This window comes from Muntiacus reevesi, chromosome 2 (genome assembly GCF_963930625.1).
Source record: "Muntiacus reevesi chromosome 2, mMunRee1.1, whole genome shotgun sequence".
In the NCBI taxonomy this organism is placed as follows: Eukaryota; Metazoa; Chordata; class Mammalia; order Artiodactyla; family Cervidae; genus Muntiacus; species Muntiacus reevesi.
Genome location: NC_089250.1, coordinates 185,303,402 through 185,375,490, shown reverse-complemented (window position 1 = coordinate 185,375,490; position 72,089 = coordinate 185,303,402). Strand labels below are relative to the sequence as shown.

Below are 72,089 nucleotides of genomic sequence, written 5' to 3'. Positions count from 1 at the left end.
CCAACAGCCTATATTTAGAAAGAATGCTCACCGTGCATCAGAACCAAGCCTCGCAAGTCGCAAAGCAATTTCTCTTACACTGTCTCACTCTTCCTCATGAAAACCCTGGAAGGATAAGGGCCTCCCTTTCAGATCTCAGCTGAGGAAACCAAGGAAGAAAGAGGAGAGGCACCTGGCTCTAGGTCACCAGGCTTCACCCAGGGGGAGCTGGGGTTTGTCCTTCCGTCAAGGCCAAATCTCCGAGACTGTTGAGGCACCCGAGGACACCTCAGAGGGACCCATTCTTGTTCAGAATGTATGCAAGTGGAATGCTTAGAGAGGAGACCTCACCAAAGCCATCATTCAGATCATCAGTCTAACCTGAGGGCTGGGCGGGGTATTTGGAACTAGTTACACAAAGACGGAAGTAGTGACAGATTTCCTCTTCGTGGGCTCTAAAATCACTGTGAATGGTGACCGCAGCCATGAAATCAGAAGACGCTTGCTTTTTGGCATGAAAGCTATGACAAACCCAGACAGTGTGTTGAAAAGCAGAGACGTGATTCTGCTGACAAAGGTCCGTATAGTCAAGGCTATGGTCTTCCCAATGGTTATGTACGGTTGTGAGAGCTGGACCATAAAGAAGGTGAGCACCAAAGAATGGATGCCTTCGAACTGTGGTGCTGGAGAAGACTCCTGAGAGTCCTTTGGACAGCAAGGTGATCAAAGGAGTCAATTTTCAGGGAAATCAACCCTGAATACTCATTGGAAAGACTGATGCTGAAGCTGAAACTCCACTATTTTGGTCATCTGATGCGAACAGCTGACTCACTGGAAAAGTCCCTGATGCTGGGAAAGATTGAAGACAGAAGGAGAAGAGGGCATCAGAGGATGAGACGGCTGGATGGCATCACCAATGCAATGGACATGAGCTTGGGCAAACTTCAGGAGATGGTGAGGGACAGAGAGGCCTGGAGTGCTGCAGTCCACGGGGTCACAGAGTCGGACACGACCGGGCGCCTGAACAACAACCCAAAGATGCAGCAAAGAGTGGGGTCTCCATCAGCACCACAGTCTGGGGTCACTGATGAGGGTAAATGGGGAGGGGAAGGAAGGAAGGAATGGAGGAAGGAGGGAAAAGGGGGGGAGGAAGGAGGGAGGGAAGGAAGGGAGAAAAGAAAAACAAGAGCTAGACCACAGTCCACTCATCCCCCGTGTTTGGCGTTTGTAAGCTCCCCACATGCTTCCTTGAAACACCTTAGCAAAAGCCACATCCATTTCATTGCCTGGTTCATAATACATTTGTGTATGGCAGATAATGAAGTTGGGCAGAAGCATCGAGAGAGAGAACAAGTGTGACGCTGGGAAAATGAACAGCGGGGGACATAGGCTGTGACCACAAGCCCCCATCCCCCTTTCTGCCCAGGAGTTTCTCCACTGGCAAGGAGAGCAGGAGAATTCCCAGCAAGACGAAGCAGCAGGAGTGTTAGAAGAGAGGAGGGGGTTCCTGGAAGGTGGGGGCACCCCGGGGGACCCAGGGGTCAGAGGGAGGGGGGGTCCCAGGAGTGGCCCTGCGATTGTTCCTGAATGAAACCACTTTCTTATTCAGAAGAAGATCCTAGGAGATGGTTAGTTATGGGAACTTAACTCTTCTTTCTCTAAAAACATGATTGCTTAACCCCCACCCCTGTGAAATACTTTCTCTTAAATTGGTGTTTCCCAGCATCTGGCATGGGAACCCTGGGTGATACGTCAGATGGTCTTAGTTGGTAGTCACAGATTTATTTTTAATCTTAAGTTACTTGCATAGTTAACGCTTCCGTTTATAACACCGGGTTTCTATTTACTTCGGTGCCATAAATACATTCAGATAAAAGCAAATTAATCAGACACTTAGTAAATAATAAAGCAAGCAATATTAAGAAGATGGCCAGTGTTGTAATGGTGGGATGGGGGTGACTGAAGTGCCAGTAGCCTGCTTTAGGGTAATTTCTATTTATTTTTAATTTTTAAATTAATTTGTGTTAGAACACAGTTGCTTTATAATGTTGCACTAGCTTCTATTGCACAGCAAAATCAATCAGTCATACATATACACACATCTCCTCCCTTTTGAATTTCCTGCCCATTCAGATCACCCCAGAGATAATTAAGTCGAGTTCCCCGAGCTATACAGTAGGTTCTCATGGCCTTGCCTGGTGGACATGCTTAGCCGTCTCCAACTCCTTGCAACCCCAAGGACTGTAGACAGTCAGGCTCCTCTGTCCCTGGAATTTCCCAGGCAAGAAGACTGGAGTGGGTAGTCATTTCCTCCTTCAATACCCAACCCCGGGATTGAACCCGAGTCTCCTGCATCGGGCAGGTGGAATCTTCACCACTGAGCCACCAGGGAAACCCATACTTCAGTATGCTGAGGTCTACCTACACCTCTAGAAAGTAATCATGCTGTAGTAGAGCAATCATTTCACAGTGCTCCCAGGAGATGAAGACCTCAAAGATGGAAAAGAAAAAAAAAGGACCTCAAAAAGTTTCTCATTAATTGTCTATTTCATAGATAGTATCAATAGTATATATGTCTCAGTCCCAATCTCCCAATTCATCCCACCCTCCTTCCCCCTTTGATGTCCATACATGTGTTCTTTACGCCTGTGCCTCTATTTCTGCTTTGCAAAGAAGATCATGTGTACCATTTTTCTAGAGTCCACATATACACATTAATATGTGTGTGCATACTTAAGTTACTCCATTGTGTCTGACTCTTTGCAACTCCATGGACTGTAGCCCACCAGACTCCTCTGTCCATGGGGATTCTCCAGGCAAGAATACTGCAGTGAATTGCCACTCCCAATATGGGATATTCAGCCTTTCCTTTTTGACTTACTTCACCCTCGATGACACTTTTTAGATCCAGCATTCCTGAACACTAAAGGGTACATTTTATTTTATTTTATTTTATATTATTTTAAAGGGTACATTTTAAATGGGGAAGAAAAGGCACTCAGCCTGGGGGGTATTCAAGTTGACTTATCCTCTCAAACGCAAAGTTCCAGTGTTTCCTAGTCAAGCCTGTCTCTTTGAAGCTAAGAAGATGCTTGCGAACGTTTCCACAAAGGATGGAGATCAGACATGACGAAGCACATGCAGATAAGAACAGGGATCGTGGGGCAGAATGTTCAAGGGCCTCCCTCCCCATTTAGGTGAAAAGCACGCTTGGAATATGGGCTTGAATCTTATATTTAGCCTCCACTCATGATCCTTCAAAAATGTGCACAATGTGATGCTCTCTATTTCAGGTCTTCTTTGGAACTATGATGCAATGCAGTGAAATAAGGCAAGCTTAAATTACCTTGCTGCTTCAGCAGGGCTAATAAAGACACAGGCCCTGACTCACAAACATCTATGTCTTCCGAATGGCCTAGGGCATAGCCCCACCATGAGCCTCAAGCTTCGGCTACCTAACAGAATACAGAGGGGCTTCCCAGATGTGGAGTTAATTTTAGCTTAAAAAAAAAATTAATGATGGTATTGAAAGGAAGGTTTTAGAGAACTGGTCCAGGAGGAGGAGAAAGTGCAGTGGTTGACAAGTAGGGAGGAAGAAGTCCAGCAAGTTAACAGTAGATGCAAACTCAAGCATCCTTTGGGATCCACCAGGTTCTGAAAATTATTGAAACAGACAGCAGTGAATGCTTCCAGAGCTTGTTTATAAAGAGATGGTGGAACCCAGATATTTGTGTGATGGCAACAAATTCAGCATTTCAAGCAATGTGCGTGTGTTCACTTGCTCAGTTGTGTCTGATCCTTTGCGACCCCATGGACTGTACATTGCCAGGCTCCTCTGTCCATGGAATTTTCCAGCCAAAAATACTGCAGTGGGTTGCCATTTCCTTCTCCAGGGGATCTTCCCAACCCAGGGATGGAACCCGAGTCTCCTGCATTGGAAGGTGGATTCTCTACCACTGACCCACCTGGAAAGCCCATTCTAAGCACTATTTATATGAAATAAAATAAAGGTGGGCTTTGGGTTGCTTCAAGATGGGCTAGCACTGAGCAACCACTGAACTGAAGGTAGATGAGACTTTGACCTTGTCTATCTCCCTTATCATTCCCAGATGTTCTCATTTTTAGTATATTTCTGAAAATTCCTTGCATAAGGGCTCTCCCTTTATTTTGAAAAACTAGGGGGAGCTTCTACTTATATGTTTATTTTTTACTCTAAAGCCAGATAGATGTTCCCATTGGTCAATCACACATTCATGTGAATTGTTTTCATCAGATGGCTTTCCTGAGTCACATCCAGTTGAGAGGGCCTGTCTCTCCCTGGAGGCAGAGAAGAGCTGGAGTTCAGGGAACACGTTTCCTGGGCTGGATTCCAGTAATACCTCCAAACAATTACCAGGTAGCATTCATTCTCAGCTTGTAAAGTGAGGTTAATAGTACCTACCTCCTAGGATGGCTGCTCTGTGTGGTAAGGGCTTCACATATAGTTTGCAAGGAGATCAAACCAGTCAATCCCAAAGGAAATCAACCCTGAATATTCATGGGAAGGACTGATGCTAAAGCGGAAGCTCCAATATGTTGGCCACCTGATGCAAAAAGCTATCTTATTGGAAAAGATCCTGTTGCTGGAAAAGATTGAAGGCAGGGGGAGAAGTGGCCAGCAGAGAATGAGATGGTTGGATGGCATCAATGACTCAATGGACACGAGTTTGAGCAAACTCTGGGAGATAGTGAAGGACAGGGAAGCCTGGTGTGCTGTAGTCCATGAGGTTTCAAAGAAATAGACATGACTCAGCGACTGAACAACAAACAGACAAATTTAAAAGCTGGGGGGTGGCAGGGGTTAAGGAAGAAGGTAAGAATTTTCACTGGATGGCTCACTTGCAATGAAGGAGACTTGCAGGAGATGTGGATTCAATCCTTGGTTCAGGAAGGTCCCCTGGAGAAGAAAATGGCAACCCACTCCCCTATTCTTGTCTGAGAAATCCTATGGACAGAGGAACCTGGTGGGCTACAGTGCATGAAGTTGCAAAGAGTTGGACACAGACGAGTGACTAAGCAATAACAAATAAAAGAATACAGGCAGATCTCATTTTATTGCACTTCCTGAGTATCACATCTTTTCAAAGTAAAGGTCTATGGCCACCCAGTGTTAAGTAAGTCTATGGGAATTGCTTAGCATTTGCTCAATTCCCGTCTCCCTGTCCCATTTTGGTAATTCTCATGATATATTTTTCATTGTTATTATATTTGATGGTGATGGTGATCAGTGATTTTTGATGTGACCGTTGCAAAGAAGATTATGACTCGCTGGAGATTCAGGCTCTGGTTAGCAGCTTTTAGCAATGAATTACTTTCTAATTAACATACATGCATTTGTGGCCCTAGTGGTAAAGAACCTGCCTGCCAATGCAGGAGACTCAGATTTGATCCCTGAGTTAGGAAGATATCCTGGAGAAGGAAATGGCAACCCACTCCAGTATTCTTTCCCGGGAAATCTCATAGACAGAGGAGCCTGGTGGGCTACAGTCCACGGGGTTGCAAAGGAGTCTGACATGACTGAGTGACTAAGCAGCAACTTTTTAATTAAGGTATGTGCATTGTTTTTATATATAGTGCTATTGTACATTTAACAGACTGCAGAATAGTATAAACACAGTATAAATGTATGCACCGGGAACCAAAAATGTTGTGTGACTTGCTTTATTGTGATGTTTGCTTTATTGTGGTAGCCTGGAACTGAACCCATAATATCTATGAGTATCTGTATCAAATAATATGGGCGACGATGATATGAAATGGCATCTTTATAGACTAGCATGACGGGATGTACACGGTGCAAGTGGTTTAACCAGCAATTGCATGAAATCTATTCACAAGGTAAAAGGATGCTCATGTCACCGACCCCAAATAACACTTTTTAGAATTTAGTCCAAGAAAGGAATCAGGAATATAAACAAAGGCTTGCATAAAAGAATGTTCTCTGCAGCATTATTCATAATAATAGTAAGAGAGAGCTAGACCAGAGAACACATTCTTAAATGTCAACGGCGGTGACAAATACTGGTACTGCAGAAAGTTATGGAATCATTAAATATAATTTTGAAACATGATTAATGACATAGTAAAGTGTTTTAAAGCCAAGGTAGAAATGTAGGGTAAGTTTTGAAAATAGAGTCTAATATTGCAAAGATACACACACACACAGAAAACAAACCAACAGAGAAACATTAAAATGTTAAGAGGGTGTTTCCAACTATTTGACATTCTGGACAAGGCAAAACTATGGACACACCAAAAAGATGAATACTTGGCAGGGGTAGGGGGAAGGGAAGAATAGGCAGGGTTGTTTTTGTTTAGTCGCTGAGTCCTGTTTGCCTCCTTTGCCACCCCGTGGGCTGTATGTAGCCCGCCAGGCTCCTCTGTCCTTGAGATTCTCCAGGCAAGAATACTGGGGTGGGTTGCCATTTCCTTCTCCAGGAGATCTTCCCGGATCAGGGATGGAACTCCAGTCTCCTGCATTGACAAGCGGATTCTTTACCACTGAGCCACCTGCAAATCCCCACAGGCAGCAGACAGGAGGTTTTTGGGCAGTGACAATACTCTGGTGATACTCTAATGGTGCAGACACGTCATTATAGATTTGTCCAACAAACTCAGAGAATCCACAAGATGAAGAGTGAGCCATAATGAGAACTATGGACTTTGGGTGGTGACGATGTGTCAGTGTGGGTTCATCAATTCTAACAAATTTACCAAAGTGGTGGGGGTGTCAATAGTCAGGGAGGCTGTGCATATGGGGGGGGGGGCATGAGCTAAATGGGGGATCTCTGTACCTTTCTCTCAATTTGGCTGTCATCTTAAAGTTGCTCTAATAAGCTAAAATCATTAAAAAAAAAAAAAAAATTAAGAGGGATTACTTCTGGGCAACGGGCAGCTAAGAAGTGATTTTTGCTTTTGCCTGTGTTTTTAAACGTTCTTCAAATGAACATATGTTGTTTTTCTAAGCTGAACATTATTAAAAATGGGTTTAAAGGGTGTGCATGTGTGGAGTGGGAAGCTCTGAGAAGTAAAAGAAGAAAATATGGGGAAAAAAAACCAACATACTATGTAGTCTATTAGCTTTGGGTGAGAAAAATGTGAGATTTGAGGCTGGGGTATTCATTCCCAAATAAAAGGTGGACAGGGTTGAGCTACAGTTACAGAAGCTCAAGTAACATGACTTCCTATAGGCACGAGATACCTCCAAACCATCAGGAGTGTAATCTAGCCTTTGTTAGCCGCAAAGCACAAGGTCTTTGGCAACTCAAACTCCACGTTCGAATGTTCTGCTTCACAGGGTCTTTGGAAAGAGATGGAGGCACTCCTGAGAACGGGGCCATGTGGTTTGAGGAAGACCCACTGGGTCCTCCCGGGCTGCAGGCAACTCCCACGCCTTTGGTGCCCCGAAGCCACCAGAGAGAGCGCTCAGGAGGACAGCGACCCCTAGCTGTCGTCATTTGCATTTTCACAATATGCCCTCCCCACACAGCAGCAAGAGCATATGGGAAAAGCAAATTACTCCCCCGCTCCAATCCTTCGGCCACCTGATGCTGAGAGCCAACTCACTGTAAAGGACCCTGATGCTGGGAAAGACTGACGGCAAGAGGAGAAGGGGTTGGCAGAGGAGGAGATGGTTGGATGGCATCACCGACTCAACGGACATGAGTTTGAGCAAACTTTGGGAGATAGTGAAGGATAGGGAAGCCTGGCGTGCTGCAGTCCACGGGGTCTCAGAGTCTGACATGACAGCTACTGAACAACAAAGAATTATTTGTTGGGGTTGATTTGGGGAAGAAAGAAAATTTCTACCTCTTCTTGGCCTGATGGATCTTACTATGTATGCAAACCTGAGCCAGGGACGTAAGTTTCAAATGGACATATTATTAACTTAAAAAAAAAATACATATATTTTATTTATTCTTGGCTGCACCACGCAGTATGTGAGATTTCAGTTCCTTGACCAAGGATCGATCATGCACCCCCTGCGGTGGGAGTATAGTCTCAACCACTGGACTGTCAGAGAAGTCCCTCCAATTTTTATTTTATATTCAACTATAGTTGATTAACAATATTGTGTTACTTTCAGTTATACATATACATGGGCATCCCTGGTGGCTAAGACGGTAAAGAATCTACCTGCAATGTGGGAGACCTGGGTTCAATCCCTGGGTTGGGAAAATCCGCTGGAAGAGGGCATGGCAACCCACTCCAGTACTCTTGCCTGGAGAATCCCACGCACGGAGGACCCTGGTGGGCTACAGTTCACAGGGTCTCAGAGAGTCGGACACGACTGAGCGACTAAGCATACAAACTCAGGCGAATTATGGCCCAGGACCCATATCTGCCCTGATGAATGCTTTTGTGCAGCCAATGAGCTAAGATGTCTTCACATTTTTTAAAAAAATCTTTGATAATTTTATTAGTTCCTCTGAAGAATGAGGAAGGAGTAAAATTTTAGTAGGGAACAGAGAAGTAGATGAGGAAATCAAAATTTTTATGCTTTTTGTGACTATTAACTCTTTTGAAATTTTACCTCGGTTCTGTTTCCTGAATGTCCATGCTCCATCAATTATCTTTAATCCCTTTCCTTCCTTAACAAGACTTTTAATAATTCTTTAGCAGTTACAAGTGCTAAGTATATAGTAAGAGGTCAAAAGAAAGATCTTCACAAAACAAAAATATTTGTTTAAAAAACCCAAGAGACTAAAATAGAGAGCTCATAAAGGGGTTTTAAATTTAAAAAGTTATTAACGATAATATTTACAAAATTAAACAAAATTCTAGAAGAAGAAACACATATACATAATTTTAAAATGCAAATACAAATTTCTGTATGTACTTGGGCAGAAGTATAATTAGTCAAAATATGTCATGATACCTGTACATTGTTATAGTTAGAAATAAAAAAAAAAAATAAAAACATAATGTCAAATAGCAGACTCATTGAATCCAAATAGAAACCTCTTAATTAGTTAAGAAAAATCAAAAGAAAAAAAAAAGTCTTATGTCATGAAAATCATATGAACTTCCAATTTCAGTGTCCATAAATCAATTTTTCTGGGGATTCAGCCATATACATTTGCTCACATATTCTCCATGCTGCTTTCTTTCATGTTGCAATTGCAAATCTGAATCATCCTGGCAGGGAATGCAAGCTTGGGAACACCTGGAATGTTTCCTTTTGGGACTTGACCAAAAAAAAAAAAAAAAAAAATCAGCTCAGACACAATAGCTGTGTGCCTTTGGGCAAGATGCCTGAATCCTCTGAGCCGTGAGTCTGCCCTCGTCAGCTGGGAGTCATGGGTTTTGTCTTAGGTAGCTACTGTGAGTTTATTGCAATGCCCTGAAGAAACATGAAATCTGCTTCTCATTTGCTGTGTCATTTGTTTGTACTTTAACGCCCACTGGCTCGCTTTGGGTTTATCGATCTTGTTTTTTTCTCCTGCCTGGTCCACTCCCACCCTGCTTCACTTTTACCTTGTCTTCTTGAAGGAACACAGCCGAGTGGATCAGTGTTTGGGGTCTGGAGTTCGGCAACCTGACTCTAGTTTCTAAGCTTCCTTTCTTTTGCTGGAAGGGGGACAACAAATTTGCTTAGGGTCGCTGTGAATATAAAAGGAGAGATAACAATCATCTGGGCCTGGGCCTGGCTGGGTGGATGTGAGCTTTTTTTTTTTTTTTTTTTTTTGGATGTGAGCTTTTGATCATAATAAAGATTTGACCAGACCCTCAGATTCCCTCAGTGTGAATTTCCTTCTTTCAGTTTCTTCATTCCTTCTCCTCTCGGCCACTGCTTCTAGCTCAGCCATCCTTGGCAGTCTTGGAACCTGGACTCAGATCATCCAAGGAATGCTTTATACCACCCCCTAGAGACTCTGGTTTAAACTGGGCTGTTCTGGGGCCAGGCATCAATAGTAGTTACAGACTGAATTGTTCTTAACACCAAGTGTGGGTTGTGGACAATGAAATGATGCCTACTGTTATCAGTAAGGAAAATGATGCCCAGATTGGCATCCTGTTAGGCAATTAGTGAATATCAGAGGGGACAGTAAGTCCTGAGCTTGAGTTCCTAAGTATCGTGCTATACTACTCTCTGCAGAGAAGGGCCTTTAAACTTCACCTACTTCAGGAAGGGCCATGGCTCTGAGCTGGGAGTTACTGCCTTCACAGATCAAGCTTTCCTGTTGGCAGGGAGATAACAAGGGACCCATCCATTCACTTTCTCACAGCATCTAATGTTTAGCTACTAGGTACCAAACACAGACTGGGCTGGAAACTAGGCTACCAATGATAGAGTTTGCTGCCCTACAGTCTGGGCATCATTGTGTTGCTGGTGGTGATGATGCTGAAACCACAAGCCAAGATCTCTTGAGGACCCACCCTGTGTCAGTTCCGCTTTATACATCACATACTGCTTCTTTTAATCCTTAGCACTCTTTGACAATAGAAGGTGAAGGCTCAGAGATGCTGAGGGACTCACCCAAATTCACACAGCTGAAACAAGCTAGGGCTAGACTGAGAATCCTGGCAGGCTGACTGTTGGAAAATTTACCTTGAGGAGAAGTGGGGACATGATGCCATCATCTCTTTCAATTTCTATTTTCCTCCATTCCTTAGGTTGAGTAGTACAAGCCCTGCTGGTCATGGGGAAAACTTTCTCTGTCCCCCAAAGAGACTCAGATCCTCGTGGTGAACTTTCCTGACCCTTGGAGGGACAGTGAGACACTTAACCAGAGCCCAGCACTTATCCTAATCATGGGACCAACCCCAGTGACTACATCAGAATTCCCTCTGGGCCTTAATTAGATAGGGGTTCCATAACTCTCAGGCTGGGGTCGATAGAAAAGCAATTTTCCCATTTGGTCTCTCTGAGGACCCTGCTTTTTTGCCAGCCCAGGGAGGTAGCCCATGCATGTGATATACCCTGAGGTCAATAAAAAGCTTTAGAATCCTTCAGGATTGAGTAGAAAATATTCTCATTATAACATTAGAGAAACTTAAAAAAAAAATAAATCAATGGAGTAATGGGATATAACACCAATTGAGCCCTTTAGCTAGACTCAATTGTTTTACCCACATAGACCCTCTGGATGATGCATAATGGAGATGCAATGAGTTATTCCCTGAAGATGCAGCCTGGGAGATCCAAGGGGAGGCGTAGCAGTTCAACGGGGAGGGGCATCTCAACAGGCATGAAAAAAAAATCAAAGATGATCATATCCCCAAAGTCAGAACTCTTTAGGAGCTTCATGGGTGATCTGGAGAATGGTGAATTTTGTTTGTTCCTTTTGCTATGGTTGCTGTCATGTTTTAGAGAAATTGTTCATGGAATTTTAATAAGATACACATTGCATTATTTCACCTGCTAATTAAGATCCAGAGTGAAGCCTATCTGGATTACTGAGAAGTCTGAATTGGCAGCTAAAAGGCAATGCATCTCTGTTTTAAAGATGGCATGGTGCACATGTGGGTCCCCAACTCCAAACTTTCCCTTCCCTTCAGCCTCTCCCTCCCCACCTCGGCAACCCTAAATTCATTCTCTGAGTCAGGAAATCTGTTTCTGTTTTGTAAATAAGTTCATTAGTATCATTTCTTTCTAGATTCCACATGTAAGGGATATCGTATGATCCAAGGTCCTACTGAGTGGCGCAGGGAACTCTGCTCAATAATAAGACGCAGCCGGGATGGGAGGTGGGGTTGGTGGAGAATGGATATGTATGTATGGCTGAGTCCCTTTGCTGGCCACCTGAAATGCTCACAATGTTGTTAATTGGCTGTACCCCAGTATAAAGTAAAGAAGCTTAAAAAAACGAAATTAAAAATTTTAAAAAGGCAATGTAGTCCTATTTCTCCTAAATGCAACAGTGTTCATTAAGCTAACAGCACGTCATTTATTCCATGGTGATCTCGAAAGCAGTTTGATTTGATTGGGGGATAAAAATATTATTCCTTCTCTCTCAAAGCACAATGCTTTGAGGACCTATGTCCAAGGTGCTTGGTTAAACACTTGCAGAACAAAACAGAGAATAGTTTTTATCTTTGTGGATCTCGTAAACTATGATTAAAGATAAGCCACACTTTGCAGAAAAACATGACAAACCAAGAGAGCGCATTAAAAGGCAGAGACGTCACTTAGCCAACAAAGGTCTATATAGTCAAGAATATGGCTTTTCCAGTAGTCATGTATGGATGACTGGACCATAAAGAAGGCTGAGTTATGAACAATAGATGCTTTTGATTTGTGGTGCTGGACAAGACTCTTGAGAGTCCCTTTGAAGGAGGAAACAGACAGAACAGGCTCCCTCTTGAAAGCAGGGCTCTGTCTTGGGCTGGACTGTGGACTTTGAGCTTTACGCCCAGTGTCTATGGAAACGACATACCAACTGGAAAACCAGGCCCCCGGAAGGAAGAGCCCCAGGGCTCATACCTAGACTCTCCTCCAGCTAAAAGAAAACCCTAATCATCTGTGTAATCGAATAGAATCATACATTCTATTATGCTTACTGGGGTATGACCACAGGCCTATTGATAATGGTCCACTGTTAACTACCTAGGCTTAAAGCATACGAATCACAGGTTAACTTTGATTGCATCTTTCTTTTCCTTGTTCAGACTAGTCTCAGGGAATTTGGGGAGGTGGGTTTGGGCATGGACACTTGGGGTATATAAGGTTTTCACAAAAACTAGCCAGGGTCCTTGGCTAAGAGGAGGCTCTGCCTCGGGCTCCCGGTGTAATAAACTGCACTCCACTATCTGCATTGTCTTTCTGAGAGAGTTTGTTTCCCGGAACGCGTGGCTACAACACCTGGGACTGCAAGGAGATCCAACCAGTCCATCCTAAAGGAAATCAACCCTGAATGTTCATTGGAAGGACTGATGCTGAAGCTGAAACTCCAGTACTTTGGGCACCTGATGCAAAGAGCCAACTCATTGGAAAAGACCCTGATGCTGGGAAAGACTGAAGGAGGAGAAGGGGACGACAGAGGATGAGGTGGGTGGATGGCTACACCGACTCAGTGGACATGAATTTGAGCAAACTCTGGAAGATAGTGAAGGACAGGGAAGCCTGGTGTGCTGCAGTTCATGGGGTGGCAAAGAGTTGGACACGACTTAGTTACTGAACAACAAACAACAACAAACTGCAAACAAGTAGTTGAGAGTTGGAAATGACTAAACCAGAGAGGAATGGATAATGCCAGTGTATACTGACAGTCAGTCACTTCTCCTAGAATTGCTTGCCAAGCATCTTGTATATATTAGGCACTTAATACACTTGTATATGAGATTCTTGTTACACAGACATACAATTATCCTTCCTGGGAAGAGGCTGTACTTTAGAAGAACTTTCCTTTCTCCCCATTAACTCACCAGCTCTTGATAAAACATGTGGCACTGTTACTACAAGCTAGTCCCTTGGCTATGGGAGTGATTCATAAACATCAGAAAATGGTCACCTCTCCAGTAAGTGATACAATTTCAGAAACTATAAGCTTGTTGATTAGCGGGGAAAAACACAGAGTGAAAGTGCTGAAATTTAAATTGGGAGATTGGGATTGACATATACACACAGCTAGATATAAAACAGATCACTGGTAAGAATGTACTGTAGAGCACGGGGAACTCTGCTCAACATTCTCTAGTGGCCTATATGGGAAAAGAGTCTAAAAAAAGAGCGGACACATGTACACATATAACTGATTCACTTCTCTGATAGCAAAATCACAACATTGTGAATCAACTATACTCTAACAAAAGACAATTTAAAAAATTACAAATTGCTTTTTATTTAAGTTTCCCCACACTGTGGATTTACACTGACATTTCTTGTTTCTCTCAGTAAATGATGGTTCAAAGGCATGTTTGCATCACCAAACTCAATGCAAATGGCTGCAGGATCTTGTACAAAGGCACGTGCTTTGCAGGTGGGGGTGGGTCTGGCTCTTTTCAAAAATAAACAAAAGGAAACACAGCGCTAGGACTGTGTTATGAACAATTGAAACTCATTCCCTTCTGTTTCAGATCTTTTCAACGTTTGTGTCTGGGTGGTGGCGGTGTTTTGGTTGGACTTAAGCCTGTCTTTGCAGTTGGTTTCCTTTCAGCAAAATGGTGCTAGTAGTAAAGAACCCACCTGCCAATACAGGACCTATAAAAGACACGGGTTCGATCCCTGGGTCAGAAAGATCCCCTGGAAGAGGGCATGACAACCCACTCCAGTATTCTTGCCTGGAGAAGCCTGGCGGGCTCCAGCCCATAGACTCGCAGCTGGAGATGACTGAGTGACTGAGCACAGCCTGCCACAGCCTCTCTCTGCAATTTTTCCTTTCAGCAAAAGATTTCCAGCTTTTGGTGGAACTCTATGGCATTGGAAAGCTTCTTGCCCCACTCATCATTCCAGCGTGATGGTGGGACAGAGGTCTCCCAGTGTCAACAGTTCTTCTCCAGGTGACAGACTGATAGCTCTGGTCAGTTCAGTTCAGTTCAGCTCAGTGGTTCAAGCGTGTCCGACTCTTTGCGACCCCATGAACTGCAGCACGCCAGGCCTCCCTGTCCATCACCCGCTCCCGAAGTCCACCCAAACCCATGTCCATTGAGTCGGCGATGCCTTCCAACCATCTCATCCTCTGTCGTCCCCTTCTCCTCCTGCCCCCAATCTTTTCCAGCATCAGGGTCTTTTCCAATGAGTCAGCTCTTCGCATCAGGTGGCCAAAGGATTGGAGTTTCAGCTTCAATATCAGTCCTTCCAATGAACACCCAGGACTGATCTCCTTTAGAATGGACTGGTTGGATCCCCTTGTAGTCCAAGGGACTCTCAAGAGTCTTCTCCAACATCACAGTTCAAAAGTTCAATTCTTCAGTGCTCAGCTTTCTTTATAGTCCAACTCTCACATCCATACATGACTACTGGAAAAACCGTAGCCTTGACTAGACGGACCTTTGTTGACAAAGTAATGTCTCTGCTTTTTAATATGCTGTCTACATTGGTCACAACTTTCCTTCCAAGAAGTAAGCGTCTTTTAATTTCATGGCTACAATCACCATCTGCAGTGATTTTGGAGCCCAGAAAAATAAAGTCAGCCACTGTTTGCACTGTTTCCCCATCTATTTGCCATGAAGTGATGGGACCGGATGCCATGATCTTAGTTTTCTGACTGTTGAGCTTTAAGCCAACTTTTTCACTCTTTTCTTTCACTTTCATCAAGAGGCTCTTTAGTTCTTCTTCACTTTCTGCTCTGGTCAACAGGGTTCAATTGCTTCTCGGGAACTTTTCATAAAGCAGCATTGCTTCATTTTAGCTACTGACTTTCTCAAAGATGGAGGTGAGCCCCAGTTTGAAGAGAGGCAAGCTATGAAGGGATACACAGACTTGGAAAGATAGGTACTATGTCACCAGGGAAACAGGTCCTGTGTTTCCAGCACCTGAAAACTTCACCTGAGGTGAAGCCAGAGTACAATCTGATGAACGTTAAATCAGAGTCCCTTATCGTCAAGTCCAAGGCAGCAATGCCATCTGTTGGAGGAACCCATTCTTTAAAATAACCACTAATAAAGCTGAGGTCAGTAATGGGGGGATGAATGAGATTAAATAGCCCTAATAGAATAGCAATCATGACCTCTGCATTTCATTTGAAATTCAGCCATCATGTTAGTAAAATAATATAGTACAGGGTAGATCTTTGAGGAGGGCGTGGCGACCCACTCCAGTGTTCTTGCCTGGAGAATCTGGTGGACGCAGGAGCCTGGCAGTCCATGGGGTTGCCAAGAGTTGGCCTTAACTGAAGTGACTTAGCATGCACACACATGCAGATCCTGTTCTGCTAATATGATATGCAGATCTCTGATAGAAACCTCATACTTATGAGTGAATTACAGCTACATCAGGTCTGACATATTTTTATATGTGTGTACTACAGTATTTTATAATATACCTGCAGTAATCCCTCACCTTGTCAAAGAGAGAAACAGAGAGAGTCAGAAAGAAGGTTGAAAAAGACCCATATTGGACATAAGTGAAATAGCATCTCCCAGCTCCCCAAGTTGAGCATATTTGGACATGAATCTCAAATGTCCAGTCAATAATTTATAGCCATTAGCATTTTTCCCTAATATTTTTTGCTATTTTAATATTTAAAATATGGAGACTCAGTAAATTAAAGTGACTAGAATACTTAATAAGAAATGTCCTGGATTGAAAATGCAATTAAGATTTCTAAGGTATGTATATGGACACTTCTGTTGGTTTCCCATTTTTAACCACACATTCCTAAAGCCTCCCACCAGAAAATAGCTAAGAAACTATGGCTGGCACCTATATGAAAGCTGTGAATTATAAACAGACATTTTCACGAAGAGAATCTGGCCAATTGAATTTTTATTCTTCAGTGCAGTGATCTTCGCCTAAAGCTACCAGTTCTGCTGATTACATTAAACATTTCAAATGTCAGGTTTTTGCCGATACAGAATTCCTTCATTAGGGACAGCTCAGCTCTCTCTCCCTGCCCCCCGCTCCACGAATCCTTGAAAGTGGGAGGCATGACATGGTGATGGAATCTCCTTGTAACCAAATCATCCCCAGCCCAACGAGCAACAGAATCCAGCCAGAATACAGGGCCTTCAAATTTAATTTCCTTAGCTAAATGCTTGCTATCAGTGGCGAGAGCCCTCACGGCCCTCAAATCTTTCCTTCAGATCTGCAGAGTTCCACTGAAATTGAGACAGAAGCGACATCTATGCAGATTGGGAATTTCCAGACGGTAGAGAAATAAATGTGGGTCCCAAGTAATCAAGGACAGGGCCAAGATGAGAGTCTGGAGTGAAATCTCACTTTGACCCAGAAGTCTTCCTCTTGGGGGATGTACTGGGGGGACAGAGGTGGACCATGGCTTGGTAGGGCGGCGGGGAGGCAGAGGTTTCTAGGTGATCAAGCACATAGAACTGATGAAGCAGATGGAAACCAGGGCAGGCATGGCTTGCTGACAGAGTTAAGCAAATCCAGCATTCCATGGCTGCTATTTCAGTTTCTGATCAGTGCCTTTTCAATCTGGTGATTTAAGAAATAAAAAAGGGAGTGGCAGAGGGGTAGCAGGTTTCATGAGGTGGCACCATAATTTTAAGCCCAGGCAGTGACCTGGGGGTGGTGGGAACCACGCAGGGAAGGTGTGGGTTCCAGAGATGGAGACGGACGAAGGTTGCTCTGGCTTCCTCAGTCGGGGACCACAGCATGATCCCCGGGAGGGGAAGATGCTCCCGGTGAAATCTTAATGAGATTTTCTGATAGAAAAACAGTTGGACCAGAAAGGGTTTTCTGAAGGCAATTTTGTTCAGTTTCACAAGTGTTTACAGAGGGACTACAGCCCGCGAAGCCAGAGCGATGCGAAGCTCCAGACGCCACAGGGAACATAATTGTGAATGATGCCCTGTCCTCAAGGAGAGTCAGGTCATGGCGGAGAGGAGGCAGGACCCGAAGGAGTGAGAGGACAAGCCTGGTGTGGGAAGGGCCAAGAGAAAGGGGGAGAGGACCTTTCCCCAGAGGTCTGGGAGAAGGGGAGACATGGGCTTCTAGAGGTCATGGTTTTTGCAGATCAATCAGCCCTGCTGTGGTTGGAATATAGAAGAGGAAAGGACCTACAAGAGCAAGACATCCATGGGTCAGGAGTTTTAGGAGGTGGGTGACGGTTGGCTCAAGATGCTAGGTAGAACATGAGTCCCAAAGCAACCCCTGTCGCTGACATTTCCATCGGATGACAGCCCTGCATTCTCAACGGGGCATAGGGTGATTTGGCTTCGCAAGGGGGTGATGACGGCTCTTGGTGGGAGGGGCAAAAAAATCTTACATGTGACAGTGATTTGAGACTCTCCAAAGAGCCACTGTTCATAATCAGATACCCAGCACACCCATGGCATTAAACTGAAGGAGGGAGAGGGGTGACGGGGAGCAAATATAGTCTAGAACGACTTGTTGGTGAGGCGTGTGCATGGGCTCATTGCTCAGTTGTGTCCGACTCTGTGACCCCATGGACTGTAGCCCGCCAGGCTCCTCTGTCCATGGGGATTCTCCAGACAAGAATACTGGAGTGGGTTGCCATGCCCTTCTCCAGGGGATCTTCCCGACCCAGGGATGGAACCCGGGTCTCCCACATCACGGGCAGATTCTTTACCAGCTGAGTCACCAGCAAAGTCCCCATTGGTGAGGGGACAGCACTGATAACGAAAGATGGAGAGAGACTGGCTGAGTCTTCTCCCGTGACAGCCACCTCGGTCCATTGAAGAGACTGCAAACGGAATCTGATGCAAAGCCTCATTGCTCTGGGACCCAAGGTGGCTTCTTCAGAGAAGCGTGTCCTGACTGTGGAGGGGAGCTTCGCACGTCTCCTCTCTGAGGCTCCTTGGGCGAGCCGTTTGGGAGACAGAGTGAGGGAGCAGGGAGTCAGGGGAACACAGAGGAGAGCTGAGATCAGACCGCCCCCAGCTCCTCTCCACCCCTGAAAAGAGGTCACGGATTTACATTTTGTGTATTTATTTTTAAAAGTGTATTTTAAACGCTCACCACTCTCTATTAAAAATGAATGATGTCTTTAATAGCTTATTTTAATTCCAAATTACCAAAGCGGTATGTATCCATCACAGAAATTTGGGAAATGTGGAAAGGACAGAAGGAGACAATAAAATGACACCAATGCATATAATCCTCTCATCCTGAAAAGTGAAAAAGTCGCTCAGTCGTGTCCAACTCTTTGAGACCCCATGGACTACACGTGTCCATGGCATTCTCCAGGCCAGAATACTGAATGGGTATCCTTTCCCTTCTCCAGGGGGTCTTCCCAACCCAGGAATGGAACCCAGGTCTCCCGCATTGCAGGCAGATTCTTTACCAGCTGAGCCACAAGGGAAGCCCAAGGATACTGCAGTGGGTAGCCTATCCCTTCTCCAGTGGATCTTCCCGACCCAGGAATCGAACCAGGGTCTCCTGCATTGCACGCAGATTCTTTACCAAGTAAGCTATCAGGGAAGCCTCATCCTGAGGAAATACTTTATGATCTTATGATATTTCTGCTAGACCAACAGGGGAACAGCAGACCACATGTGGCTACTGAACATTCGAAATGTAGTTTGCCTGCATTGAGATGTACTATCTGTGTGTAATGCACATTAGATTTTGAAGGCTGAATAGAAAAAAAAATTAAAATATTTCATTAATATTGTGTACACTGACCATCTTTTCATACTGTTCGTGGGGTTCTCAAGGCAAGAATACTGAAGTGGCTTGTCACCCCCTTCACCAGGGGTCCACATTTTGGCCTCACTGACTCAGTGGACATGAGTTTGAGCAAACTCTGGGAGATGGTGCAGGACAGGGAATCCCCATACTGCAGTCCATGGGGTTGCAAGGAGTCAGACACCACTTAGCGACTGATCAACAGCAAATACTGACCACTTAGTGAAATGGTACTATACGGAATATGTCCTTTTAAATAAAATGCAGTAAAATGACCTCAACTGGATTCCTTTTACTTTGTTTAATGCAACTACCAAAAACTTAATTTTGTTTGGTCTTTTATTTCTGGTCCTACAGTGCAGCTTGCTGGATCTAGCTCCCCGACCAGAGACTGAACCCATGCCCCCTCTGCTAAGCAGTGGGGAGCATTAACCACTGGATCACAGGGAAGTCCTCTAAACACTTTAATATTTATACACATGGCTTGTACTATATTTCCATTGGACAGCACTGGTCTAGACCTTACCTATGAATGCATATATGTATGAATGCATATATGTATATAAATACATATACATATACCTTAGTTCAGTAGATGTGCCATGTCCTCTCACTGTGACCCTATGGACTGTAGCCTGCAAGGTTCCTCTGTCCATGGAATTTTCCAGCAAGAATACTGGAGTGGGTAGTCATGCCCTCCTCCAGAGGATCTTCCCAAACCAGGGATTGAACCCGTGTCTCCTTTGTCTCCTTCATTGCTGGCAGATTCTTTACCGGCTGAGCCATCAGGGTAGCAAGATACCGAAGGGCAAATTCTTTTGCAGTTTCTTTTTTTTTTTTTGCAGTTTCTTTTCTACTAAATATAATAAGCTGGACGTCTGTCATGGCAATACATGCTTCACTTATGTTTACAGTGAAGATTTAAATGTTAAACAATGTTGCACTGCATGCCTGCTAAGTTGCTTTAGTCATGTCCCATCCACTGTGATCCCATGGACTGTAGACCTCTGGGCTCCGCTGTCCATGGAATTTTCCAGGCAAGAATATTGGAGTAGGATGCCATTTCCTCTTCCAGGGATCTTCCAGACCTAGGGATCAAACTCATGTCTCCTTTGTCTCCTGCACTGCAGGCAAATTCTTTACCACTAGTGCCACCTGGGAAGCCCTTACATGCTATAACTAAATATATTAAACCAATCCCCTGTCAGTGGATACTTAGATCATTACCAATTATTCACCATCATCAAGACTCTGCAATCAACATCCTGGTAACCATATCTTTGCACACAAAACTTTCACATCAGGGTGGTAGTGCAAAATTAGCACTGAGTTTAAGGTCAGGCAATTCCTGATTCAAATCAGTCTTAGCCTTTAACTAACTGGTTAAGCATCTAGCCAAGGCTATGGTTTTTCCAGTGGTCATGTATGGATGTGAGAGTTGGACTGTGAAGAAAGCTGAGCGCCGAAGAATTGATGCTTTTGAACTGTGGTGTTGGAGAAGACTTTTGAGAGTCCCTTGGACTGCAAGGAGATCCAACCAGTCCATCCTAAAGGAGATCAGTCCTGGGTGTTCATTGGAAGGACTGATGCTGAAGCTGAAACTCCAATACTTTGACCACCTCATTTGAACAGTTGACTCACTGGGAAAGACCCTGATGCTGGGAGGGATTGGGGACAGGAGGAGAAGGGGATGACAGAGGATGAGATGGCTGGATGGCATCACCAACTCAACGGACATGAGTTTGAGTAAACTCTGGGAGTTGGTGATGGACAGGGAGGCCTGGCGTGCTGTGATTCATGGGGTCGCAAAGAGTCGGACTCGACTGAGCAACTGAACTGAACTGAACTGAACTGGTTAAGCAAACTGTATCTCCAACCTCAAGCGCATTGCTTAAAACAGGAGCAGATTTGTACTTTTTAGCCCTGTTGAAGGGTCAGAAATGGTATTATTTTGGGCACACTTGAGAGAAACAGTAAATAATAGCTAATATTTTTCAACATTCTAAATAATTCATGAAAAACACCATCCCTAGAAAGTTCTGGACCTGCAAACCCTCACACCACAACAAATAAAGAAACTATAGAAAATGACTTCATATTAAAGGCTGTTAGTGAGTACCTGAGTTGAAATCTGAAATGTCTAGATTGTTTGCACAGGCTTCCCTGGCGGCTCAGATGATAAAGAATCTGCCTGCCAATGCAGGAGACCCAGGTTTGATCCCTGGGTTGGGAAGATCCCCTGGAGAAGGGAATGGAAACCTTCTCCAGCGTTCCTGGTGGTGGTGGTGGAAAAGGCATCCGAGTTGCTGAGAAGCTGGCCAGAGAGGGGTGATGCTAAAGATTAGGCAAAATGGGCAAGGACAAATTGGCAGGTGATAAAAGAAATGGACAGGGTATAAGAGCAGTCAGAAAAAACAAACAAACAATCCAACCTTCCAGAAAAGACCTGGAGGTGAGAGACCCTTTCAGGTTTGAGGGGAGCCATGTGGTTGGAAGGGGAGGGATGGTGAGAGTTAAGGCTGGAGAGGTGGGCACAGTCTGATCCTGAATACCTTGAGGGAGCTCAGACTTGACACCGAAGGCCATGAGGAGCCTTGCCTGGATGCTAAACATGAGAGCACCACGCAAAGGACTTAGAGGAGAAGAATGAGCCAGAAGCCAGAGCCTGACACCTTCTAGACTTTTTCAGCCTTGAGGCCAGTGGCCTCGACATGAGTGTCTGAGCAGCTTCTCACAACAGAACCGACTGAATCATTTGTCCGTTGCACCCACAGGGATGTACCTGCAGACGGGGCGGCCGCTGTGAACCACACTCTCTTTCCTGGTCCTTGCTTCTCCCAGGGAAACAAGCAAGCGGAGGACAGACTGTGCCCAACAGAAATGTCACAAGGCAAAGAGACTGACCCGGATATGTTTGCTGAGTCCAGCAACAGCACTGAGTTTAAGAAGTAATTATGAGAGTAAGCAAAGAAGAGGGGGAGGACGCAGAGCACTTATTTACCCAGAGCACTTATTATCAGAGGTTAAGATGGTGAACATCTTCTAAAATGTGTGCATGCATATTTATAACACTTGCCAAATGTGTACCCCCCCCCCCAACACACACACACGAGCGAAGGTTTTAAGAGTATGGCTCTGCCAAATGTGGGAACAAAGCTACACTAGTGAAAAAAGTTACTTGATCTGAGGCCAGAGACATTGGTTCATATTCCTGATCTGACACTTCCTACTACGACACTTCCTATTACATAACTTTAACGCAAAATGACTTAATTTCATCTAAAATGGAAATAGTACTAGCTAACCTAAATACCTCTTGGGTTTGCTATGTAACCCAAATTAAAGAAAGGAATTCAACAGAAAGATCAGCTCTGGTACGTATACACAAAGCTGTCTCACATACACACAGCTGACTCACTTTGTTGCAGGGCAGAAACTAACAGAACATTGTAAAGCAATTATAGTCCAAGAAAAAGATCAGCTCAAACAAGTTCATCATTGAGTCAGGTGGGCACCTGAAGAGCTCACACCACACCCAAAGCATCTAGCAACTACCAAAGCCCAACGGTTCTTTGTGATGTTGGAAGGCAGCCCTGTTTTGCCAGATCTGATCTGTAACAGGGGCTTCCCAGGTGGCACTAGTGGTAAAGAATCCGCCTGCCAATACAGGAGACATGAGATGCTGGTTCGATCCCTGGGTCAGGAAGATCCCCTGGAGAAGGAAATGGCAACCCACTCCAGTATTCTTGCTTGGAGAATCCCATAGGACAGAGGAGCCTGGTGGTCTACAGTCCACAGGGTCACAAAAGAGGCAGACACAACCAGAAATCTCAACGTCTATCTACAGAGTCCCGATTTTTCAACATGGGCACCACATTCAAATTTGAAGCAACTTGAAGGCAACAAAGCACAAAAACAAAGTCTTCTTTCAGCCTGAGATCTCTGCTCTAGTCAAAGGCACAATTTTTTCTTTCAATTAGCAAATACTGAGTGGTGAATATTTTCCAGTTAGCTCATGAGTTCTATTCACATTTACTTTCAAGTTAGTAGAGGCAGGGATTGAAATTCCAAATTCCAAATGAATGAAAAGCAATAAAAAAGAAAAAAAAAAAAAAAGCTTTCAAGGTAGAACGGTGCCTTCCTTCTTTTTGGTTAATAAAGGGAAGTTCTCATAGCTGGTCTCCGAGCTGGAAAATAAATTCCCTTCTCTTTCTGTTCTAAATTCCAAATCCAGTAGCCATGTCTCCAGTATCTTAGAAAACACAGTCCTTCTCCACTTCTACTTATCACCACCCAATATTGTAGGGGTTTTGTATTTTCCTTCAGGAGTCTTTTAAGAAAAAGAAAGCACAGTCTGTTTGTAGGACATATACTAAGTTAACCTTAAAATGCATTCTGACATACATGAGGTACCAACAAATACTGTTTGATTCCACTTAAATGAAATATGGGATAGTGAAATTCATAGAGTCAGAATCTACACTGGTCAATGACGGGGTCAAGGGGTGAGGAAGTGGGGAGGAGGAGTGGGGAGTGAGTGTTTAAGGGGGACAGAGTTTAGGTTAGGAAGGTGAAAAATCCGAGAGATGGATGATGGTGGGAGTTGCTCAGCAAGGTGAATGTACATAGTGCCGCTAAACTGTAGAGTTAAATACGGTTTACATACTATGTTTTATTTTATGTGACTTTTACCACAATAAAAAAAACTAAAAAAAAAAAAAAAGAATCACTCAATGCCCCTGGTTCATTAAAGGAAGGGGAACAGCCAGAAGAAATCCAACCTCTTAAAGCTTGATTCTTTGGCAGAATGACAGAAAAGGTGAGGCCCAGCGTGACTCTTCCCGGTAAAGACTTTCATACACAAACGCCCTGGCTGCATAAACATTCTGAGAAACACAGGGTGATACTCTTTCACAGCCAACTGGTAAAATGCATTATCTCAGCGTCCTCAGAATCAGCTCGGAGTCTGGGAGGCTGGGGTATGGAGTCTGAGTCTTTGCCTTCAGGCAGCTGACTCTCTTGGAGGGAAGCGAGGAAAACCAATTAAGCAGAAGAACACGTAAGTACAAGCAACCGCGGCTGGGGGCGGGAGCTGAGGAAGTAAAACAGCCTCCCGGAGAGGCTCAAGCGGGAAGATTTTCACTGAGAAGACACACGCGCAGAAAAGCTTTTAATCATCATGTCTCCAGAGCTTTTAATCATCAGGTCGACATGGACGGGCCATCACCCGCGCATGCTCAGTCGCTATGTCTGACTCTTCACGACCGCATGGAGTCAGAGCCCACTAGGCTCCTCTGTTCCTGGGACTCCCCAGGCAAGGATACTGCAGCGGGTTCCCATTTCCTCCTCCAGGGGATCTTGCCAACCCAGGGACTGAACCCGTGTCTCCTGCCATCTCCTGCATTGGCAGGCGGGTTCTTTACCACCGAGCCACCTGGGAAGCCCTGACGGCCATCACTATATGATAAACATTAGCATCCCTTTCTCTCAGGTGATTCTGTAGGATTGTGCCCTAATAGCTAACCCACAAATGTCGCTAAGTGAAATCATGCTTTTTCTTGCCATTCAGAACCATCCCATTTGCATTTTAAAAATTAAAAATAGAGATACAACTCTCAAAAAAAAAAAAAAAAAAATCAATAAAAGACATGAAGAGGATTTTCCCAGAAGAAGAAACATGATTGGTCTGAGGACATGCAGAAGGAGAAAAAGAGGCAAACTGTCATAGTTATTGAATAAATGTAAAGCAAATAGTTTCTCTAGTTTGCCAAACTGGCAACCGGAAAGGATTTTTATAACACCGCTCTTCATGATTAAAAGAGATTTGGGGACACAGTCTCTCTGAAACACTCCTGTTGAGAGTGTAAATTGGTTTAACCTTTCCGAAAAGACAATTTAACAATGTGTACCAAAAGGCTTAAACATTTGCATAACCTTTATTCAAGTATTTCCACTTGTAGGGACTGGATCCAGGGGAATTCCTAGGTGTGATTAAGAGATAGACACGAGTTGCCAGTACTGTTCATTTTCTGTGATGTTACAGCAGAGAGAGCAGAGACCTCAGCAATCGGGGACTGCGAGGGAAAAAATGAGAACTGGTACCCGTTCAGTGGTTTACCCTTCAGCCCTTCTGTTACTCTCAGCACCTTATTTTTGTAGAAAGAAGCTTTATGTAAAGAACAAACTTTTACATAATATATATATATATATATATATATATCTCCATACTTACACTAAAAGTTTGCATACTGCATACATATGTACAATTCATACACAATGTGTGGAACAGTAGGAGAGAGAGAGAGAGAGGGAGGGGAACTGCAATATTAGAGAAATACTTTCTCCTGGGGATGTCGGTAAAATTGACACAGAACTCCTATTTCTCTGACCTTGGGGAGTCATAGGACCTCTCCAGGTTTCTGCAAATTCCCAAGTGGCTTTTGTTTTTACGTCTTGTCTGCGTTCCGAGCTCTTCCTATCATATTTATTACTTATCTTCTGCACCCTTTTCAGGGTCTATCAAAACAACAACAACAACAACAAAAAAAAAAAGGAAGCAAAGGAAAAGGAAATAGAGTGAAAGAAAAAAAAGAAAAATAGAAACAGGCCCACCCCTGAAAAACATCTGAGATCAGAGCAAACTTGCCTGAAGGTTTAGAATCATAGGAGAAGGTTGACCCTGTCACCGTCCACTTCAGCTTCAATTCCGTCTGTTCTCTCTCCCATCTCTCTCACCCTCTCCCATCCCCGTCAGTCCAGTTCCTGGAACTCTGCATTTCCCTCCTTCTATTATACAGAGCTCTCTGCTCTCTGGCTCCCACTCCAGAACACGCAAACTCACAGAATCAAACCTATCCACAGATAAAGGGCCTTTCTCTGAACAGGAGACAAGCCTCATCTCTCTTCTGGAGGCAGCTATACATAGCAACTCCGCCTTGTTCCATACAGGTAGATGAGACACATATATTATAAATAGATGACAACTGAGCTATTACAAAGACCACTGTCATAAATAGCATTTTCTTGGTACATCTATATCTAGATATATAGAAAAATAAATGAACTATAATGTTAACGCCCATTATCTTTGGATGATGAGTGCCAAGTGATTCTAATTTTCTTCTCTGTGCATATCTGCAGGATCTCCAGATTTTCTATTCTACCAATATAATACATAGGTATTGCCTTTGTAAGAAGGAAGGAAGGTGTCGAAAACAAGTTAGCTTTCCAGAAAGAAGACATGCCTGGTTCTGGTGGGGAGATTGGGCCGTGACTGAAATGACAGGTAAAACTATTGATGGTGGCTAAAACCAAGTCAAGCTGCTTCTAACTCAGCCATGGAAGCCAGCAACTGTAAGCATGGAGGTCTCTGTTGATTCAGACCACCTTTTCTCCCCAAAGCTGAGAAGATGCTGATCGAATGTATTTTGATGCCCACATACGATGTCCTCCTAAAAAGTGCCTATAACTGTGAGGAGTCACCAACACCATCCTTTATGAGCACGTAGGGGCAGCAACAACGAATAGGAAAGGGGGGCACAGATTTGGGGAGCCATCCAAATGTCAGACACCAAGTTAATGCACTGCAGGCCTTCATTTCTAGTGGTCACAATGACCCTACCACAGAACTAGCATGATCATCAAGTGACAGACAGAGAAACCAGGACTCAAAATCGAGAACTCATCTCTCTCTGATTTATTCACCTTTTCCTCAAATCAGGAGTCATTCTTTCCTCAAGAACCACATTCAACACTTACAGCAGACAGCTCTGAATTTGCCCCCACCACCTGATGAAGACGTTCAACATCCTGAATTTAAAGGCTACGTTTGCCACTAAATTGACAACTTGACCAAAGTTGTCTTAAATTGATTAAATTGACAACTGAATTGAGAGATTCATGATAATAACCAATCCCTGATGTGTTCCTATGCCCAGTCACCTGTCATGTCTGACTCTTGGTGAGCCCGTGGACCAAAGCCTGCAAGGCTCCCCTGTCCATAGAATTTTCCCAGCAAGAATACTAGAGAGGGTTGCCATTTCCTTCTTCAGGGGATCTTCCTCACCCAGAGATTGAACCTGGCCCTGCTGTATTGCAGGTGGATTCTTTACCTGCTGAGCCATTGGAGGAATTACACAATTGCTGTGTCAGGATCAAATTCATTTCAGTATGACTCATGAGCATACAGCTGTTTTAACATAAAACTAATTTTTAGGTTCATATAATCCTGAAAGTGTCATGCATTTGATTTTATAGAAAAAGTAATGTGATTGTTGTCAGTAATTTCAGGTAACAATTGTTGAACATCTATTAATGTACCTAGCTCTTAAAACCCATTATATTGTTCAGTTCGTAGTTGACGGTAGAAATGCTTATTCCTGTCCCACCTTCAGAGTGTTCTCCCCCATCCTTGGCTGAGGGTGTGTCCATGCAACTGACTGTGGCTAAGATGTGTCAGCTGGTAGCCAGTGTGACGTGGCCAAAGGCTTGCGGGTGCTTGTATGATTGGATTTGTTCTCTTGTGCTTCTCCCATCACCGTGAGAACACTCCTGAGCTGGCCTACTGCTCCTGGCAGGAGGTGTGAGACACATGGGCCAGAGCCCTTCCCAAGGAGCTGTTAGGTCATCTGCAGACGGAAAACTAAGTCCAGCCTAAACCAAAGTTCCCGTGGTACTCTGGTACTCCAGACACATGAGCTAAAAAAAACATGCTTTCTGTTGCCTGACAGTCAGATTTTGTGATTATGAGGTAGCAAAGGACACACGCTGTTTCCTAATGAGGAGGCATTGTTCTCATTCTTCGTTTAAAATAGGAAACCAAAGTTTGGGGAGGTTATGTAACTTGCACATCTAGTGGATGGTGAAACTGGAGTTGTTTTGACTCGGAAATAAAGCCTTCATGCCGAAGCTCACTTTGATTAATCAGACAGCCAGGCATTGAAACTAATATATAATAAGCACTTACTGTGTGCGAGGCACTGTCCGTGGTGGTGAGAATACAGTGGCCAGCACAATAAAACCCCATGAACTTCAAGGGTTGTTTTGTACCAGGGAGCACAGAAAAGAGACCAATGAATTAAATCTGAGTGAAGAGGAAGAAGCAGGTGACCATACAAGCTGACACTAAATAAATGAGCAAGAGTGAAGGTCCTGGGGTGCAAATAAATGTGTTAGGTTTATGGAAAAGGAAGGATACCACAGTGGAGAGTGTAAATACTTGAGGGGGTAGGGGAAGTGGAGAGAGATGAGATTGAGGCTCAGAACCTGTGGGCATTAAAAAAAGGAGTCTTGACTCAGTTCTGGTTACAATGGGAAGCCACCAAAAACTTACAGATACAAGAGAAAAAAATACATTGGTTATCATTTCAGAGCAATCTCCATGGCTGCTATACTGTAGACAGACTCTGGGGAGCAAGGCTGGAGATGGGAAGATGGGGAGATGGGGGAGGGGTACTGCTGAAGCTGTCCAGGTGGGGGATGGTTGGTTTGCATGGGTGGTGGCTATGGAGAAGCTGGGGATTCTTTACAAATTGCATCTCAAATTCAAAAAAGCCATCCTAACTTCCCTAAATCTAAAATAGACTTGGCTTCAGCATGCCTGAGCAAAACATTTACCAGTTTAGGGACCGAACCAAATTGTGAAAAAATCTCTCAAAATATTTGCTTAGAGTAAAAAGTAAAAACACACTTAGCAGTTGTGAATTAGTCATTTGCCAAAGGTGGGTGATAATTTATGCCTCACTTGTAGTCGAAAAAGAAATTTACATTTACAATGAAATCTATACATTTTTTCTTTTTTTTTTTTTCCCCAAAGGATGGACTAATTGTGTTTGCCGAATTGTTTCAAGTTGCAATGGGCTAGGAGATTGGAGTATCAATTTGCAAGGCTATAGGGATTAAATTAGATAAACCCAAAGGGAAAGTAATTGGTGAATTGGGAAGCATTGCCTGAGTGTATGAAGTATTGTCTAAGGCGCTATGAAAGATTAATGGACAGTCAACTTGAAGTTTAAAAAAAAACCAAAAAACACAAACTTAACTTTGATCCTGAATATCCTTAAACTAGTAAGCAAACAGCTTGCAACACATAAATAAAAATATAAGACTCAGCCTTGGGATAGCACTCCAAAAAATTAATGTGCTACCATTCAGAAAAATTATAAAGTCCAGATTTCAAAATATTGTTTCTTTTTTTCTTTTTTTTTTTTTGTTTTTGAGTGTGAAAACATGTTTTTAATCAAAATATTCTCTCGTGGTCTCTAATCGGTGACCCCAAAAGCACACTGACTCTCTACAGGCATGCTTTGTTTGGCTCAGGTAAGGTATAAAGAATTACACCAGAAGTCAGATTTTTAAAGGAATAGGTTAAAAGAAACATTTTTAGACTTTCTTGGGGGGAAAAATCAGAAAATTTGACATATTCCTGTGTCAAAATGCACGCTGGAGCTAAAACATCAACCTTCAGGGTCAAATGAACCTGAGTTCTCCTCTCTATAAAGATCCCTCTGAACCCCTCCTGTGACCCCACCCTGAAGGCTCCGTAGCTTTCTGGTTAGCTTCCCATGGGATACAGACACTTTTCTTACTATGAAGGAATGTCTAGACTTTCCCCCATCATGGAAACTAGACGGGGACAGCCATGTGCTTTATGACACCCAGGCTGCCTCCTTCAGATACGATCACTTCCCAGCTCCTAGGAGGAAAGTGCCTGAGAAGGGGAGAGAACTCGTGGATAACAAGCCAGAGATTTGCAGTGTTCAGCGGTGACTTCCGCTGAATATTCACGACAACCAGAGCCCGAGGCCAAGCCCGTTGTGTGCTGATTAAAGTACCCTGTAGCATCGCAACCCAAAGCGGCGGTTGGCCCTGATTCTCATGAAAGCATGCCAAAAATACACTCCCACTTAAGAAAATTGAATATGATCTGTGCAAAGAGGATGGCCAAACTCGATCTCAATATGACAAGGAGTAAGAGCTGTGTGCCGAAGCGCCTCGCTCAAGGAAAAGGCTTAGCCTGAACTGAGAAGGTATATCTTTGGGATTTGAAGAACCCAGCAATTTGCAAATCAAGATGATTATAAAGACTGAAGCATATTTAATATAAAACAGTAGGATTTGGGGGTTTCCCTGGTGGCTCAGCAGTAAAGAATCTGTCTGCAATGCAGGAACCGAAGGAGATGCAGGTTCAATTCCTGGGCCAGGAAGATCCCCTGGAGGAGGGCACGTCAACCCACTCCAGTATTCATGCCTGGAGAATCCCATGGACAGAGAAGCCTGGCTGTAGCTCATAGGATTGCAAAGAGTCAGACATGACTAAGGTGACTAAGCCCACATACATAAAGGATTTTTAATTCTTGCAGCTATTCTGGCATCTTGCTAGAACACATTCTGAAAAAGAAATGGAAGCTACATTTCCACAGATGTGTGCTTACTCTTACATTTTTTTTCCCTAAAGGAGACACCCATTGATAATGATGTTGCTGTCTCAAATTGAACCAGAGAATGACGGATAAAACAGAAAAAAAAAGTTCTAATATACTGAATTCCTCGGAGATAGCATGGGCTTGGTTCTAGTCCGTTGAAATAAAGCAAGGCGTGTGATGTTTTTTTAGTTTGTCAGTACATATAAAACTCATGTTTACACAATGCCGTAGTGTATTATGTGTGCAATAGTATTGTGTCTAAAATTACGATGTGCATATCTTAATCTGAAATGCTTTATTGCTAAGAAGGCCTAACTGTCATCTCAGACTTTCGCAAGTCATAATCTTTTTTGCTGATGGAGGTTTTAAAACACTGTGAACATTACCAAAATGTGGCACAGAGCTATGAAGTAAGCAAATGTTGTTGAAAAACATGACACCCATTGGCTTGCCTGATGCCACAGACCTTCACTGTGTAAAACCTACAATATCTGTGAGCTCAATAAAACAAAGCATAGTAATACGGGGTACAGGTGGATATATGTATTTTTAAAATTTTTGCTTTTCTGGCCATGCCATGTGGCATGTGGGATCTTCATTTCCCAATCAGGGATCAAACCCTCCACCCTCTGCATTGGAAGCGTGGAGTCTTAACCACTGGACTGTCAGGGAAGTCCCTAATGATTACTTTTAATCTTGTTGAGAATGCGAAGACTGCTTTGAGACATCAACTTAAAAGCTATGAACATTCTGAACAAGAAGAAGGAAAAGCATGTTAGGCACACAGAGTTTTTTTAATGTGACTTCAGAGGTTCTCCTGATTCTAACACTGAAATTGCAACCTTTGATAACGTGAAATCCAAGAACAGAGCCTCATCACTAAAAATACAATATATGGAGTCAATTGCCTGCCATTGCCTCTGGCTTAGCTGCACAGTGTGTGAACAATCTGAGCCTCGATTTTCCTCATCTGCAAAACAAGGAAAATGTCAACCCATAACTCATGGGCTTATCTTGAAACTTGAATTCAAACCAAGGGCTGGCATAGTTGCAGGTACATGGCAAGAGATGGATAAATGTTCGCTGAGTATTCACTTTCTGATTTAGCAATGGCTGCATGACAGTTTTCATGAAAACCTTCAAGTGTATTTTATATTGGCATTCCTAACATTTTAAGTGCACCACAAAGATAATACATCATTTTACTACCTATTTATATTTAAAAAAGATTTCCAGAGCTTGACATTCTCAAAATCAAGTTGCAAGAAGGCGAGGAAGACAACAGAAGAAGGAATAAGATGAAGGTGCTACAGAGGAGGGGAAGTTACAGCCCCACAGGCAGGAAAAGAAGCATCATTTGCACCTGACCATAGACCCCCCAACGATCTCAGCAGCACTGTCCATAACTGGCCAAGATAATCAGGTCTGAATCAACAGATGAACCATCTGGCTGAGCTCTTCAGTTAGTTCTATCAGACAATAAGTCGGTCCAACCACATCAGCCGTACATGTGGCCAAAGCCTCAATCAGAAATCCAGTCCCACTGGCCGAGGGGAGGCCAGTCAAGAAGTGTTCATGTCTGAGTGAATTGACTGGGTGCTGAGCATCCTCGCAGATGTTGCTTCTGATGGTTTGTTAGACTTTTTCCCAACCCAGGGCCAGGGGACCTTGAGATGCCTGAGCTGTGATGCAATTCGGAGCATCCTATTTCTCCACTATATGCAGGACTGAGGCTGCGGATTGAGGCACACCCTATCCGTGGATTCAGCAAGTGGTAAGGTGGAAGAGCTCATGTTTCTTGTACCAGGAAGTCCTTCAACCCAGATGGGCAGCCTCACTTTCATGGCAGGGTGATCTAGAGCTTCCTGTGGCCAATGAGCCTTTAAAGAAATGTGACAGGACTGGGTTCTGTTTGGGGGAGTAGGGTATATTTGGGAAAAGTGGATTAGGAAGCTCTCCAGCATTCCAATTATTCTTTTCATGCCCAGATGCTGGGAATGCTTTTCCTTGTCTGCATTTTGACACATCTCTTAGACGCTTTCTGCCTTCTGCATCATTGTTTTCAATACATTTTGCAAAACAATCAAGATGTCATAGATGAGCAAACTCAGGCTCAGAAAGGTCTAGTTACTTGCCCAAGGACACACAGCTGTCACATGGCACAGCCCTTGTCTCAGCTGCAAAGGTACCTGCTTTTCCCATGATAATATGCTCTGCTTGTTATTAGTATTCATTTTTTCATTTATTTTATTCAGCCATTGGTGTGCAATCATGTCCCTGAATGTGGGGTGAATGTTTTGGTCAGTCCATTGATAAACCCATCCTCTGTCATCCCCTTCTCCTCCTGCCTTCAGTCTTTCCCAGCAACAGAGGATGAGATAGTTGAATGGCATCACCAACTTAATGGACATGAGTTTGAGTAAACTCTGGGAGATGGTGAAGGACAGGGAAGCCTGGTGTGCTGCAGTCCATGGGGTCGCAAAGAGTCAAACATGACTTAGCAACCAAACAACTGATAAACTACTTACAAAACGACAGTTTCTCTGTTAGAGTATATATATAATATACATGTACACGAGCGTGTTTGTATGTGGGTAGCAGTGAACGAACAGTGGTTCTTATGTTGTGGGGGGGGGGGAATCCCTTCCTCTGACATTTGGCAGTGCCTGGAGGGATTTTTCTATTGTTATGACTGGGATATACATGATGATATTAATAGCATACAATGGGTAGAGGCCAAGGATGTTGCTAAACATCCTTTTTTTTTTTTTAAAGAAAAGATTCTTTTTTTTTAAAGAAAAGAATTCTTAATACAAAGTATCAATAGTGCAAAGGTTGAGGAATTCTAAATATATATATGTATATATACACAGTGAGATACACATATTTTTGTATATGTACTCGCATGTATTTATAGTTACATGCCACATATACTATATATGCATATAACTCACCAATATAACTGTATACATTATATATATGTATTTTATGTACACATGTATTGTCTATCAATATCTCAATATCCATATCTCTCTGTCCATTTTAGGAGGGAGAGAGGAGGAATGTGGAGGTGAACATACGCATGCATAGTGTGCATAAATATATATCCTTGTTGTTGTTTAGCTGCTAAGCCGTGTCCAGATCTTTTGCAACCCCATGGACTTTATAACCCATCAGGCTCCTCTGTCCACGAGATTACCCAGGCAAGAATACTGGAGTGAGTTGCCATTTCCTTCTCCAGGGGATCTTCCTGACCCAGGGATTGAACCCATGCCTCCTGCATGGCAGGCAGATTTTATACTACTGAGTCACCAGGGACGCTCATAAATTGTGTGTGTGTGTGCGTGTGTGTGTACGTGTGTGTGTGCATGCGTGTGTGTGCGTGCGCGCACGTGTGTGTGCGTGTGTGTGTGTGTGTGTGTGTGTACGCACTTGCTCAGTTGCATCTGACTCTTCGTGACCCCATAGTCTGTAGTCTGCCAGACTCCTTAGTTCATAGAATATTCTACATATATATATATATATATACACACACATACACTTTACACATACACTATATATATATATAGTGTATGTGTGTGTGTATATATATAAAAATGTATAGTGTATGTGTGTTTGTGTGTAGGTATACATACAGTTCAGTCTACCCATTTGTATTGTTTTCCAGGTGTGGATTTGTTCATAATGCAGTCTTACTGAAGAAATGGTGGAAATAAAGAACAGACATACACTTTCTTTACTATAATTTCCAGATACAACAAAACATTGTAAAGAACCCTCTTGCAATGCCCCAACCCAAACCAAATCCATCAAGATCCATGGAATACAAGTTTTTGCTATGAAATTGTACTAACTTTTGAAACATCCTGCTCAAAAATATGCTAGTCATCTGGAATGAACCAGAGGCTTTAATTAAACAACTGCATGTAGAAACTGGAATGCATAACCTGCCCAGTGAACTTCAAATTCCCTAATGCTACAGGGAATCACTGGCTTTTTCCAAGATAGTTCAAGGGGCCAGGAGGTGATTCGATCCTTGACTGGGTCACACTCAGCTGAGAGGAATCAAAATAAATACCAGCATTGAAACAGAAGTGCCCAGACTCAGTTAATGAGTATGAAAACTCTGTTGCTCTTTATGTTAGAGGTGGGGTGATTTGTTCTGGAATTCTGAACCATCAGTCCTCTAGTGGGTTTCTCATGTTCAAAATGCAACAGATACTTCTTTCTTGGCCCCTTTAACCTGAAAAGGCAAACTGATAGAAATACTAAAAACTCTACTTCATGATAAAAAAATAAATTGCTTCTCCAACCCAAAGCTCATGGCTTCATTTTCATCATAGCCAAAACTGATATTGCTATATGTTAAGGCAATTGTGAGACAAGGTGTGAAAAAAAGTAAAAATGTCACACGAAGAAAAATATTTTCGCCTTTTAAAAACATTTAAGGTAACATCTTTATCAGAATAAAAACCTTAAGAAAACAATATTCTTATATAGAAATTAATATAACATAACATACTTATCTTTTAACATACATGTTTCTCACACATAATATGTATCAAATGGAGATTTAAAAATAAAATGCTAGTGCTTTAGCTTCCTCAGCTCCAAAATATGAATGATGATTTATAAGTATGACTAAATATTTTATGGAGATCACTGAATTAATACATGTAAAGCAGTTGATCAGTGTCTGATATATAATGTTCCACAAATTTTTATTATTATCATTATTATTATTAATATTAAACCTTGTAGTTTCAACAAGGAGGGAGCTTTGGAATTCCATGAAAATTAAAATACTAGTTGACACTGAGAAATTTTTCCTTTTAGCACATTGAGCCATATGGACTCAGTTCAAGTCGTAGTTTCAAGTAGTCAGATGAATATAAATGACATTTATTTCCTTCCTGCAAGCCATAGGCCCCATTTTTATTCTTAAATGAATTATTGCTGATTCAAAGGAACACACATAAAACCTCAGCACGTTTTAATAAGCTAACCATCTATATCAAGGGTTCAGGATAGTAAAACACTCAAATCTAAGACAAATACACTGTCACAGTATTAAAAGAGGGTAACAGTGCCTCTAAACAGTGTTTTCTGATTTCATCTTTTCTTTCACACACACAGAATTATCTTGACTGGCCACTGAAGGCATTTTTTTAAGGCTTTACCCAGATGATCTTCTTTTCCAGAGATCATCTCAAAGTCCCTACATAAAAGGAAAAGTTGTCCCATGGTGGTAGCAAACTGTGTGTTTTGGGAATGACAAGACAGAAGAAAGGATGGTGGAGGGAAATGCATATATATCTTTGAGAGACTGAAAATTTGGAAGATGTGGAAGGTGGGGAGAACAGAAGCGGGGCTTCCTAACAATGTGATGCTTGGGCCAAGGTTAGAAGGACACGGGCACACACACGTGTGTGTGTGTGTGTGTGTGTGTGTGTGTGCACACACGCGTGCTTCGTTGCCTCAGTTGTGTCTGACTCTGCGACCCCATGGACTGCAGCCCACCAGGCTCCTCTGTCCATGGGATTATCTAGGCAAGAGTACTGGAGTGGGCTGCCATGCCCTCCTCCAGGGGATCTTCCCCACCCAGGGATAGAACCCAGGTCTCCTGCATGGACAGGTGGATTCTTTACCACTGAGCCACTAGGGAATCCTAGAAGGATGAGGGAGGCTCATCTAAAAAAGAACAATGTAACTGTTCTGGGCAGAGGAAGCAGCCTTTGCAAAGGCCATGTGGAGGGCACGAGCAGGTCTCTTTCAAGAATTTACAGAAGGGTAGTTGGCGCCAGGGCAGAGACCAGACTTTCTTTTCCAAAGTCACACACATGAAAACAGGCAGAACCAGGATATTAAGCAAGTGAGTCCAACTCTGGAGTCTGAATTATTTGCTTTTTTTTTTTTCTACTTTTCTTTTTCTATTCTGCTTTTGGCTAATGATACTTGTAGATAGAAAACAAATACGTAAATGAGTTACAATCTCTGCAGCATTTAGAGCAGTGCCCAGTCCATTGACCAAGTTACATAAGGATCTATTTATATTGTTATTATTAATTATCAATGTTATGTACAGAACAGGAGTTTTCCAGGTAGCTCAGCAGTAAAGATTCCACCTGCCAATTCAGGAGACTTAGGTTCCATCCCTGGGTTGGGAAGATCCCCTGGAGTAGGAAATGGCACCTCACTCCAGTATTCTTGCCTAGAAAATTCCATGGACAGAGGATCCTGGTGGGCTACAGTCCATGGGGTTGCAGAGTCAGACATGACTGAGCATGCCTGCATGTACAGAACGCTTGATGAAGCCATGGCCAAAGTCTATTCTGTCCTCTGTTGACCCATCCAAATGCTGAGGAGATGTGGAGGAAGGAAGGGCAGAGGGGCTCATGGTCCCAGCTGGACCTGAAGACCAGTGTGCTACCGTCTTCTGCAGGGCAGGGCAAGTACCCAGATGCCAGACAAGGGGAAGCTATTTTCGGTGATGGTGTCTGGCACTCCAGCTATCCGTCTGACATTTGTGTTGGCTGCTGTGTGGCTGTCCCTGGAAAGTCTGGGAAGCAGCTGGCCCTCCCCAAACCCCACCTCTCCGGAATCTGGCTGATGGGTGAGACAGGAACCTCTTCTAGGGAAAGTAGGGCTTGCCTCTCCCCAAGCCAGTCCTTCCTAGATGTACCTGGTATCAAAACCACAATTCCGAAAACACCTTTCCCAATAAACACTGAAATTGGCTGTCCTTAAGAGAGAGCATTTACAGGAGGGCCATGGGACAGAGGCGATTGACTCATGCATGGTGCTGTTCTGCCAACAACAGGCATACGAGAGAAAGAAAACTAGACTTTTCACCACCCCTCTCACTTCCGTGTGCTTCCGATGGCCCTGCTGTTTGCCGAGAAACAGACGTGGACAAATCCAGATATGACGGCCAGAGTCTCCCTTAACCCTGACTGTCTTTTCAACGACGGTGGAATAATTCAGGGCACTGAACGCCGTGCCACGCCTGTTGTGGTTGAGGGTTTTAAAAAAATAGAAAGTCACTCTACCAGTCTACAAACGATGACCAAAAGCCACATAGAAGATCAGTACTGGGGAAGAAGACTGCAATATGCTGCCTTACAGTGGAAGATACTCCCACTTGAGAGACAGCAGCTCATGAGATTACAAAAATAGATGGGCAAAAAGCCAACAGTGGCATCTTAAGGGTGATGGGGTGGCTGCATCTGGGAGCTCCAGAGCAGAAGGACACTCTGCCAGATTTTACAGCAATGGAAAGAGGAGCTGGTGGCTGCATGCCACGCAGTCTTGGAACCACAGCAAAGAGGTTATAGGACTTCAGACACAACAAGAAGGGGGGAATTGCTATACTTTTTGCATATGCAACATTCCCCTCTCCCAAAATTGAGTTAAAGCAATATGGTGTTAAATAGGTCCTATTAACTCTGGTTCATCCTGAATATGGACTGTCTGGGCTCCTGATTAGATATCCCCGGTGGATCAGATGGTAAAGAATCTGCCTACAATGCAGGAGACCCGGGTTCGATCCCTGGGTTGGGAAGATCCCCTGGAGAAGGGAAAGGCTACCCACTCCAGTATTCTGGCCTGAGAAATACCTTGGACAGAGGAGCCTGGTGGGCTACAGTCCATGGGGTCGCAATTCAGACACGACTGAGCGACTAATACTTTCAAACACAGAGATCTAAAGTACAACACTTGAGTATGTGCTTTGACTTTGAGTTATTAAATCTGAGAAAATGAAGGCTTAAGAGGAGCGTTGTTTAGCTGTCCAATATAAATCACAAACAAACAAGAAAAGGCTTGAGTTTCTGAGATGCTGAAGAGTGGAGCCGAGTCCAGATAGACAAAAGCCAGGCTCTTTCTGATCTGAGGGTTTATTTAAACAAGATGCTCACATTCTACCTAAATCCTTCCAGTTACTAATCAGCTGTGGTGCCATTCAGAAAACACCTTTCCCAATGAATATTGAAACTGGCTGTCATTAAGGGAGAGCATTCACAGGAGGGCCATGAGACAGTGATCGATATTCATGTGGATCCGCGCTGCCTCATTGATTAATAGCCTTCAAGTGTAAAAACTGGAATGGTGATAATAAAGCATTATTTTTAGTGCACGCTGACATAGGGCATTGCTTAGATCTAAATTTTCTTTTTAATTGAGCAATTTTAAATAAATAAATTGCCAGGAAGGAAAACCGGAGGGCTTCTCTCCATCCTGAAACAGGATATTCTTTTTTTTTTTTTTTTTGCCACACTGCAGCTTATGGGGATCTTAGTTCCCCGACAACCCCAACTGGGGATCAAACACATGCCCCCTGCAATAGAAGCAAGGAGTCTTAACCACTCCACCACCAGGGAAATCCCAATAGGATATTGGCATCTTACTGCCACATGAGGGGGCAGCATCATATTCATTTCAAAAAAGGTTTGTTCATCAGCTTAAAGAGCGAAAGGCAGTCCAGTAGGCAGTCCCCACCCTCTACTATGCGTGTTTCCTTCCTAATATGTAAGTGACAAAGCGACAGAAGTTCAAACAGTGTTGCAAATGACTAGCTTCTCCTTGTTAGTTCACACTGTCTACATTTCAGAAATGAAGATCTTTCAAGCAAAACGAGCTGCTACTGTATCTCTCTATCCCTTCCTTTCAGCTCAGCCTGCCAGAAGCTCTTCCCTCGGCCTCTTGGATGCAAAACCTGATCTAAGCCAAGAGCCAGAAATTCCACTGAGGATGGTCAGGCCGGTTCCTCCACTTTGCAGAACTTGAACAAGTTGCTGACTTCCTGTATCACCCATCTTATAAATGGGAAATGAAAATGTGTATCCCAGAACTCTCCTCTCCTAAGGAAGCCAACACTTTAAAGCACTTTGAAAATATACGACGCCAAATGAATGTTTATTATTAGTGCGACTGCTACCGATGTGTAGATTTATATGCCTCTTAAAGAACCTTTCCTGCTTTACATTCTTCCTTCCAGTGAAGCATGTCTTGCGAAGAAGAATTCCACCCTGACACTTTGACTCGCCTAGCAAAAACTCATTAGACATTCCCTTTTTCAGACTGCAGCGGGAGAAATAAATTTCTTGGATCCAAGCTATAGCTATAAAAGCAAGTCTACAATAGGTCTCTGAAAATGGAATTGGGAGATGTTCGTGAATAATTCTCATGGGATGTATAAATTTTCTCTCTATTAAATGCTAAAAAACATCCATGTACCAAAATGGGGTGCCGTGCTTTTTTTTTTTTTTTTTTTTGGAAATTGAAAATGCCTTTGAATGCAGTCTATTACTGGCTTCTGATTTCTCCATTCAGGTCAAGGTATTTGGGAGAGTTTGGTGAGACAGCAAGTTTGCTGTTTTTCTTTCTGTATTATTATTATTATTTTACAGTTTGCATCTAGAAAACTTCATTTTAAGTGCTGCTATGACCCAGAACATGATGTTTATATATCAGGCCGAGAACAAAAGCTCAAGGCTCTGTGTGTGTGCGCTCAGTCCTGTCTGACTCTTTGTGACTCCATGGATTGTAGTCTGCCAGAAGCCTCTGTCCATGGAATTTTCCAGGCAAGAATACTGGAGTGGGTAGCCATTCCCTTCTCCAGGGGATTTTCCTGACCCAGGGATTGAACCTGAGTCTCTTGTGTCTCCAGCATCACTGGCACATGGATTCTTTACCACACCACCACCTGGGAAGGGGCAAGCTTGAGGCTGTCCCCCTTCTTTTCTGGGGACTGGACTTAGTGCTGGCTCTACCTTTCACTATCCAAGGATAGATGATCTTTCTCACCTGGGGTTTTGCTGGCAAATGGGTAGAACCAAAAGCAACTGAATTTCCTGTCCTAGTTCACTCTTACCTTTCCATGTTATATGTAACATGTTATATATGTATATATACATATGCTATATGTAATTTAGCTTGCTAGAAGCTAAACCATCGAGGAGTTGGTCTTTTTTATTCCCCCTAGAAGCGTTATCTTTTATTGATCTGGGAATGCTTGCCTTCAGCATAGGAAAACTTGTGGCATGTCACAACCTGATCACCATGACCCACATATCTGACAAGGGTATATACAGTCTTTAGTCACTCAGTCATGTTTGACCCTTTGTGACTCCATGGGACTGTAGTCCACCAGGCTCCTCTGTTCATGGAATTCTCCAGGCAAGAATACTGGAGTTGGTTGCCATTCCCTTCTCCAGGGGATCTTCCCGACCTGCGAATCGAACCCAGGTCTCTTGCATTGGCAGGCAGATTCTTTACCGTCTGAGTCACCAGGGGAGCCCAACAAGGGTATAGGGCAACAGAAAATCCTCTTCTGCACAGAGCTGAATGCCATGGCAACAGAATAAGCATCCTCATGGATGAATTTCCACACTGCTCCTTTCTTCATGATCCTCTGCCTCCTTGGGGTAGTCTCAGTTTTGCTGAAACTGGAATGTATCAAAATAGAATTCAGCACATTCCCATCTAGTCTCTTAGGACCAGCCAAGCCAGTCAAGATGGAAATTTGTCCATTGGCTAAACAGTCAGGAGAGCTCCCGTTGAGCAGTGATTGACTTTTTGGCTAAGCTCAGCAGAAAGGAAGCTTGTGGTCAATTAGCTTTTCCCTTAATAGGATTGTGTTGGGCAAAATAAACTAGAGAAAGAAGTGGAAGGGAAAACTGTCATTTAATAAATTCTCAAATATTGCCAAGTCTGTCTGAGACACATGTCATAAATAAAAGAAGGGTTCAAAGTTCGTCAGGCTGTCACCTTGTGCTAAAGTCACATTGCCCGCTGAAAAGGCACAGGCTAGGGAAAGAGGGATATCCAGAAGTCGAAGTATATGTGTATACCTTTAAGCATTCCATCAGTGCATACTTAAAGGCAAAGCAGAGTTTGTAGCAATTTCAGGACTATAATAATGATAATTTGCGTGCATGGATCTCATTTAACAAGCTCTGATGGGAGGGCTTACTCTATATCAAGCCCTGTGTTAGTCAGCAGAGCTGCATTCATGAATAAGACAAAGAAAAAAATAAATGAATCAGTTAGAGAACCAACTTATAGTTGCCAGGGGGGAAGGATGGGAGGAAGGGATAGTTGGAACGGAGTAAGGGATGAACATGTACACACTGCTATATTTAAAATGGATAACCAAAAAAGATCTATTGTATAGAGCATGGAATTCTGCTCAATGTGGAAGCCTGGAAGGAATGGGCGTTTGGATACATGCATAGGAATAGATACATGTATATGCAAGGCTGAGTCTCTTCGCTGTTCGCCTGAATCTATCACACCATTGTTAATTGGCTGTACTCCAATATAAAATAAAGTCTTTCTTTTAAATTACAAGTGGTAAGAAAGGCTTTGAAGCAATAGGGTGCCCTGGCAAAGAATAAAGAAGTTGTAGAGTCACAAGCTTGAAAAGGGTGGTTAGAGAAGGTCTTGTATTTTAAATTTCCAAAAGTTCTTTTTCTTTTTAATTTTTATTTACTAGGCATATGCTCTGAGATGATTATAATTCAAAAAGACAGATGAAACTTGATGTTCATCACAGCACTATTTACATGGAAGCAAATGTTCACTGACAGATGACATAAAGAAAATGTGGTACATCTATACAATGGAATATTATTGAGCTGTAGAGAAGATCTTTGGAGAGGTGATTTAGATCTGGACTGTAGCCAGCTTGGGACACGTCACTGCCAACAGGATGAGATTGAGAAAAAAGGAGAGATTAATTTAGGGAGGTTGGCAGTAGCCAGACTTTGAGGGTTTTATATGAAGGTGGTTGGAATTAACTTTAAGTGCAGGGAGGGATGGACTCTGTGGCCGCTGTGAGAAGAATCAAGAAGAAGCAAAGAGAATAGAAGCAGGAAATATACATATTACCATATGTCAAACAGCCAGTGGAAATTGCCGTGTAGCTCAGGGACCTCAAACCGGTGCTCTGCGACACCTAGAGGGTGGGATGGGGTGGGAGGTGGGAGGGAGGCTCGAGAGGGAGGGGACACATGTACACCTATGGCTGATTTGTGTTGATGCAGAAACCAATATAATATGGTAAAGTCATTGTCATTCAGTTAAAAATAAATAAATTCTTTAAAAAAATGAGAAAAAAAGTGAAAAAAAAAACAAAACAAAACTCCGAAAAACAAGTAGTAGAGAATGCAGCCCTTCACAGTTGTCCAGGAAAGGGCAGTGGCTCCCTGAATGATGCGGATATGCAAAGAATAATAATTGTTGAGAAACAGGGGACATAGATTTGATGAATTTGCTCAACATGTGGCAGCTAAGTTCCTTATATATGTTATCTCAATCTTCAAAGTAACTCTACTGAGTAGGAATTCTTTGAGTGCCAATGTGCATACGGGTGTCTTGGCAAGTGGGTGGGGTTATATGTTCATTATTTATTAAGCCACTAGCAGCTCCCAAGAACCATTAGCTTGTCTGAACCTTGCCATCACACAAAGACATAGGCAAATCTTGCCCTTCTAGCAAAAAAAAAAAAAAAAAACATGTGACTCATGCAAGTTACATATTTCCCCTATGGTCTCTGCTTTTTTTTTTTTTTTTTTTTTTAAATAACTATTTAATTTAATTATTGGGGCTTCCCTGATAGCTCAGCTGGTAAAGAATCTGCCTGCAATGTGGGAGACCTGGGTTTGATCCCTGGGTTGGGAAGATCATCTGGAGACGCAAAAGGCTACCCACTCCAGTATTCTGGCCTGGAGAATTCTATGGACTGTATAGTCCATGGGGTCACAAAGAACTGGACACAACTGAGCAACTTGCACTTCATAATATAATTATTAACGTTTTAATTAACATGAACAATTCAAGGGCATTCAGTGCATTCACAATGCTGTGCAACCGTCACCTCTGTCTAGATGCAACATATTTCATCATCCCAAATGAAAACCCCAAAGGCATTAAGCAGGTTCTCCTCATCCCCATCCCCACTGCCCCAGGCAACCACTAATCAGCTTTCTATTTCTATGGATTCATCTAGTTTGACCATTTCACGTAAGTGCAATCATACAAGGTGTGACTTCCTGTGTCTGGTCTCTTTCACTCAACGTCATGTTTTTGAAGTTCACCCATGTGGTAGTATGTCAGTACTTCATTCCTCTTTAATGACTGATTCGTATCCCGTCATGTGTATAAACCACAACTGGTTTCTCCATTCATTCATTGATGGATATCTGGATTGTTCCCAGCTCTTAACTCTCGTGAGTGATGCTGCCGTGAACATTCACGGACAAGTTATTTGTATGACTTTCTGTTTTCACTTCTACAGGGGTATCTACCTAGCACTGAAATTGCTTAGTTGTAGTGTAATGCTAAAATTGCATATTAAACTTCCTGAAGAACCCCATGAACCTTGTGAGTTCGGCTGGGATGATGACTGGATAAACTACTTGCCCTTAGAGGCTGCAGAGTAGTGGGCGTAGATATTAGCCCATCATTATCCATATGAGTTCTCTAATACTGTAGTCCATTTCTCTAATCACAGTAGTCCATTTCTGACTCCTTCTGATGAGTTCAAGGATATGCACACGCCTAGGTATAAGACCTCCTATCACTCTTTGCCCAGAAAACAAACACTTTCTAACTCCCTAGATCGTTCTGTTGACTGGATAGGAGTTGGGTCTATGGGAGTCTCTTTGCTACCATGTGGACAAAACCCACATGACCCAGATAACCACAGTTAACCCATACTGAATTCTGAAAAAGTAGATCATGAAGAACATTTTCTGTTTAATCAAAAGCCCCCTAGTGCTCAGAGTGTTTGCTCAGGTTTCATGGAAGGTAAATCCTAATGCTGGGACTCAGGGGTCTTTTGGACCCTGTATCTCCAAAGACCAGGAGCCGGTTGCCTAGGGTCTCAGAGGGAAAGAATTACAACCAGCAACTTTGGCAAGAACAAACTTGTTTTCCTAAAGTGAGAAACTGTCAGGTAGGTCTAGGAATAAAATGACCTGCCCTGTGCAGTAATGATTCTTCTGGGTATAAATAAACTGAGGAAAAATTGGGGAGAAAGTTTTAAGTCCAGAGAGCAACAATGCAACAGTGCATTCATGCTGGCTGACTTCAGGGATCGTAAGGTCACTTGTTACTCCAAGGGGCTCTCTCCTCATCTCCAGTGCCTTGACTGATTTTCAGGAACAAGTTCCTGAGTGAACACAGCAGAAGCCACTAGGAGAATTGCAACTTCATTGCTTGGTTTGGGTAATAAAACCAACCCAGCCTTCCTGTCCTACATTGACTGGGGGCCAAATCTGCCACACTGCGCTTCTCCATGTCCTGTTGGGTCACCTCTTCTCCATAACAAGTTGATCCAGTACCTGATCTGTGGATCTGAAAGTCAGGCTGGTAAATCGGTTCACTGTGAAAGCGGAAATGTTGAGCCAGAACGAGGTGTGAATGCAGAAATACAGACCCTTCTCCAACACACATAAGAGTAATTATTGTATTCTTTTCTGCCTTGTCCTCTAGGTCATGAGCCCCAAGGGAGAAGGTGCTGTGTTTCTTTTTTGCTTATTTCTTATTTCTCAAGTGGCTCATACATTGCCTGATACAATGACTGATTCTCAGCGGGGGAGGGAAAAAATAGTGGAGTAAACGAATGAATGGAGGAGAAAAGAACGGCACGAAGAGGATATTTTCTCTTAATTTTTCTTCTGTTCCTTCCTTTTCATCTCATGACACTAATATTTTCAAGTATCTATCTCTGAATAATGGAGTCACCTACAAAAGATAAGAAAATGTAACCAGGCCATCTCCATACGTCCTTTATAGGGCAAGTTGCAACACATCATTATCTTTAAGGTTAATGTACAGAAAGCTTAGCAGTTTCATTTCATTTTTGAGGAAATTTGGACCATCTCAGGGATTCATCAGTTTAGGGGGAAAAAAGTACGTCTTTGTGAACTACTTTAGTATCTTGCAGAAGATTGCAATGAATTATTGGGACACTGCAAGGTTTAAGACTAATGCTTTCTGAAGCATGAAAGAAGTAGCTGCAGCCTTTTTTTTTTCTTTTTATGTTTAAATTACTTTGCTTCTTACTTGACTACTTTTTCTGACCTTTTAGAGTGCTTCCTTCTTTATATTTCTCCTTGAGCTCCTTAACCATTTCTTAAAATAGTTTAGATACATCTCTCATGAGTTCTTCTTTCTTAGCCTTCTGTTTCCCATCCTTCCCACTCAGCTTCTCCTCACTTGACCCTTCGATATAAAGCCTTGCAATATTATTATACTCTTTGCCCCACTCCATCCATCTTTTTCTTTGTCTCCCAATGCAATAGGTAATATGAAGCTATGGATCTATAAAACACTCACTTCTCATTTTCAAGTGAACATGAAGTTATAACCAAGGGGTTTTTTTTTAATCCATTTTCCCCCCAAAATGAATATAATGGGAAATTTGGTCAAGTCTACTTGACCTTTTGAACATTAAACCTTTGGAGTAATGTTATTCAGGTTGCTCTGCATTGAGCTTTGATAGAATCAGTCAGTTCAGTTCAGTCGCTCAGTTGTGTCTGATTCTTTGCGACCCCATGGACTGCGGCGCGCCAGGCTTCCCTGTCCATCACCAACTCCCGGAGCTTGCTCAAACTCATGTCCATCAGGGAGCAGAATACAGGGAACCAATAAAGTGCAGAGAGAAAAGAAGATTCTGGGGATCCTGAACAACAAGATCTGAATCAAGTCTCCACTACTTTATAGCTGTGTGGTCTTGGACAAATTACTTAAAATTACCTCTCTGGTTTCCACTTTCCCCATTGGTGAAATCTGGTTGCTATTACCTACTTCAATGAGTCATCAGGGAACTTAAATTAAATGATAGCACCTATTTAGAACTCCCACACAGCACATACTCAGTTAAGAGAGTCCTAATGATGATTTAGGCTTTGAATCAGCAAACTTTTATTGAACTCTTTTGATAATGATGGTGGGAGAGGGAAATGAGAAGGAGCCCTTGATTTCCATCCTAATATGTGAGTTAAAGAAGGCTGAGCACCAAAGAATTGATGCTTTTGAACTATGGTGCTGGAGAAGACTCTTTTTTTTTGGAGAAGACTCTTGAGAGCCTCTGGGACTGCAAGGAGATCAAACAGGTCAATCCTAAAGGAAACCAGCCCTGAATATTCATTGGAAGGACTGAGGCTGAAGCTGAAGCTCCAATACTTTGGTCACCTGATGCAAAGAGCCGACTCACTGGAAAAGACCCTGATGCCGGGAAAGATTGAGGGCAAGAGGAGAAGAGGGCGGCAGAAGAAGAGATGGTTAGATAGCATCACTGATTCAATGGACATGAATTTGAGCGAACTCAGGGAGATAGTGGAGGATGGGGAGGGAGGGGGCTGGCGTGCACAGAGCGTCCATGGGGTAGCACAGAGTCAGACACGACTTAGCAACTGAACAACAAATGTGAGTTACAATCACCAGTGGTTTTTCCATTTTATTTTGGGGATGAATAAAATCTCCAGTTCTAACTGGTTATAAAGTGTCATCTGGTTATAAAGTATCATTCATTTATAAAGTATTTAATGGGAAATTACTTTGTGTTCACAAACAACAGTGAGCAAAACCAGATGCAATGCTTGCTCTCCTAAAACTCATCTGTGCTGTGTCCCAATAAGGCAGTGATTCTCAACAAGGTAAATTTGGGACATAGGTCATAGGTCAATACTGGTTTTCACAACTGTATGGTATCCGCATCTAATGACTTGAGTCCAGGGATGCTGCTAAACATCTGTTCAAAAGAACCCCACAAGAAGAAATCATCTCGCTGTGGAGAAACCCTGCTATAAGGGGAGGATCAGGAATGTGAACTAATCCATCATTAAGGCAAGGAGTGAAAACACCCAAGACGGACTTCATCGCTTTGGGCTCTCCCAAACGCTAAGCTGCAATTACGAGATTAGAGTTCCTGCAATAGCCATGGGTAGGAAAGGATTCCTGGGCAGCGAGGCTAGGTGGTATGGCTCAGCCTGGGGGCAGGGGGATGGACCAAATGCCCTCTGTGAGTGCCTGTCTGTGCCCCTTGCTGCAATGACGAGCCTGGGAGCACTTGGGTGTGCAGCCGGCATCCTTGGCTCTGCAGTTCAGTCAGTGTTGTCGGACTCCCAACGCTGCCCCCCGGGAGCCTGCTGTGTGTGAAGAGCTGCCGAAGTAGCACTTCAGTAGAGATAGTTAGATAAATAATCCTGAATAAAATTGCATATTTTTAAGTGCTTTATTAATACGGTTGGGTAGAGAGCATGCTAAATTCCTACACTGTGGAGATGAAGGTTACAAGAAAGGGATTATGTGGAGAGAGCTAAATGAGAGGGGGCAGGGGAAGAAAGGAGCAAGCAAAGGCAAATTCCTCCATCATGTGTGTGTGTGAGACAGAGACACCGAGAGAGAGGTGGGGGGAGATACATAGTGAGGATACAGCTGCATGGATATAGAGCTCATGGTGTATTTAGAGACAGTCCAGGGGGTGCACTGACACATTGGATAGGCTGCAATGTACAAGTGAAGTGACATGACACTATTACACCAGGATTTGGAAACTCAAGACACTTCCAGTGCTGAAGAGTTTCCATAAATGACTGAAGCTGGCCAGGTGGAAATCCAGAAAGCATGCATTGCCAGAGGGGACAACCATATCTCAACTCCAACTTATTTGTTATCTTGGTGGGATGGGGAGAAGCCAAAAATTCATATTTTTATGTGAAATGTTATTTGTTAATCACATACATGCACGCATTACATGAGCAAAAAAAAAAAAATTTTTTTTTAAAATTCTGTCTGGAAGTCATGAAGTCCATTTGCCTGTCTGTGAGCCTTGAGTTTGTAATCTTCTCAGTTCAGTTCAATTCAGTTGCACAGTCATGTCTGACTCTTTGTGACTCCATGGACTGCAGCATGCCAGCCTTCCCTGTCCATCACCAACTCCCAGAGCTTGCTCAGACTCATGTCCATAGAGTCAGTGATGCCATACACCATCTCACACTCTGTTGTTGCCTTCTCCTCCCACCTTCAATCTTTCCCAGCATCAGGGTCTTTTCCAATGACTCAGTTCTTTGCATCAGATGGCCGAAGTATTGGAGTTTCAGCTTCAGCATCAGTCCTTCCAATGAATATTCAGGACCAATTTCCTTTAGGATGGACTGGTTGGATCTCCTACTTAGGTCTTATTTTAACGATGTAATTTATGTATTTATTTATTTATAGAGGAATATATTAGACAAGAGCAAGGGTTTTGAAGTAAATATAAGTAGTCCTCTCAGTTAGCTGGGATCTTAGACTCATCATTGAATTTCCTTGTGTTGCCTTTTCTGGTTTGGGAGTTTGAGTCTGAAAGATCTATTTTACAAAGTCATTGTTAGCAGAAAGTGTTTAACTATGTAAGCACTTAGCACTGTTCCAATAACAGACAGAGCCAACATATGTTGGCTCCTTTCTCCCCAAGGAAGCAAAGCTGAAATAAGTTGTTATGGCAGGCAGGGGGAAAATACAGAATTTTGTCCCTGGAATGTACAGGCAGGCAGGTGGACAGTCGGTCCAGGTCCCCCCCATTCCCCTCCATTTCCTTCTACTTGATTCTATTAACTGAGGTCCTAGAGTGGACATTTGTCCCCTGTATCTGCTAACAACGCCTACCTCCTTTCTGATAAGAAAAATATCCTGCATTTCTTTGAAGAAAAACTCGTTCTACAACTTTAGTCTTATATAATGTTAAATCATCAATATATACGGGGTCTTATACATCCCTGGTTCCAAATCTGTCTAATCAGGATATTCTATGCTCCTGACCAAAGTAATGGGTTAAAGGATGAGTATGGGATATAGAAAAGTTAGTCCTGGAATGTTGCCTTGCACTGTTGGGGGAAAAGTTACACTTTTAAGCTGATCTTGATAACCTGAAAGTGTCTCGGTCCAGAGTGTTGAGTGAACATCTTTTTACCATTTAGGGAGAATGTGTCATGGAATATAGTTGACACCAAGAAAAGCAGAGCCTAGAGATATACCAATACACATTTGGTCACCTTGATCCAGCCATGCCTGAAACCCATATGGACATTAAATTGCAGGTTTTAAAAGAACAATATTTAAGGTTTTTGACTAAAGTCAGTCTGTTTGGATTTCTGTTGCTTATAAACTAGAGTTTGGAGAAAAAGCACTACCCCCTTGGGTTGGTTAATGTTTAACAGAAGACTCAATCACATCATGTCATGGGGTCCATGGAAGGGAGACAACCTGCAAACTTCCATCGAGATTTGGACTTTCTGTTGATGATACAGCAAATAGGCTAAGTGCAGAGCTTTGAGGGAAGACCTTAGTCGGCCATCTAGCACCTCCATCTACTATCTGGGGACTTTGAGCAAATCATTTACAGTTTTCTTACCTTATTAGAATGACTATATAACCTTCCATATGAAGTCATTGTAAGGATGAAACAAAGTGATAATAACCTATTTTTGGAACTCTGTCTGGATATCAGATGGGCTTCCCAGGTGGCGCAGTGGTAAAGTATCTGCCTGCCAAGGCAGGAGATGCAGGAGACCCAGGTTGGTCCCTGACTTGGGAAGAATTCCTAGAGAAGGAAATGGCAACCCACTCCAGTATTCTTGCTTTGAAAATTCCACAGACAGAGGAGCCTGGTGGGCTACAGTCCATGGGGTTTGCAAAGAGTCAGACATGACTGAGCGACTGAACATGTGTGTTGGATATCTGACCCTTGGCTTACTCCTTTTTATGCATCATCTAATTCCTATAACAATTTAAATAGAAGCATGTCGCAAAAACATTTTAGCCTCGTGCCTGACATATTGCAGATGCTCAATAAAAAGGATTTTGTTGGAGGGGAAGAGTGGGAGTGTGGGACTAGCAGATGTAAACTATCATAAATAGGATAGATACACCACAAGGTCCTACTGTATAGCATAGGGAATGACATTCAATATCCTGTGATAAACCATAATGGAAAACATTTCAAAAATAATGTCTATACATGTGTAACTGAGTCACTATGCTGTATAGTAGAGATGGACACAGCATTGTAAATCAAGCATATGTCAATACAAAATAAAATAAGGCATATAAAGTGAAAAAGAAAAAAGAATCCTGTTGTCATCACTGTCTTCATCACTGAGGTGGAGGGCAGTGCTACTCTAACTCAAAGTCCCTCAATCACCTAGGGATCATGTGAAAGTTCAGATTCTGAACTTCAGGTGGACGAGGGAGCCCAGAATTCTGCATTGCTAACCAGTCCCTAAGTGAGGCTGAAGGTGCTGGTCTTCAGACTATGTTCTGAATAATAAGGATCCAGGGCCCCCACAGCCAGGAGGACCCAAAATGAGAAGCCCAGTTGACTGGGACTTAATTATTGAATTTTAATCAAACAACCATCCCATTCAGAGATACAACCTCCCCCCATCCCAACATACACTAGACTGAGAAATCTAAATATAAGATGCTCAAACTTTTCTGATGCTAATTAAATCAGAAGCTCTGAGGGAGGGGGGCCCAGACAGCAGTATTTTTACAGCTTCATAATTTGCAGGCAAGATTAAGGACCTCTGGACTAGAGGTCCCTGGGGAGGAACAGCATAGACCAAGGGTGATGACTATTTCCACTAATTCACAAAGGCAGAGTTCAGATGTCACATGGCCTGCCGATCTCTTTTGATAGAGTAAGTATACTGATATAAAATCTGTTAAACTTTATTACTAACATTTAGCCAAACATATTATTTTTGCTTAAACATGACTAAAATAAGTCATTTTGTAATTGAAATACTGGCATTGTGGTATCTTCCCATTAAGTGATTTCATTAAGCCCGTTCTTCAACTGAGATTTTTGTAGACAAGGGAAGAATCAGGGTAGCAAATGTTATTTGAAAATCTAGTTCCTGCAAAGCCTAGAAAAATCAACTTAAGAAGTCAACTGTTCATCCCAATGGTCATAAATTAAAAATACATATTAATAATATATAATATATTTTAAGCATGAACTTATTATTCATATTATTTCAGAAGTGCATGAGGACTCTGAAAAGTAATTAGCTGTTCCTATCCTGATATATGTCTACTTTCAATGTGGGACTTCTAAATTATAAGATGTGCTGACCCATCAGCCATGAGAGACACATGGATTTTAACATAGAAATAGCTATTTCTAGGGGAAAATATCCTTTTGGTTCAGGAAGTGTCCCCGTTTCTATCAGACTATATATATATAGTCTGGTCTATATATCCCTGGTCTATATATATATAGACCAGGGATAAGTTCTCTGCCTCTGCCCACCTTGCTTATTTCCTTCTACACAGAGGTTGCATTGAGGGCAGAAATTGTATATTCTATATGTTTCTGTGTTCCATAACATCCAACACACTTCCCACTTAGTGGAGAATTCAGTCAATACTTCTATTACTATATCTCACAGGCATGAGACAATGAAATGGATCAACCTGTAAGAACATGGCTAGGGAGTTATGCTGACCTGTTGCAGGCTTGACCTCCTGGAAAATTCTTGGCTGATTGAATTTACCTGTAAAATGGGAGTTTTGCCAAGTATTGTACCTCCTACAGGTAAAACACTTATATCCAATCTATCATATTAAAATCCTAACATTACCAATATTAATTTACCATGGTTGAATAAAAAAAAATTATTTTGGCTTTTTCATGAAGATAGAACTAAAGGAAGGAAGCAAGCCCCTGCCTCTTTAAAAGCCGAAGCCAAAGCAAAGGCTTTGAAGCCCAAGAAAGCAGTGTTGACAGGTGTCCATAGCCACAAAAATAGAAGATCTGGATGTCACCCACCTTCCAGCAGCCCAAAACACTGTGGCTTAGAAAGCAGCCCAGATGTCCTCAGAAGAGTGCCCCTAGGAGAAACAAGTCTGACCACTGTGCTCATCAAATTGCCCCTCACCACTGAGTCAGCCATGAAGAAGATAGAAGACCACAGCACATGGGTATTCACTGTGGGTGTCAAGGCCAACAGGCCCCAGATGAAACAGGCTGTGCAGAAGCTCTATGACATTGACATGGCTATGGTCAATGCCCTCATCAGGCCTGATGGAGAGAAGGAGGCACGCTCAACTGGTTCCTGACTATGATGCTTCAGATGTTGCCAACAAAATTGGGATCATCTAAACTGAGTTCACCTGGCTTATTCTAAATATAAAAGTTTTCTATATTAAAAAAAGAAAAAAAAAGACACCTTGGTTTGGTTCCTCTTTTCACATCTATCAGTAAAGACCACCAAGAACACCTATCAAACCACTGACTGTCAAATTCTGGATTCAGGGAAACATCCTCTCACCTGCTCTGAGCACAGAAGGCACACACAGTTCCACTTGGACCTGTGAAGACTCCCCTGGAGGTCTTACCTGTTTATAACTCTGACCTCAGACTTGAGTTCTTAGGCTGACCTGGCCATGATCTGCTCTGTATTCTAGCCTCTAACCCATGGAGAAGCAAGGGGCCTGCCCTCAGAGAGCTTGGGAGCTAGACTCTCAGGTTGCTGCTGCTATCTAAACAGAAATCTGTCCTGCCATCAGACTTTAGCTCACCAGAGCCTTCCAGGAACCTGAATGGATACAGTAAGACGTAGTGCCACAGGCATGCACCTGAGGAGTCTATGCTGAGTAAGCAGGACCCTCATAGAAATAAAGTCACCACAAAACTTAAAGAGCGAGGATCCTGGGCAAATACCCTTCTTAGTAAACCACTGAACAATGCCTTTATGTGGAACACTGCAATCTTTCCTGGCCAGTACCTTGGAGAGCTCCTTGCAGTTTGCATTGCTTTCTGCTTCCTAGTAGAATAACAATTGCTTCTCTATTCCGGCTCGCAAATAGGCTCACCAGAACCATTTTTCTAGATTCCATATATATGCATTACTCTATGATAATTGGCTCTTTTTCCCTTCTAACTTACTTCAGTCTATATAACAGGCTCTAAGCTCATCCACCTTGCTACAATTGACTCAAATTCACTCCATTGTTTATGGTTGAGTAATATTACATTGTATGCATGTACCACAACTTCTTTATCCATTCGTCTGTCAATAGATAACATAGATAGCTAGCAGGAAGATGCTGAGTGGCACAGGGAGCTCAAATTGGTGCCCTGTGATGACTTAGAGGGGTGTGATGAGGGGATGGGAGTGAGGCTCAAGATGGAGAGGATATAGGTATACTAATAGCTAATCCATGTTGTATGGCAGAATCCAACACAACAATGTAAAGAAATTACTTTACAATTAAAAAAAAAAAAAAAAAAAGCACTGCCCAGCAGAGTCAAGACTAAATCATTGACCTTGACCTGCAGGCTTGTAAGCTAAATAAATTCTTATTACTTTCATGGGTGGTGCTAGTGGTAAAGAACCCGCCTGCCAATGCAGAGAATATAAGAGATATGGGTTCAATCCCTGGGTCAGGAAGATCCCCTGGAGAAGGATATGGGAACCCACTCCAATATCTTTGCCTGGGAAATCCCATGGACAGTGCAGTCTGGTGGGCCACACTTCATGGGGTCACAAAGAGTCAGACGGGACTGAGCTACTTAGCACATGTGCATTAAAAAAAAAAGAAAGCAATTGGTATAGAGTACATATTGTGAGTCAGTCATCAGGCTAAACCTGAAACTTCATCTAATTTAACCAAATAACAATCCTATAAGGAAGAAAGACTTGTAAGTACTCAAACTTGCAAAAAGCACACAGCCCACAAGTGGCAGAGTGGGGATTTGAACTCGGGCAGTAGAAAGCCGAGCGCCAGCAGCGGGATGAGTAACAACCACAGGTGCTGCCTTCTGCCTCCCTGGGGTCCCATTACTGAGAGAGCTTTAGTATGCATTAGGTTGTCATTTCTCTGCACTGCCAACTTTTCAAGGGGGGACAACTCATTTTGACAGAGCTCGGGGCCGCTGCTGCATGCCCTAACAGTTCGGTAAGAATGAAGGGAAAAATTCTCATCGCTGAGGAATGTATTAATAATTGGGACTGACACAGAAACTACCTACACAGCCAGCCTGAGACTCGGTACGTGAGACCCATCGGCCTGTCAAGCGCCGCGGCACTGCCACTTTAATTGCGGGGACGCACTGCTCTCCTGTGAAATAAACAAGCGCGAGGACGGATGCAGAGTTCCGTGGGATCCACCTCTCTTCTGCCGTGGTCACTTCTGTGGCACTCGCTTGCCTCCAGCTGGGCTTTTGAAATGAGGAATCTTTTTTTAGCTGGAATATTCACCGCTGCCTTTCACAATATCAGCTGGAAGGAGTGAGACACAGTATTCAAACCTTAGCTTTGCCTCTTCATGAGGAAATGATAAATGACTGACAGGTTGGCTAATAATGGGAGGGAGAAAAAACAACTAAAATGCTGCCTCTCTGCATTTCCATCAGAGATGAGAACCAGGACTTAGAAACCTTTTCTGCATTTCATCATTCTCTACCCATTTTGTAGTCTGGCATGCTGAGACGTCAGTTCTTGTGGATTACTGAGTTAAATCAGGGACTCCTCTGAGAAGAGCTATCAGTCTTTTCCGTTCTCAGCATCTTTGCTTTCTCAGATCTCAGTTCCAAAGGATGTGACCATTCTGGCGGAATAACAAATGTCAATGAACAATGAACAACTGCTGAAAATTTAAAGTTATGTATATAGGGCAGAGGATAATTTAGAAAGAAAAGAGAAGTTAGAATGCTCCTTTTATAATTTGGCCACCTTGTACTCTGAGACTTGCCGGGTCACTGTGTGGTCCTTATTCTGACAATTTCAAAACTATTTCTTAAACCCCTATTATGTGCAAAGCATCTGTTTTAAAGCACACTCTCTAAAAGGTAAAGGAGGCTCTCATGGAGACAACAAAAGTATGAGCCATGATATGAAATTTCACTCTTGTGAGTAATCAGTCAGTTATGTCTGACTCTTTGGTACACTTTGGACTGTAGCCTGCCTGGCTCCTCTGTTCATGGGATTTCCCAGGCAAGAATACTGGAGTGGGTTATCATTTTCCTTCTCCTGATCTTCCCGACTGAGGGATTGAACTTCTGTCTCCTGCACTGCAGGCAGATTCTTTAGCTACTGAGCCATCAGGGTAAGCCCATGATATAAAATGCATCAATCAAATCAAACTCAGTCAACACTATACTGGCCTCATCCTCAGGGACAGAGTGAACACACACCTGATGGTCAGGTAACATACCTGATGAACCAAGCTCTCCACTGGTGGAGTTAGGAAATGATAGACTATGCAGTTCTCTGACACATGCCTTTTTGTTATCAGTCCTTGAAATACAAATTTGTTTAGATTTCCTAAGCACATACCCAATAGGATAGTCCCAGAAGTGTACTGGGTCATGAGTGACAGAAAGTAGAATGGGATGTAAACGTTCTTTACACCAGTTAAAGTTGCTCAGTTGCCAAGTCATGTCTTGACTCTTTGCAACCCCATGGACTGCAGCATGCCAGCCTTCCCTGTCCTTCCCTGTCTCCCGCAGTTTGCTCAAACTCATGCCCATTGAATCGATGATGCTATCTAACAATCTCATCCCCTGCTACCCCCTTCTCCTTTTGCCTTCGATCTTTCCCAGCATCAGAGTCTTTTCCAATGAGTCAGCAGACTGCCTATTAAAAATGTTGATGCTAGGGTCACTCCTAATACACTAGATCGGAAGTGGACCTGGAGACTCCCCTCAAAACTAACATTCAAGATGATTCTGAGACAGGCCCTGAGGCTATAATCTGAAAAAGGCTGCCTAAAATCATTTACAAAGCAGACGATTGAAAAGGATAGGTAATCATCTGCAGAGTGGGACACAACTGAGCGACTGAACTGAATTGACTGAATCATCTGTCACTAAAATGCAGATGAAGCAGTGGTACCTCTGTAACTGGGAATGGTGCAATGGACACATTTGACATAAGGGTCACGTCCAAAGAGGGCACACAAAGCAGAAATCACACATGATCGAATCTTAGCAAATTCCTTAGGAAGGTACCATGTTGATGACAACATGCCACCCTTCCAAAACTGGAGAGTTTCTTCACTATTATTCTAGTACACAGGTCTTTTTGAGTAACAACTGATCAAGCTTTTGGCATGGGCTTAGGGCTATGTTGCATGAATGATACAGAATTTGAAAATGGAGTCACAGTCGGCATGATAAGATGCAAGAGTCAGCAGAGACGGGCAGGAACTGAGGTCCCCTGAGGGCGCCATATTGAATCAGCTCTCCCATTCATTCAGAAAATGCTCTCGAGTATCTCAGAGAAATTCCCTCCTGCACTTGTGTTGTTAAAGTTGTTGAGAAGGAGAAGGAGTTGTAGGGTGTGTAAAATTGTTGGGTTTTATTGACTCAACACACAATTGAATTATCTTACATTAAGTGTGTGAAAGAGGCCACTCCATTCTTGATTTTATAGACGAGGCACTTGATTTTCAAAATGAGGTTTAATTGGACCAGATACACCACATTAACGAAAACCAACTGAACTCGGGTTTTTAAAAAGAGCTACTGAAACCTATTGGGTTTCTATTTTTTGATCAAATGGATTTCTCTTTGGTCAGAAAGCCTCTCTGTACAAATGCATTCCCTCTTTCAGAAACAATTAAAGAAAAAAAAAAAACCCTTCAGTAGAAGGTCATGTTTTAATCTTACAAACACAGAGAAAAATAATTAAATTATCCCTCTGGCTCTCAGAAAGGAATGGAACGGTTCCAACATCACTTTTATAAACTCTCTTCTTCCCATTTCCAGGGTGTAGTCAGAGCAGGGTAGATCTATAGCTGAAGAGCCTTTGAGTTTGACAAAGACAATCCCATCAAGTGTGAAAAATCCACCACAGTATTTGTTCAGGCGCTCAGATTTTCTGGGCATCACAAAATGCCTAGTCCATCATATTTGTTTCCATAGGCACATTACATTCTTTAACGTACCTAACAGTTACTTCAGGGGAGAATGCATTTATAAATAAAACTGGTTGCAGCATCCGATGGTCCCCTTTTCCCCCTCAAACTTTTTAACTATGCTCATCAATTACTCGTAACAGTGCAAAGAGCTGGCAGTGTTTACCTACCATTCTTTCTGACTTACTCGGCTCGATCTCGTGGCTCATTAAAAGCATCTCTATTTATTTGCTGTGTGTTCCAGTCTTTAACTTTGGCACAAGACGCCCAAAGAAAGCCCATTTTCTTTTTCCCTGTAGTGTTAATTGGTGGAGCATGCTGCCTGCCTCTTCATTAATTATGTCAATGCGTATGAAACGTCCATTTTCACGGGGGTGAATTAACAAGCCTTCTCCGAACGGGGCTGACAAAAAAAGCCAGCCTGAGAGGCTGTGACGAGGAGTCACGAAGGCTGCTGCTGACGGTCAAGGCCACGTTCAGTTGCACAGGCTGGCTTTGTCCAGCCCCGAAGCCCTTCTTGCCTCTCCTTTTGTGACCATCAGCAGGAAACAGGCACTTTTGTGAAGCTGGGGACAGTCCCTCTGCCCGCCCACACCCCAGAGATCAGACTGTGCTGAACACGCTGACCGCGTGGGGGTGATGAAGGCAGGGGAGGTGGGCTGGTTCAAGCCCACTCCGTATGTCCCCAGACAGGTTCCCGGTTACCTCGCTGCAGGGGAAGCGAGAAAATAAAAGGCCATCCCTGCTGAAAACTCCTTTTTTTTTTTTTTTATCACTCTGAGAGAGAGATGACTTGCGAAAAATTCTCACAGTTAGAGCCAAAAGGAACACACACACATTGAATAACCTTAAGGACCTTAAGCCAAATCACATCTTCTGGTTGAACAAAATCGTTCTCTCTCCCTCTCTTTGCCTAGACTCTGCTCGATTACAGCGAAGGTTGGTAAAAGAGTGACACCTAGTTACTGTTGCACTGTTTTCGGGCTCAGACACGCCTCCTCCCCCACGGGCTCGCGCGGGCGAGGGTCAGGTACTGATTTCCACCTTCCTCTCGCTCGCCCTCCCTCTGGTTTTCTTAATCGCGTGCTGTATCTTCAGCTCTCTCTCCATCTCTGTCTGGGGGGCTCGCACGACACGCAGACTGAAGGAGAGGGGGAGAAAGAACATGTAGACTGGGGAAGGCCGAGGTAGCGTGTATTCCTTAATTGCTTCTCCCAAACACATCCGTGGGGCTAGGGAACAGTGATTTGCCAAGGATTTAGCCAGAATTAGGAAGAGGAAGAAAATGTAAGGTTTAAGCTCGCTTCCCCAAAGGCTCATAGGGTTAGAAAGAGTTGGCAAGATGGAAAAGATTTAGCCTGGTTTCTGAAAGGGGCAGATCCATTCAGATATATACGTGCCCCACACACAAACATCTGAATACACACAAAGACACACACACAGGCATATACATACACATATATACAAATGCACACACACATGCACATAAGCAAATATGCATCATACATACACAACACACACACACACTTATGCATACATAGAAACATATACATACAAACATATATGCACACATGTGCATTTAAGCACATATTTATATCATAGACATGCAAAGCACAAATGCACACACATATACATACATACATACGAATGAACACAAGCACATATATATACCACACACACACAAAACACAGACATACTCATACACACATATACACACATACCCACATATGCATACATGTACACATATACATACAAACACATAAAAAATACATACACACACATACAGATACAGATAAACATACACATGCATACATGTGCATACACACACATATATACATACAAACACAAATATATACACAAACACACATATGCATATAAGCATATTAATATGTACCATACACACACAAAACACAAATGCATGCCTATATACATGCAAACACACACATATGCATACATACATATGAATGCACACACACACATACCACCATATATACACACACACACACCACATACACAAAACACAGACATATTTACACACACACATAAACACACACATAAACACAAACATATACACACATGCCCACATATGCATATGTTACACACATATACATACAAACACAAATACATATATACATACATACACAAATACACACAGATGCATACTAGCACTTATATACATACACACATGGAATATAAACATGCAAATACATATACATACACATATATACACACAAACGCACATATATATAAGTGACAGTTGCTCAGTCATGTCCGACTCTGAGAACCCATGGACTATACAGTCAATGGAATTCTCCAAGCCAGAATACTGGATTGGGAAGACTTTCCTTTCTCCAGGGGATCTTCCTGACCCAGGGATCAAACCCAGGTCTCCCACCTTGCAGGCAGATTCTTTACCAGCTGAGCCACAAAGGAAGCCCTTGGTATATGTATTCTTTTGTGTATATGTGTATTTGTGTATGTGTGTATTTGCATATCACAGCTCAGATGGTAAAGAATCCGCCTGCAATGCGGGAGACCTGGGTTCGATCCCTGGATTGGGAAGATCCCTTGGAGAAGGGAAAGGCTACCCACTCCAGTATTCTGGCCTGGAGAATTCCATGGACTATGTAGTCCATGGGGTCACAAAGAGACACAACTGAGCGACTTTCACTTTCATATGTATACCAAACACACACACACAATATAGACATACATATATATACACACACACACATATACACTCACACATGTATAGAAAAACACACACACACACACAAAGTCAGTGGAGACAGTGCCATAGGCTCTTCTGAGATGAGCTTGCCAAGATGTCAAAGACTTGGCTATTAGGAAGTTCTTCCTGATGTCTCACTGCAATCTTTCCTGCTGTGACTAAAGTTCTTTTTCAGAAAAACTTGAACATCTACCATCTGCCAAAGCCTCCTTCCCATGGTCAAGAAGCAGGTGTCCATTTTCTCTTTGAAGCTAAGCCCTGACTATGCTCCTAGGAAGGCTGCCTCGCGATTCCTTTTGTGGGGGATAAAACCCAGAGTAGCAGGTGTAGGGTAGGAGGATGAGAAGCAAGTGGGTTACAGATTCACACACACCATGGAACACAGGTGCTGAACACTCAGTATTGGTTTTCACTCCGAAACCCTACAGAGCTTTTTCTTACCGGTGTGCAATGGGCACATTTCTGAGTCTCCTGAGACTTAGACTCTTCAAAATATAAAATGCGAAAATACTGACTGCATTACAGGTTTATTGGGAAAAAAAGGAGCAAAAGACAAGGACGCAGTAAAAATGAAATATTTGTGAAAAAATAATAGCTGTCAACAATGTCTTTTCTTTAGCATTTTGTCCCAACCCAAAGCAGACTCCCTAGGAGATCAGCACAGATGTGTGGAGTGTTTGTTATATATATTAAATCCTGGGCTAAACTCCTTACATCATTATATTTAATTATCATGATGACCCATGAGGTCAATGTTATTGTCATTCCTATTGCATGCAAGAAAGAAAAAACTGAGGCTTAGATAAGTCAAACGGTTGGTGGAATTCTTCTTCTTCTTTTTTTTTTGGCTTGCTCTTTATTTATTGGAGTATAATTTCTTTGCAATATTGTATTAGTTTCTTCTGTCCAACGAAGTGAATCAACTATGAGGATACATGTATCTCCTCCTTCTTGCACCTCCCTCCTGCCGTCCGGCCCACTCCACCCAACTAGGTCATCACAGAGCACCAAACGGCTCCCTGTGTGTTACAGCAGCTTCCCACTAGCTATCTGCTTTACACACAATAGTAAATGGGGGAACCCGCGCTTACTGATGCTCTTAATGATAAGCAGAGAGCGGCAGGACTCACAACACCAAAAGTGGAAACAATCCGCATGTACACCACCTGGTGAGTAAATAAATAAAATTATGTCTATCTATGCAGCAGGATGTTCTCGACAACATCTGCTGCAATGTGGATGAATCTGGTAAAGACGATGCTCAGGGAAAGAACCCAGACTCCAAAGGCCACCTGTGGTGTGATCCCACTGATGTCAAAAGTCAAGGATAAGCAAGCCTGCAGACCTAGAAAGTAAATGAGTAATTGCCTCAGATTGAGAGGAGGGGGTCCGTGAAAGCTAATGTGTTCCTGAATCTTTTGGGCGGGAGGTGATGAAAATGTTCTTCCCTTCGTCTTCAACTTTAATGAGGTGTAATTGACAAATAAAAATCATTTGTATTTAAGGTGTACAACATGATGATTTAATATATGCAAATATCATGAAATGAAAATGATCTCAAATTAGATTATGGTGATGACTGCACACCTCAGCAAATACATTAAAAAAAATTGAAATGAGCACTCCAAGTAGGTGAATTTTATGGTAGGTGAATTGTATCTCAATAAAGCTGTATAGAGAACAAAACTCCTTCCTTGCTCTAAGACTAGCTACCCAGAACACCCAACTTGTAATCTCGTGTAGAATATTTATCTACTTATTTTGCAGAGAAGGGAACCACCAGGAAAAATGGAGAGATATGAGGCTGGGGAGCCAAAAGGAAGATCATGAAACACATAGTAGGTCCTGTGAGGGACCCCGGACTTTATTTTCAGAGCTCAAAGAAGTGTGTGTCTTGTGTATGGACGTGTTTGTATGTACTTGTATACATGTGAATGTGTGTATTCATGCATATGTGTTGTGTGTTTATATGTGTATGTTTGTGTATATGTGTGTATGTGTTAAGTCACTTCAGTTGTGTCCAACTCTGCGGCCTCATGGACTGTAGCCCACCAGGCCCCTCTGTCCTTAGGATTCTCCAGGCAAGAATACTGGAGTGGGTTGGCACTTCCTTCTCCAGTTTGTGTATATATTTATGTGCATTTACATGTATGCATTTGTATATACAGGTATGTTTATCTGTATTTATATGTGTGTTTGTGTATGTATATACACATGTGCATAATTATATGTATTTATACATATGTGAGAGGAGGGCATGGCGACCCACTCCAGTATTCATGCCTGGAGAATCCCCATGGACAGAGGAGCCTGGTGGACTATGGTCCACAGGGTCACAATGAGTCGGACATGACTGAAGTGAATTAGCACACACACACATACATATATGAGTATTTATGTATATGGGTATGCTGTGTGTGTATATGGGTATGCTGTGTGTATTTGTACGTATTTGTGTATATCTGTTTGTGAGTATATATGGGTGTTTGTGTGTATGTCTATGTGTATTTATACATATATGAGTATTTGTGTATATGGTATGTGTGTATTTATGTGTGTGCATTTATGGATATGTGTTTGTGAGTGTGTGTATTTGCATATACGTGTTTGTGAATGTGTGTATATATCGGTGTTCATATGTATATATCAGTGTGTTTGCATGTATGTTTATGTGTATTTACATGTATGTATTTGTGTATATGGATATGCCCGTGTTTGTGTGTGTTTGTGTGTACGTGAGTGTTCACGTGTATTAGTGGGTGTTTGTTGTATGTTCATGTGTATTTATACATGTGTGGGTGATTGTGTATATGCACATGTTGTATGTGTACATGTGTGTATCGGCACTCAAAGCAGAATTTGAAGCAATGCAGAGACGTGACCGGCTTTGTATTAGAAGGTCCGACTCTGGCTGCATGGGCTGGAGGGCAGGTGTGAGTGAAGGGCTAACCAGGCAGAGGCCTCCGTGGCTTCCTGTCTGAGGCGGAGGTGAGCTCTGGGCCAGGGGCGGGGTGGAGATGCTGAGAACGGTCTGCCCTGACAGGCGTGTCAGGCCGCGGCGACTTACTGAATGTGGAGACGGAGCCGGCCCGGGTAGAAGGAGAGGGAGGAGGTGCTGAGCTAGAGCAAGTGGGTCACGCCGTTTACTGACATCGGGTTCGATGTGGAGAAAGGTATTTGCTAAGATCGGTGTGTCATTGTGATGATCACCCTTGTCCCAGACACATAAGAAATTCAACCTCAGAAGTCCTTTGGGGAAGAAAGAGAGATGAAAAGAAACTCTTCTCAGGAAGACATACTCCTGATTAAATGAAGGGTCTACACCTATTTTATTAGAAACAGAGCCCTTCTCTACTTGAGATACATGGTCAGGGACCAAGAAAATGAGGGTGATGGAGGAAAGAAATGAAAAAAAAAGACATTCCTCATACCACGTTTAGAAGCTTCCAGAAGGGATCGGGTTCCAGGCAAGTGGGGGAAATGTCAAATTCCTTTCCACCTGCTCCTCAGAACAGTAGAGATGAATCCTGAGCTAGACAGTGCAAACTTAGAATGGTTTATTTTTTTAACAATGCACTACAAGTTCCTTCATGCCCTCTGGCTGGCAAAGCCCTCCAGCTGTCTTTGAGCCTGTTCCCCTATTTCTGGGCAGGACTTTTTTCAACTCTCATCCAGCAGGGAAGTTTATTAGGAAGAACTGACTTGGGCATTACACAGTGTAAAGTTGGTTTATGACTCTTTCCTTTATTTAGGGTGATGTCTTGTGTATGTTCCCTGGCTTTCTGGAACCTCAGCTCCCTTATACAAAAAAATAGGATAATACCAGGGCTGTTAGGATGATTAAATGATATAGTCTATCTTGAGAGTCCGTTCCAGGGACTGGCATGCGGTTGGCTTTCATTAAAGATGATGATGATAACCATAATCCTGCAAAGCAACAATTTTCCATCTTTTTTGATTTGTTGCCATTAAGGGACCACTTTGAGAATTAGGAAAAGCCATGCCCCACATTCTTAATTCTCATGGGTGAAAACTGTGGATAGACCTATTTTTTAAACTAATTTTTACTGGTGAAGGCAGGAGGCGAAGGGGACAACAGAGGATAAGGTGGTTGGATGGCATCACTGACTCAGTGGACATGAGCTTGAGCAAACTCTGGGAGATGGTGAAGGACAGGGAAGCCTGGGTGCTGCAGTCCATGGGGTCACAAAGAGTTGGACATGACTTGGCGACTAAACAACATAGTTGCTTTACAACGTTGGGTTAGTTTATACTGTCCAGCAAAGTGAGTCATCTATACATATACACATATCCCCTCTTTTCTGGATTTCCCTCCTTTAGGTCACTAGACCTACTGAAGTCTTACCCATGGACCACATTTTAAGAATCTTTGATCTCGACACTGGTTCTCAACTATGGCTGCTCATAAAAATTACCTGGGGAAAAAGAATTCTGATGATGAAGCCCTTCTTCCCTCAAATTATCTTTAGTCAGTCTGGGATTGGACACAGGCAACATTAGTTTTTCAGGCATCTCAGAGGATCCTAACCTGAATGGAGAACCATCGATACAGGGGAAACACAGGTGCCTCCTTTCCTCTGCTCAAGAAGTACACTCAGCATCCTGGATTGCCCTAGATTCTGGCAATTTTTCGTGATTATTAGGAGCTCAGCCTGTGGGCTCCAAATGACCCATAAGGCATCCACTCTGGATGCCCCACCTCCGCCCCTTAGCAGAATAATCTTGGCAAGCTATTCAGCTCTTTGACTTCTTTACTTCCTTCATCTATAACAGCAGGAATGGAATGATCACACTCCCTTTTCAGGATTTTCGGGAGAATCAAATGACACGTTCCATGAACGGTTCACAAAATATGGTGGCACGGCTCCAGTTCAGTAACAGGTCATGTGTAACCATCACTGCTTCCATTATACTAAGGCCACCACCACCATCATTCCCTGGTGGTTCAGCCGGTAAAGAACCTTCCCGCAATGTGGGAGACCTGGGCTCAGTCCCTGGGTCAGAAAGACCCCCTGGAGAAGGGAGAGGCTACCCTTTCCGTATTCCTGCCTGGACAAGTCCATGGACAGAAGAACCTGGAATGCTACAGTCCACCGGAACACAACGAGCTGGACATGGTTGAGAGACTGACTGTTTACTTTCTTTCACCCATTAATGCTTTCATTATATTAAGGCCACCACCATCATCATCATGTTAGCATACTATCCCTTTTCCCTCAATAACTAAAAATATTGATGAAGTTGTTTTTTTCCTTTCTTACACAGTTGACAAGAACGCCTTATGCCAGAGTCTGCCAACTCCCAGGGCACAAGACTCCTCTGTTTGTACACTCCTCTGTCCGCGCCCAGGACTTATCCGCAGTGGTACAAGTTCATTGAGACCAGGGTGTGGGTGATAATCCAAGGTTTTAGGGATCCTGACAAGGCTGAGAAACCCCACTCTGGAGTGTACCCAGATTTTGAATCCCCTACGTCCTAAAGCAACTTCTGCATAGATTCAAGTATGTCCAAAACGCTTAACACTACGTGTAGGTGGAGGCTGCTCATCACATAGGTGATCCTCAGTCACCAGACACCAGGACCATGGAGACTCTCCCCAACCATAAAGAACTGTCCCGATTTCTCTGGAGAAATATCAGTAACCACAGACATGCAGATGATACCACCCTAATAGCAGAAAATGAAGAGGAACTGAGTGCCAAAGAATTGATGCTTTTGAACTGTGGTGTTGCAGAAGACTCTTGAGAGTCCCTTGGACTGCAAGGAGATCCAACCAGTCCATCCTAAAGGAGATCAGTCCTGGGTGTTCATTGGAAGGACTGATGCTGAAGCTGAAACTCCAATTCTTTGGCCACCTCATGCGAAGAGCTGACTCATTGGAAAAGACCCTGATGCTGGAAAAGATTGAGGGCAGGAGGAGAAGGGGGCGACAGAGGATGAGATGGTTGGATGGAATCACCGACTCAATGAACATGAGTTTGGGTAGACTCTGGGAGTTGGTGATAGACAGGAAAGGCTGGTGTGCTGCAGTCCATGGGGTCGCAAAGAGTCAGACATGACTGAGCGACTAAACTGAAGCTGAACTGAAATAGCCTCTTGATGAGGGTGAGAGAGAAGAGTGAAAAAGCTGGCTTGAAACTCAACTTTAAAACAAACAAACAAACAAACAAAACTAAGGTCGTGGCATCTGGTCCCATCACTTCATGGCAAATAGATGGAAAAAGAAGGGAAAGCAGTGACAGCTTTTATTTTCTTGGGCTCCAAAATCACCGTGGACGGTGACTGCAGCCATGAAATTAAAAGATGCTTGCTCCTTAGAAGGAAAGCTAGGGCATACCTAGACGGCATATTAAAAAGCAGAGACATTCCTTTGCCAACAAAGGTCTGTATAGTCAAAGCTATGGTTTTTCCAGTAGTCATGTACAAATGTGAGAGTAGGACCATAAAGAAGGTTGGATACTGAAGAATTGATGCTACTGAATTGTGGTGCTGGAGAAGACTCTAGAGAGTCCCTTGGACTGCAAGGAGATCAAACCAGTCAATCCTAAAGGAAATCAACCCTGAACATTCATTGGAAGGACTGAGGCTGAAGCTGAAGCTCCAATCCTTTGGTCACCAGATGCAAAAGGCCACCTCACTTGAAAAGACACTGATGCTGGGAAAGATTGAAGGCAAAAGGAGAATGAGGCAGCAGAGGATGAGACAGTTAGGTAGCATCACTGACTCAACGGACATGAATCAGAGCAAACTCCAGAAGATAGTGAAGGACACAGGAGCCTGGCATGCTACAGCCCACAGAGTCACAGAGAGTCAGCCACGACTTAGTGACCAAACAACAGGGGGAGGCAAGCAAAGGGACCGCGTGCAAGGCGGCGGGCGTGACGGCATAATGCAGCAGCTTTTCTCACTCCTGTCTCCTCGCCCTTGACCCTGAACGACAAGTGCTACGGCTTGCAGCAGCCCTCCTGGACAAGTCACCCGCACCAGGTCGTCATACTGTCTTTTTCTGGGGGAACACTGTCTTTCCATGGCCGATCACCAGCTAATCACCATTCCCTTGACTTGTCTGGACCCCTGGCCTTGCTTTTCTAGAAACAGTGACTCAGCCAGTAGGGTGGGTTATTCGGGGTGGCTGGACGGGAGTGAGAGGGGGTGGGCAGAAGGGAGGAGGGGTGAGAGGGGAAGGCCATTTACGGTGCCCGTGGGTAGCTGGCTTCCCTACTAGCACACTGCTAAATTTATTTTGCTTGCATTTATATTAGGAAACGCCGCAGTCACTGGTGCTAAGTGGGGAGGATGGGCTGGAGGAAGATGTGGAGCTCAGAGCAGCTTAGACACATGAGGCCTGGGAACCCCCTCTGCGGCTTCCCTGCTCAGACTCCTGCCCACCTGGCCTGGGAGCCAAAGAGGAAGCACCCTTCATTTCCCCCAGTGCGGGAATTACTGTACCATAATTACTGTACCGTAAGTTCTCGTTCATTCCCCCCTCCCCACTCACAGTCAGAAGGAGGTAACTTCATTTACCAGGTGTGGCTCTAGATCTAACAACACTCTCTCTCTCACTTCAGATTCATGGGGTGCTTTTTACACAGAAGTTACTCCCTGGATCCTTTACCATTTCCTGTATTTTTTAATGAATGAAGCCCTTAAGCACAGGTCCCCAACCTCCTGAGTTCTAATGCCTGATGACCTGAGAGATGGAGCTGATGTAATAATAATAGAAATAAAGTGCACAATAAATGCAACACACTGGAATCATCCAGAAATCATCCTTTCCTACTCCCTCACCCCCCAGTTCACAGGGAAATTTATCTTCCACGAAACTGGTCCCTGGTGCCAAAAGTGTGGGGACCATTGCCGAAAAGGCTAGAAATTGTGTTCTTGTGACAGCTTCCAGCCCCATGGTTAAAGCTAAATTTGCAGGTCACACTGACCTAAGTTTTGATCCAATGTGACCTTGAACGTGGCATTTAATCTCTCTGAATCTCCTTGTATATAATAGGAAGATAATAATTGAAATTCAAATGTTGTAACTCATGTATGCAAGCATCTTAGCAGCATGCCTGACACCTATCCAGCGTACAATAAAGAACAGCAATCGTTGTCACTGTTATCATCATTATGATGGTCAATTTTAGGTGTCACCCTGGTTAGGCACCTAGTTATTTGACTAGTCATTTCAGTGTTGTCTTGAAGATATTGTGTTGATAGGATTAACATCTACGCTTGACTGTGTTTAGGTAAAAGAGATTGTGTTGTTGTTGAGTTGCTCAGGGCTGTCTGACTCTTTTGCAACCTCATGGACTTTAGCCCATCAGGCTCCTCTGTCCATGGGATTCTCCAGGTAAGAATACTGGAGTGGGTTGCCATGCCCTCCTCCAGGGGATCTTCCCAACCCAGGGCTCAAACCTGCATCTCCTGCACTGGCAGGTGGATTCTTTACCACTGAGCCATCTGGGAAACCCATAGAAGAGATTACCCTGGGAACTTTTCATGGGCCTGATCTAACCTCTGAAAAGCCTTAAGAGCAGAACTGATGCTTCTCTGAAGAAGTTTCACCTGATGACTGAAGGATCGGCTCCTGCCTGAGGGTTCCCAGTCTGCTCACCCTGGCGGCCTGTCCTATGGCTTTCAGACTTGGCTGGCCAGGGCCCACAACATTGAGCAATGCCTGGGAATGAGTCTCTCTCTGCAAAGCAGCTGTGTTTTCATTCTGTGGGGTTGCATGCTCAGTCGCTCAGTTGTGTCTGACTTCTTGCAACCCCACGGATTGTAGCCCAGCAGGCTCCTCTCTCCATGGAATTCTTCAGGCAAGAATACTGGAGTGGGTTGCCAGTTCCTCCTCCAGGGGATCTTCCTGACCCAGGGATGGAACCCAGGTCTCCTGCATTGAAGGCGGGTTCTTTACCATCTGTGGGGTTAACCCCTCTACATTTTCCATGGAAACACGCTTAGGGTGAGACGCTGTCAAATGTTGCTAGGGCCGCTTTAACAGAGTACCACAGACTGGCTGATCTGAACAACAGAAATTAATTTTCTCACAATTCTGGGGGCTGAATGTCTGAGATCAGGACATCAGTGGGGTTAGTTTCTGGTGAGGACTCACTCCTTGGCTTGCAGATGGCCACCCTTTCGCTGTGTCCCCACACAGCCCTCCCTCCGTGCCCATCTGTGGCCTAATCTCCTGTTCTCATTAGGACACCAGTCATACTGTGTTAGGGCCCAATCTAACGAGCTCGTATATGCATGTTCAGTTGCTCAGGCATGTCTGACTCTTGTGACCCCACAAACTGTAGCTCGCCAAGCTCCTCTACACATGGGATTTCCCAGGCAAGAATACTGGAGTGGGTTTCCATTCCCTTCTCCAGGGAATCTTCCCTACCCAGGGATCGAACCCATGTCTCTTGCATCTCCTGCATAGGCAGGCAGATTCTTTACCACTGAGCCACCAGGAAAGTCCCTAATGACCTCATTCTACCTTAATTATTTCTTTAAAGGCCCCTTCTCCAAATGCAGTTGCATTCTGAGATAATGGAATTAGGACTCCGACATATGAATTTTGGAGGCAGGTACAGTTCAGCCATAACAGATGGTGAGAAGATTGGTGACGATCTCGTACCTTAGCTCCAGTAAGAAATTGCCTCCAGAACCCAAACTCCAGAGCTAAACAGAATTCTCAGTTTACCTGGAGCCACCCAACTCCCTCTTGGCTGTCTGCTGCAGGACTTGAGATTCCTGGAGTTCCAGGTTAATAGAGGGGATGGCAGGTACCAAACTCAGTAGGTGATGATTGAGATACCTTCCACTTACAAGAGACCAAGGGAGAGATAACCTATGAACTTCCCTAAGACTAAGACAGAGAGGCAGGGGAAGGGGCACGGGTAAGCTGCCTTGGACTTGAACTCCCACTGGGACAGTTTATCTTCTTTATGGTTCTGCCCCCTCCCCCAAAAAGGTAAGACGTTCTCTGGTGACAGATGGTGCTGGGTGACAGATGGTGGTTGACTGATCTCCGTCAGTGAAGGTTCTAGCACAAAGCCACCTGAACTGGGTCCAACAGACAAACCAGCCCGGGACGGGCTTGAAGAAACTACCACACAGAGAGCCCCAAGTCACTGGTCAGTTGTTGGGCTTTGTTAAGAAAGCCAAGAGCTGTCTTCATCCCCATTCATCTTTAGGAGGCAGAAGCCTTCTCCGCACTAAGCACGGTTTTGTTACAAGACTTTATAGTGAGGGTTTTGCACCTTCTAGTAAAATCACAAATAACCCATCTGGCCCCAAACCTGAAAGGCTCTATTTCCAAGTCATTACTTTTTGTAGCGAGATCAGTAATTAAATCAACCATTTCATCACTCAAGCAGTATTCACTGGAGCATCTATTGTATACCAGGCGCTACTAAGGGCCAATTTGGGTATGTGTTTGATTTGGTTTTTATAAAGTTTATGTTTTGGCTCTTTTCTGCTGTAGAGTTCCTCTCTCTGTCATTCATAGGAATCTAATGAAAGGAGAAGTAAAGATTCTTGGAAGGGACAGGGGAGAAATAATGAAAAGTGTGTTTCGTCTGGTTGGAAATATACACGGTTGATCAACTTGAAACCAGCAGAATGAAGGGACAGAGTGTGACCAGAGGAACCACCCTAAAGCCTGGCTGATGATGCAATATACATGGAAATAGACAAGCTATGTATGAGACAAAGGTAATGAAGATGCTATAAAAGAAAATACAGTGCAAAACGCTTGCTGATCAGGTAAGAAATGCCATGAAGATGGATGGGGTTCTTTGAACACACTCCGAAAGCACTTACACAGCTGTATGCTATTTCCATAAAGCCCTTGAAGTTGCTGGGATGAAGAATGAGATTACGATGAGCAGGAAAGGAATAAGTTGGCTGCAAAGGACCAGTAAACTCTATGCACCGTTAAGTGGGATGGACACACAGAAAGGGAATGAACTACAACACTAGGAAGAAATAAGTTAGTGTTTCTTCTGTCTCCTTCATACCTTTTCCAGGTCAGGTTATTGTTTGACTCTTTATAAATCCCAACCTTAAATATATATATATATATATATATATATATATATATATATATGTATGTATGTATAAAAGAACTACCAAGAGATGTTCCAAGAGGTGTCTGAGCTAAAATGTTGCCTTTCAGACTCCTCCCTTGCATATTTCTTCTTGGCCAAGAGCAGGGAATTCAATGACGAGAAATCTCACAGTAAATGTCATGGACATGTGTTTGTCACTTCGTAAATCCTCACTCTGAGCTTGACAGGACTCCACGATCACCTTTTAAAGCTAATCTGACTGAGGGATAAGACAGCATTCTTAGCACTTCAACTCGAGTACAATATGACTGGCAATAAAATCTGCCTTCACCCACAGGATTGGCAGAGCATTATGGTAGGGTAGGCAACTCGCGTTTGAAATCTTGCAAGTTTCTCACAAAAAAATACCTGTAAGCAAATACCCCAACTGCTGAAAATGCATGCAAGGCTATTTGTAAGGGACCTGTGAGTTTTATTTGCCAATGTAAAGTCAAACAAAGCACATAATCTCAAATCTCTTACCTTTTACCCACCTTTAACTTAGCCAGATCCTTGCATTGTAAACGGCAAATACAAAAGCATTATTACCTACTAGAAAATTTATTTTACCTACAAAGTCTCTCTAGAATGATAATCAGTCTATATTGCATGATTACCCTGACAATAAATATTACTGTAAGAGGGGGTTGTTTTTCTAAATTAGACTCTAAGTT

At 43.2% G+C, this 72,089-nt stretch overlaps 1 pseudogene; it reads left to right on the top strand.

Moving 5' to 3' along the window:
- The first annotated feature begins 37,533 nt into the window (after positions 1 to 37,533).
- On the top strand, positions 37,534 to 52,810 carry LOC136157361 (large ribosomal subunit protein uL23 pseudogene; annotated as a pseudogene).
- Positions 52,811 to 72,089: the final 19,279 nt, after the last annotated feature.